Raw genomic sequence first — 65,867 nt, 5'->3', positions numbered from 1 at the left:
GACCTCCAGTACAGTGTTGAATGGAGGCAATCAAAATGAGTATCTTTGTTTCCCCCCAATCTTAGGGACAAAGCTTTTGATATTTCACCTATTGCTATAGGCCTTTGTGACACCCTGTATCAGATTTTAAGAGTTTCCGTCTATGCCTAATTTGCCAAGTGTTGTTGTTGTCATTGTTTTTAACATGAATGGATGTTGAAATCTCACAAATACTTTTTCAGTGTATCCTCAACATGATTATATGCTTTTTCTCCTTTATTCTGTTAATGTGGTGAATTGCATTGGTTTATTTTTCAACCTTTTTTTTTCTTTTTTAATTTAGTTTTGGCTGTGTTGGGTCTTTGTTGCTGTGTGCGGGCTTTCTCTAATTGTGGCAAGCGGGGCCTGCTCTTTGTTGTGGTGCGTGGGCTTCTCATTGCAATCGCTTCTCTTGTTGCGGAGCACGGGCTCTAGGCGCGCAGGCTTCAGTAGATGTGGCACACAGGCTCAGCAGTTGTGACTCGCGGGCTCTAGAGAGCAGGCTCAGTAGTTGTGGCGCACGTGGTTAGTTGCTCTGCAGCATGTGGGATCTTCCCAGACCAGGGCTCGAACCTGTGTCCCCTGCATTGGCAGGCAAATTCTAACCACCAGGGAAGTCCCTTGGTTTATTTTTCTATTGATTTTTTTTTCTTCTCATCATGGGCCAAAATTGCTACTCTTTACATGCCGAATAAATTTTTAGTTGAATACTGGAAATTACAAATGCTATGTTGTTGAATGTTTGGATTTTGTTGTCTTCCTTTAAAGACTGTTGAAGTCTGTTTTAGCAGGCAGTGACTTGTGGGTATTAGTTGACCTTTTTGATGTTTGCTTTTAAGCTTTGTTACACAGGTATAGAGTACTTTACTCTAGGACTAGTTTAGCTCTTTCACTAAATTGTGACCTTTCTGTGGTCACTGCCCAAGGTGTTCAATGAGGTGTCTCTACTCGAGCTGGTAGAAATTTAAACCTTGATTTTCATCAAGGTGAGCTCTGGGAAATGTTTAGCTTATAGCTCCCAGGCAGTTGTTATTCAATTGACTTCATGGAGTTTCACACTGTGCATGTATAGATTAGTATTCAGCCAAAGACTTGAGGGGACCCCTCTTCAGACTTCTGGAGTTCTTCCTATGCATAACTCTCTCCTTTCATAGACTCTGCCCCCAAATTCCACCCAGCTCAGCCTCCTCACGTTTTAGTTCCTAAAGTCGGTGAGACTGCTGGGCTTCTACTTAGGTTCTCCTTCCCTGTGCTGCCGTTTGGAAATTACCTCTCGGCAAAAAGCCAAGGCAATCACAGGGCTCACCTTGTTTTGTTTTGTTTCCTTTCTTTTGGGGATCAAAGACCTTTGCTGCCTGTTGTTCAACGTCTGAAAATAGTTGCTTCGTATATTTTGTCCAGTTTTCTAGTTGATTTTAGTGGGATGATGAGTTACTACTTCATGAACAGAAGCAGAGGTTCTCACATTGATTGGTTTTTCAAATATTCGAGTGACCTCACATTCCTAATAATTTTAAAATAATTGCTGTTTTAAGTTACTAATATTTTTATTAGGATTCTTGCATCTGTGAGAATTATAGAGATTGGTCTGTAATTATTAAGATGATGATGATATTACTTTTATCAGATTGGGTATCAAGATTATGCTGACCTCATAAATTGAGTTGTAAGTATTCTCTCTTTCTTCTTTTAGTGGAAGAGATTTTGTAAAAGTGGTGTTATTTCTTTTTTTAGCATTTGGAACAATTTACCAGTGAAGTCATCTAAGCCTGGAGATTTCTTTGTGATGTTTTAAATTTCAGATTTAATTTATTAAAGGGTATAAGACTATTCTGTTTCTTGTTGTGTTGGTTTTGGTAAGTTGTGTTTTTATAGGAATTTGTCCATTTAAGCTGAATTTTAAAATTTATATGGGCAAAAGTAATGTATAATAACTTTTCAGCACAGCTTTAGCTATATCACGTACATCCCATAGCATGTTTTCATTAACATCCAGTTCAAGATGTTTCCTAATTTCCATTGGGACTTTTTTAAACACATTTTTTCATTTTCTTTGAAAATGTTTTGGAACTTAATAGAGGTGGTGGTTACACAAACTTGTGAACGCACTAAATACCACTTAATTGTTCTCTTTAAAATGGTTAACTTTATGTTATGTGAATTTCACCTCAATTTTTAAAAAAAAACACAAGAATGCCTTTTAAGAAGTGGGTTTCTTAATTTCCAAGCATTTGGGCATCTTTCTTATCTTTTTGTTATTAACTTCTAGCTTTGTTCCACCATGGTCAGAGGACGTACTCTGTATGATGAAAATCCCTTGAAATTTGTCAGGACTTTTATGGTACATGTTTCACATGCACTTGAAAAGATTGTGTATTCTGTAGAGGTTAGGTACCATCATATGTGTATACACACACACATGTAAGTTAGTGTTATAAATTGTTAATTATTTTGTTCAAATCCCTTATATTCTCACTTTTTGTCTGCTTGTTCTATCAGTTACTGAGAGAGGTGTGTTTTTAAAAAAATCTGAGTGTGTTATAGGCTTATTTCTTCTTTTAGTTCTATCAAGTTTTGCTTGGTGTATTTTGAGACCATGTTATTAAAAGCATACAAACATAGAATTATTATACCTTCTTGATGGATGGATTTTTTCAGTTATTTAGAAATGTGTCTCTTTAAGTCTAGATATGCTTCTGGCCTTGAAGCACTACCTTGTCTAACATTAATACAGCTATACCAGCTTTCATTTGGTTGCTTTTTGCATGGCATATTTTTTCCATTCTCCTACTTAAACTTTCTAGGTCCTTATATTTAGGGTTTTCCTGTTGTAAGGAACATATCCTTAGGTTTAGGATTTGATTTTACCTATTTATAAGTAATACGTTGAAGACACAAGACTTCTGGGTGAGAAGCAAAAGACTGCATCACTCACAGAACAGCAAGCAGCATGGGCATCAGCATGGTTGTTTGCATCAGTTCCTCTTGCTTCCCGAGTCCCACAGAGGTGACCTGGAGGGCCCTAACGCGTCCCTGCATAGTCATGGGTTGTGTTATAGGAGAGGAGCACTGGGGAATCCCCCACTTCTACAGTAAGCAGCAAGCAAACCTGTTTGTTGTCCTCACCCCTCAAGGTTTCTTGCTGCAAACTCAGCCCTCTTGGGAAATGACCTGAGTGAAGAGCAGCCTTGTATTCTTGACACACCCACCAAGAGCGTGTTGGGATACTCTGTGAGCTTATTTATTTCTCCTTGTAATTCTGTCAATTTTTGTATGATGTATTTTGAGACTATTTTATTAAAAGTATACATATTTAGAATCATTATACCTTCCTGATCAGCAGACATTTTTATCATGAAAAAATGTCCCTCTTTAACTCTAGTAATGCTTCTTGCCTTAAAGTCTACCTTCCCTTATTAGTTTTAACTACACCAGTTTTCCTTGGGTTAACATTTTTCATGCTGTATCTTTTTCCATCCTTACTCAGTCTTTCTGTGTCCTTATATTTAATTTTTTTCTTTTGTAAGCAACATGTATAATTAATATAACCTTTGTCTTTAGAGTAGATCATTTTAATTTTATATAATTAAAAAATTTTTATTTTATAATTATATAAAATTATATTTTTATTTTATATAATTATAAAATTATATAAATTATATTTGGGTTTATTTTAACCATTTTACTCTCCTGTGTTTTATGTTCACTTTTCTCATCTTTCTTGCCTTTCTTTGGATATATATATATATATATATATAAAAAGTATTCGTTATTATTTTATTTTATTTTTATTTTATTTTTCCCATTCTTTTAGTTTGTTAATAACACCTTTTTTTGGGGGGGAGGGGGCCACACTGCTCAGCTTGTGGGATTTTAGTTCCCCAACCAGGGATTGAACCCAGGCCCTTGGCAGTGAAATCACCAAGTCCTAACCACTGAACCCCCAGGGAATTCCCAATAATACATTCTTTTACCTGTTACCTTCAAAAGTACAACAGGCATTCTTGACTTATTACAGTCTACTAAGAATTAATACCTGTTCCACCTCTCACATGATACTAAGACTTTGTAATACTGATTTTATTCAACCCCTCCTACTTTGTGTTATTATTCTTATACATTTTATTTCTACATAAATTTTTGTAGAAATTTTTCTACACTCCAATAAAAACATTATTATTGTTTTGCAAGTTAATATTTATTTTGATTAACCCATACATTTACCCTTTCCATTGCTCTTCTTTCCTTCATATATCTTTATTTTTCATCTGGAAATTTTTCTTTCCTTATGAAGAGTTAAATCTGTTTAATATTTCCTTTAGTGTAAGTGTACTGCTGACAAATTTCTCTCAGTTTTTGTTTATCTATTTCACCTTTGTTTTGTTTTTTTTTTTTTTGCGGTACGCGAGCCTCTCACTGTTGTGGCCTCTCCCGTTGCGGAGCACAGGCTCCGGATGCGCAGGCTCAGCGTCCATGGCTCACGGGCCCAGCCGCTCCGCGGCATGTGGGATCCTCCTGGACCAGGGCACGAACCCGTGTCCCCTGCATCGGCAGGTGGACTCTCAACCACTGCGCCACCAGGGAATCCCTCACCTTTGTTTTTGAAGGATATTTTCCCATGTCTCTAAACTGTCAATTATTTTCTTTGAGCACATAAAAAATGTCATTTTATTTTCTTCTACTTCCATCTCTCTTTGGAAAAGTCAGGTGTCAGTCTTTCGTTGCTTCTTTCAAAATGATATCTCTTTTCTCTAGCTGTTTTTTACAATTTCCAGCTTTGTTGTTGATTTTTAGCAGTTTGCCTTGGATGTGCCAGGGTGTGCGGTCTGGTTGTTTTCTACTCATCTACCTTCTACTCCACTAATCCTATCTTCTGCTCTGCTCTATTTGCTGTTAAAGCTACCTATTGAGTGCTACTATTAGTTTTTGCATTTTCCACCTCCATAATTTTCATTTTATTCTCTTTTAACACATTCCATTTCTCCATGTTGTAATCTATTTTCTTGAACATATTAATCACACTTGTTTCGGTGTGTCTGATAACTCCAGTATCTGGATTACCTGTCTGTGTTTCTGTTGCCTGTTTTTCTCTCAGTCCTGTTTCTTGCTATGCCTGGCAGTACTTTAATGAATGTCTGACATTGTATGTGAAACATTGCACGGGCTCTGGATGATGTTTTCTCCCTCCAGAGAGGATTTACCCTCTCCTCTCACAGGCAGCCTGGAGGCAGATCACCTCAATCCAGTTGGGGCCACACCTCTCCCAGGCTGGTGTGCTGTCTTTGGGAAGGTCAGTCGAGTTCTGGCTCGCTCTTATTCCTAGGGTGTAACCATCTAGACATCCCAGCTGAGGGCCTGAGATATTTGGGGGGGATCAGTCCTTTTTGGTAGGTTCCAAATTCAGTTTTTGTCTCCATAGCATTATGAAATTGCTAAATATTCTGCTTTGCTTTTTCAGCCACTTTCTGTTTGGCTCTAAGCCTCTTGCCTGCACAACTTAATCAGTAAATAACTTGAAGAAAACTTATGCTGTTGTTGGGATCACATTTTTGCACCCCTCTTCTCTAGGATCTTGATTCTACATGTCCTAATTGCCGTGGCAGCTTCAAACTTCAATTTTTATCTTCCCAGCCCCGTCAAATTACTGCTAACTTCTCAGCCATTTGCCCTGCACCAAGAATTGCCAAATGCCCTGTCTTATTCCATGTGGGTTGCTATAACAAAAATATCATAAACTGGGTGGCTTAAGCAGCAAACATTTATTTCTCACAGTTCTTTAGGAAGCCTAAGATCAAGGTGCTGGCAGATTTAGGTCAGGTGAGAGCCAACTCCCTGGTTCATAAAGGACCACCTTTTCTCTGTGACCACACACGTTGGAAAGAGGGCAAGAATGTTCTCTGGGGTCCCCTTTATAAGGACACTAATCCCATCCACGAAGGATCCACCCTCATAATTTAATTATTTCCTAAAGGCCACACCTCCAAATATCATCACATTGTGAGTTAGGATTTCAACGTAAGAATTTTGCGAGTATACCCATTCACTCCATTGCATGCCCCTAGGGGTAAAGCAGTGTGCAAAAACTTGGGATCACCTCAATAAGTCGCCTCCCCTCAAGTCCTGGCTATCTCGGCAGGTTTCTAGTGCCTTCAGACAGATTTTTTTCTCAATTTCTATCCAGCTTTTTCAGTTGTTCTTGGTGAGGATTGGTCAGGCCATTCCATCACAGCTGGACTGGACCACATTTGAAAAACACTGATTTAATGCCTTTCTGTACCTATTTCGTACTGTCTCATTTCCCTTACTGAACTCTAAGTCTCTAGAGAATTACCATTAATCCTCAGGTTGATCAGACTCTGCCTCATTCCTGATACCACTGACTCTTCTTTTCATCAAGGAATGTTTAGACCCCACCTGCAGGTATAGCCTTATCCTTGACCTTTGACCAATCCTGGGACTCATTAGAAGAAGGTGAAAGAAAGACATGGAAGGCTAGCCCTGTGATCCACAGCTTCAGGTCACCCCTGCTACCAGATGGGCTCAGAGCATATTCACTAGACACGGGCAGTTCCAGGTTTTGGTGGGCCCAAAGTGTATACAAATTTAAGAGCCATATTTAAGAAAAAGGATGCAAAATTATGAACACAAAATTAGGTATAAGGCTTTGGAAGGGGCCATGCAAGAGAGGAGTCTTGAAACTTAACCTTCATTAGCTTCATACTAACTCTCTCTGGTGTTGGTTTAAATTTGGGGTCCTAGCTTTCTTTCTCCACCATATTTAAACCCCTATCTTAAGGAGCAACTACTCTAGAATTGTTTCTTTCACACAAGGTTTGGGGTTCTGACATGGAGTTGGGTTCTATTTCTTTACCTGGCCTATTTCCCTGAAAGTGGCTGGCAGGAAGGAGTGTCCTAAGGTCCTCCAGAAATAAGAACCATGGAGCCAGGAAAAGGAGGCTCAGAATCAATGAGAGACACTGAAGATAGACGTTCAGACAAAATATTAAAGATGTTTACTGAGTATTTACTATATGCTAAATACTGTGCTTTTAAATGCCTTCTCTCATTTAATTTTCTCAATAACCCTGAGGCTTTGGTATTACTTTGAAATCTCCACGGTACAGATGAGAAAACTTCTCTAAGCCTTATTTGTCCAAAGTAACAAAATTTATAAGTGAGAGAACTGGGATTTGAGCTTCGAGTCCAAAGTCCGTCATTCTCTAAACTGTTTTCAGAATATAACCACAGAGACCTTGCTCAGAGGGGGGTTGTATTGTCTGTGACGATACTGGAAACGTTGCTTTATGATGTGGAGTTCAGGACACGTTGGAAATCTACTTTTCTCTCTGTTTGCTGGAGATGATAATGTTTTGCTTTTAACAGCCATAGAGTTTGCTTCAGGCAGGTCCTCTTCGGTTCAGTCACCATGGATATGAATTTATTTACATCATTTGTATTTAAGCATTTTTTAGTTATTTGTGAATCGAGTGTCAAAGAACTCTCCATTGCCATTTATTCCTAACTTGTACCATAGTGCGCTTAATTTAAAATATCATAGAGGGATACAGACTCATGATCATTTCATTATTAATTACCAGAAGAGTCAGTATTCCTCTAGCACCAGAAGAGAAACCCAACAAACACTATTTCATCTTAGCAGGATCTGGAGTCGTACTGCTGCCTTTTGTCAGCTCTGCTTATGTAACTGGGAAGAAGAGCACTTATCACTGTTCAACAGACTTTTTCTCAGACGGGGCCTGGGTGTGCAGCACCCTGCCAAGTTCCCCATTAGTTATGGAGAAAAGCCATTCGTATTCTGAAATTGCAAATCAGCGAGGCAATCACCACACAGAAATAGCCCCCATGAAAATACAGCAGTGCTATATTTGAATCCTTAATCATGTATATTTATAGACCTGAGTTTAGTTCTATTTGGAAATTTTCACATTATACAGTAACATTGTGATTACCCACATGCTCAGAGGGTGAAGGGGGATGGGATGTTTGATCCACTTAAATTTTCTGAGTAATGGGGAGTTAGTCACAAAGAACTTTTCTGTCTATCTTTTGCTGAATGCCTTTCAAAAATTGCTTTGGTAGGCTCATAAGGAGATCAGAAAGCCACCTATGAGGTACTGGGGGTAGGAGGAGTAGGGAAGTGTGTCCTCACCAGATTTGTCACTGACATATAGAAATCCACCATTAGAGATTCAGTTTTGTGGCTTAGGATCTGTTCCCACAGTGAGACGAAAAGTACTTGGGTTGGCCAACGCATTGCACATGTTAGTGTTTATTCGCACATTTCCTGAGAGAAGATTTGAAAAGATGTAGGGTACCTGAGGGCCTGTGGTACCTGGAGTTAGAGAGCAGTTCACCTGTTTCCAAATGCTGCCCAGGGCCAGGCCTGTGGGTGACCGTCTGCCCTCCTTCAGGGAATACTCATCCCTGATCTGTGTGACTCAGATTCTGTGGGCTCCTCAGACCTGCTCCTGTGACATTCACTGTCTTCCTGTGTCCTAGGCACTCATGCTGGTGAGGGAAGGCCCCACTGAGCAAATGCTGGAAGAGGGTGAGGCAGAGAGAATAGCAGTGGAAGGCCCTGACCCAGGACATGGCCCAGGTGTTTAAGACAGGTGTGTGTGGGGGGGGGGTGTTGCCAGGCAGACCTAAATTAGAAATCCCTAAAGGAGCTCCGCCGCTCGCTCACTGGGTGACCCTGACCCACATCGCTTTAGTTTCCTCATCTGCATAATTGAGGTAAGAAGACTTTCCTTGAAGAGTTGTTATAAGGATTAAGTATGTGGAGATACAGGATTGACTAGTGTAATGCCAGACCCAGAGTGGGAACGCAGTAAATCATAGCTGTCATTACCGTGATTATCATCTACCTCAATGGTGGTGTTACCACATGATGTTATAGTTCCTTGCTTATGAATCTTCTTCTCTCCCACATTAGATTGGATTCCAGAGGGGCAGGTTTCAAGCTGGTTAGAAGCCACCTGATATAAAGAAGGAATATGTGACTTGGTTTGCTAGACAGAAATTTTTCAGGAATCATTTATTTGGCTAAAAATGTTTAGGGCATCCTTACTGTGTCGCAGCATCCTTCTGTCAGACCAGCAGTATAATAAATATGTACATCCGAACCTGCTGAGCATGCTTTTAAATAGTTGAAAAGATCTGGACAAGAAGGTTCCTTCTTATTCCTGGCAGTGTCCAAATCCTCCGCTTCTGTCATACGTTGGTTTAGCAGAACAATGTCAGGGAACAACACACGCGATGGGGCTGCTGTCGTCTGCCTCTGACACAGAGCAGGCATGATCTGGGGAAAAGACCTGAGATGATGACAGTGATGATGATGATGATGGTGTTTCCTGAGTATTTATACATCAGATGCTGTGGTGTGTGTTTTACACAGATGGTTACATTTGATTCTCACAACAACCCCAGGGCAATAGATTTCCTGTTTTATAGATGAGGACATCGAAGCTTAAAGTAATTAAGAAACCCATTCAAGGTTGACACAGCCAGTAAGTGGTGGAGCCAGGATTTGAACCAGGATTTTGAGTACGGGCCTTATAACTGTGACTGGTTCGTGCGTGGAGGTGCTACCCAGAAGGGCAGACCCACGTTTTGGGAACGGGGAGGGGGCGGCTGGTGTGTAGAGTTCTGTGCCACCAGGAAACAAGGTGGAAGCTCTGGGGGAGTGGAGAGGGGCCTGCTGAGAGGAAGGAGGCACGGAGTCCATTTTCATCTGTTCCTGAAATACGTGTAGTGGGTGAGCAGCTCACTCTGGCCTCTCAAATTAGCAAAAGCACCACTTGGCTTTCTGAAATGTATTTCTAGGGGCGGTGGTGCCCTGACAGAGCCTCATGTGTCGCTGCTGGGCAAGCTCTACCTATCCTTTGGCACCATGGACGGCAGCATCACTGATGGACAAAAGGTATTCAAGGAGCATTCATTCCCCAACCCCACGCTGCTCTTAAGACGTGATTGCTTTTATTAGTAAGACACATAATGGGTTCACTCACATCCGTTCTGAAGGTGAAAAACCAGCTCCTCCTCAATCATTTTTCTTTTTTCAGAAATGACTAGAGACTTGGCTTCAAAAAAGGATGAACAACGGCCCAGCGCTGACTCACCGCTCAGCTGCAAGTGCCTGGCCGAGAGGGAGGCCGCAGGCATCCGCACAGGAGCGTACCCCACTAAGGTGGCGTGTGCTGGGGGGCGCACAAAGCCTTCTCTTCTGCTTCTGGCTCACGGCCCAGGCTCTCCCCTGGGTCCCTTTCCCCTCCTCCTTGTCAACATTTGCTGCGACTTCCAGTGCCAGAGGTCTTGAACTCTTCACTGCCCTCCCCAGGCCCATCCCAGTCACCGTGCTCACCGGCCTGTTTTCGCCTCCACTCCTGCATTCCTGCGCGGGGCAGGGAGCCTGTGCTCACCTCCTTTCCTTCCCACGCCCACCTTGGCCCAGCCGAAATGTTTCCTCCCTCCTTCCTTCGCTGTGGTGGAAAAGCTGTCCAACAGCCTTTAGATGAAGACATCGCAAAGCACATATCCAATCCCAGTGGCCGTGCCCTGAGCTGCTCTGGTTAAACCCTGCCTGGAGCTTCGAACAAAGAGGACCTTTGCCATCACAGACGAACTAAAACGTCAAACATTTGACCACTGGGAGGAAAGTGGTGCACATACTGACAGACATTCGCATTGAGAGAGGAGCTGTGAGAAAGCGCACCAGCTAAAGTCACCTGTATGGCATGTGTGCCGCGCTCTGCTAGGATGTTACCAACTGAATTTCTTTTCAAGCCTGGGAAGCTAGCACAGCGCCATTTAACAGCTCAACAGGGACAGTGTACTGATCCTGTGGCCATCTGTTTGCAGCATCTGAAGGATGCCAGCCATCCTGCAGCTTTCTAGTTGCTCAGGGTCAGCATCAATCATTACCTAGTAAGCACCAAATGCTCACTCACCTGAATGTAGTGTGCTAATGAAATCTTGAAGTGGTGGAATTTATAACTGGGTATCTGTGCTTCTCCCCAGTCATTTAAAAAAATTCATTCCCATACCTGGAGAGCCAAAGAAAGATAATATATCTCTAGGCCACTGTCATCACCACCACCTTTAGAATGAGTGAGAGGAAACCAATCAAGGGTCCCTCTCACAGCCCCTCACTGCTCCAGACTGCCTGCAGTGTATGTAATCGTGCAATTTGGGGAGTAAATTAAATAGAAGTTCTGTGCTCTTGTTGATTTGAGGAAGCATCAAGGTGTTGCACAAAAGCTTCTTCAAACAGAAAGAGACTTTTATGAGGAAACTAGATATGAAGGCCTTCCCACGTCTTTGTCCCAGGAAAACAGAACGAAACTTGCCTTGTCCCCGGCTCCTGAGAAATAGAAGACCCATCATGCCCGTGTTAGAAACGTGAGCTGCAGGACTACTCAGGTTAACAAAATAATAATGACTCAGAGCTTGAAGACGGTCTACAAATAAGTGCATCCAGTGAAGACCAAATCTGGAAACTATGATCCTTGAAGAAAACGTCAGCATTCGCACACAGATCCATGCCTGCGTGACAGAAGTAATTTGCACCATAAAGGTGGGTCCAAATAGAGTTCATTCCCCATCCACACTGCTTGAGGGTTACCAGCAGCTTCTTCATGAGGCAGAGCATGAGATTGGTACTGGAATCCTCTGTATTCCCGTTACAGTACAGTAGGGTGTTGGTTGAAATTCTCCAAAAATACCCTTTGGCATTATCATTAGGTTTTGTCAGAGGTAAGCAACTCTTTTAGGCACAGTTATTTATAGATAGATACATCTTCTTACCCCATTGTGGAAAGAAGGCTTACATAAAAGAATACATAGGTTATGATTCCACTTATATAAAATTCAAAAACATGGTCACTGGAATCTATGGTGATAGGAATCAGAACAATAATTGCTTGTGGGTATAGAGATTGACTGGAAGGGGCCTAAGAAAACTTTCTGGGGTGATAGAGGTGTTCTATATCTAGACTGGGGGTACTGGTTACACGGGTGTAAACATTTTTTAAATTCATCAAGCTACACACTAAAATATGTACGCATCAGATTGGTAATTCTCAGGAAAATTTATAGAACTTTAAGTCAACCTAAAAGGGAAAAAATGACTCAAGCCCTTAGGTTACTGTAGTGGATAGCATTTTCTAGACTAGCCCCTGCATCAGAACACATCCTTACCTCTCAGGTTTTCAGTTGCCTCTTCCTTTTATTCTTTTTTTTTTTTTTTGCCTTTTTTTTTCATTTCTTCCCCCCATCCCCCCACTCTTCCTTTCTAGCATCTGGAGATTTTCTTTCTTTTTTTTTTTTTTTTTTTTAACAAAGACTTCTATACACTTATTAAAAAATACTCCTATTTTCTATCCAACATTTCTAGTTGTTTTTCCTGGGTTAGTTTAAGATTATCCTGTTATACCATCTGCTGGAACCAGGAGTCTTTACATTCTGTAATAACTTTGTAGTATCTTTTGCCTTGCATTTGAAATATATTATATATACATATTTATGTGTGTGTGTATATATATATATATATATATATATATATATATACACACACACACACACACACTCACACACACTTATATGTAAAAAGTCTATCTTCTCTTTAGTAGCCTTGAGCTTCTTATCTTGGATTAAAACATGTGCTTTAAAACCATTGTCCAAAATCTGCTAGGGGACAAGCCAGGTTATATATCAGGGATACCTAAAGGCAGTCACCTCTTATCAGTAGTATCTGTCCCAATCCTATACCTGAATGTTGCTTACTGAACAGCATGCTGCTGGGTAAAGCATTGAAAAAGAAAACAGAAAACACTGTCATGAGAACCAGCATATCCTTTGGGAGCTGACAGATGGCTATATGTCATCTTCTATTCTTGTTTATCTTTTCTCCTTTGCCGTACATTTTTCTCCTGTGGTTAGGAGCCGTGTTTAACTTCCCCCACAAATGTCCCATCTAACCTCTTTATTGAGTTTTAGAAAGTGATTGTTCCTAAATAATTAAAATTATATAAATCAACGTAAAAAAAATCCAGTCCCGTATGTGATACGATTTAAATGCCTCTAAACACAATGAAAATCAGTGTTGGGATCACCACTGCTATTTATACTTAGCTGTGTTCGCATGTGATGTTTAGAAGTTCTTCATCTGCTTTGGGAATTTCCTGACTGCCGTAAATTTAAACTAACCATGATATCGTTGCACTGAAATTCTCATTTGCACTGTAATATCTAAAGAAGGGAGAATGGCACCCAAACTGTGAAAATCGTTTCACTTATGTGAGAAGTGTGTCTACTGGTGGCATGTGTTCATCAGGATGTGAGATTGAAATATATTTACTGTGATGTTGGAGGTTTTCCCACGTAGATAATGATGACGATGGTGTGTGTGTGTGTGTGTGTGTGTGTGTGTTTGAGAGAGGGAGAGATATTAAAATATATATAGGTATGCTTATGAGAAAAAATACACATTATGTATGTATGACATATATATATGTATGTTTATAAGAAAATCATGTTACTTGGACTCTAAGATGTACCTTTCTCTCTAACATTTATAACCATGTATACATTTTATAGGGTGGCTTCTTTTTCCCCAAATATCAATTGTTGAATTGATGGTGGGTTTACAATCGATAGCTTCCTAGTCATGGGAGTGCTGTGTGCACACATGGAGAACCGAGACTTTTGGTGGAAGGGGTGGCATCCAAGCATGCATTTCATCAGCACCCAGATGCTCATACCTACTAACCCAGTGGGGAATTTCACAGAATCAACATTTTCTGTTTATCAGGTTGTGCTTTCTGGGGACTACCTCGAACATGCTTTTCAGATCATTCAAGCCCCCCCAAAATACCACATTTGAGAAATATTTATTTAATTAAAGGTGAATTGGCTTGATCGACGTTTCTTCAAAGAAGTTAGGTTAAATGAACAAATATGTAACCATTTTTATGGCATTTTAAGATATATAGATTGGATGCCTCTAAGAGAAACATGGATGGGTAGAAACAAGGAAATACATTTTAAAACTTAAGAAACTTGGAGAATAAATCTTCCACCTTTCAGTCAACCTGTTTTACAGTAGCAAGCACAGTGTCTTGCACATAGTTGATATACAAGTATTTGTTTAATGATTGCAAATATTTATTTAGTGAATTATATTTAGCTGTCAAAAAAGAATAATTTCAATCTTTCAATGAAAAACAATCAGTCTGCAATGCTAATACTTGATGCAGCTATGATCTGAGATGCTTCTTCCAGTATCCTCTCTTCATAGCATTGGCTGTTACATTAAAATGTAGATATAGCTGAAAATTCTGGAATGCATGCATGCTGAGAAGTGCATTTGGAAGACCTAAGACTTGGCCCCTTATTTGAGATTCATTTCTTCCACTCTAGTTAGGATTACTGAGTTACCGAGCTGATTACTGAGCTGATGAAATCATGAGCAATATTGTTTTTTAATACAAACTCCATTAAGTTGATTCAGTAAAGTAATAAAAGTTGATTGAAATGAAGTGTGGGCAATTTGAAAACACTAACTCTAAGTGGAAACTATAACTGTAGCAGAGCGTAGGTGGTGGCTTTTCTTATTTCAGTGTTTAGTCCTAACTGCCCAAAATATCTACCAGTATTAGCATAGCAGAAATAAGACCATATGCTAAAATAACGTAACTGCAGACCTCGCTGCTTTATATGGAAATGTGGGGACTCTTAGCTGTAATGCTGAACAGAAGAAAAAAACAGGCTGTTAAATTTCCAACAGTGATCCAGCTGACTATTACAAGACTCTAGAAAAACTCTGCCAAGATCCAGCCATCTTTCCTAGTCTGTTGCCTGCAGAGCTGTGCATTCTCCAGTTCATTCAATGCAATTCATTCCATTCCTCCCATATTTTCAGAACTTTCTAATGAGATTGTTAGCTTTGATTCCTCCTCCACTTCCACATAATCTTTTGGGGTTTTTTTTTTTGCGGTACGTGGGCCTCTCACTGCTGTGGCCTCTCCCGTTGCGGAGCACAGGCTCCGGACGCGCAGGCTCAGTGGCCGTGGCTCACCGGCCCAGCCGCTCCGGCGGCATGTGGGATCTTCCCGGACCGGGGCACGAACCCATGTCCCCTGCATCGGCAGGCGGACTGTCAACCACTGCGCCACCAGGGAAGCCCCAATCTTTTTGGTTTTGTGGTTTGTTTTATTCCTGAAATATTAACAAAGCGAGTCAGAAGTGCATCTGATTCTCTATTTTGGAAAAAATTAGATTTTTAGTAGACATTTCATAGTCACATCTTTTACTAGAATTTTCTCTTTTTGCCAGTTTTGTAATCTATGTCACGAAAATATTACCCTTATCTTTATTCTGGCTCGATGGTCTGTAGCATACCCTGCAAAAATAGCATGTGTCTTTTTCTTTTCTTTTATCCCTAGACAAGTGTTCTCTGCTGTATGACTATCCATGACCATGGATTTCCATATGATTTAAATACGTTTTAAAAATGCAGTTCTATACAATGCAATAGCAAAAAATAATAATAATAATAATCTGATTTTAAAATGGGCAGAGGAATTGAATAGACATTTTCCAAAGAAGACATAAAAATGGCTAACGGGTACTTGAAAAGGTATTCAACATCACTAATCATCAAGGAAATGTGAATCAAAACCACAATGAGATATCATCTCATACCTGTTAGGATGGCAGTCATCAAAAAGACAAGAGATAGGGCTTCCCTGGTGGCGCAGTGGTTGAGAGTCCGCCTGCCGATGCAGGGGACACGGGTTCGTGCCCCGGTCCGGGAAGATCCCACATGCCGCGGAGCAGCTGGGCCCGTGAGCCATGGCCGCTGAGCCTGCGCGTCCAGAGCCTGTGCCCTGCAACGGGAGAGTCCACACCAGTGAGAGGCCCGTGTACCGCAAAAAAAAAAAAAAAAAAAAAAAATTAAAAATAGAACTACTATATGATCCATCAGTTCCACTTCTGGGTATATGAAGGAAACAAATCGCTTTCTTGAAGAAATATCTGCACCCCCATGTTCACGGCAGCATTATTTACAATAACGAAGACATGGAAATAACCTGTGTCCAACAATGGACGAATGGACCAAGAAGATGTGGTGTATGTATATGTATATATATATATATATATATATATATATACACACACACATACACAAGGGAGTACTATTCAGCCATAAAAAATAAGGAAATCCTGCCATTTGGAACAACATGGGTGGACCCTGAGGGCATTATGCTAAGTGAAGTAAGTCAGACAAAGAAAGACAAATACTGTATGATATTTATATATGAAAACCAAGAGAAAATTAACTCATAGAAACAGAAAGCAGATGAGTGGTTGCCAGAGGTAAGGGGTAGAGGGTTGGAGAAATGGGTGAAGGTGGTCAAAAGATACAAATTTCCAGTTATATGATAAATGATATATGATAAATAACTCTGTGGATATAACGTACAGCACGTACATTACTTTCAAATATACAGTGTTTATCTTGTTATATACAACTATAGTTAACAATACTGTATTGTATATTTTAAAATTGCTAAGAGAATAGATCTTAAAAGTTCTCATCACAAGAAAAAAGTCTGTAACTGTGAGGTGATGGATGTTAACTAAGTATGTATTATTTCACAATATATACCTATATCAAATCATTATGTTGTACACCTTAAACTAATTCAATATTTTATGTCAATTTTAACTCAATGAAACTGAAAAATATAAAAATGCAGTTCTATTCCCCTCAGATTACTTTCAGCATCTTCTAGTTATGAGTTTTATCTCACCAAGTCCATGATAGCTAGGAGATAATTCCAAGTTTATTTAATTTGTTGTCCACTAATGTGTGGAAATATATAAAGAACTTCCAAATGAGAACAGTGGCTCTATTTTTCAGAGCTGTCTATAGTAAGGGACTCAGCCACTTTCAATGGTGTTTGGCAGAGACTCAAAGGCAGGTAGGAAGTAGAAAAGCTTCATAGTACAGAAAGGAGGAGGCCTCAGGTATGTGCTGATTGGAGGCTGTTCACCTGTGGAAGCTGGATGCAGGCTAACTAGAAGCAGGGCAGCTTACGTGATTGGTCTGGGGAGCATATTTGACTTTCTCCGGTTGGTCCTGCACTGGAAGCAGGGATTAAAGGTAGGGAAGCTGGCAGTCTTTGCCCAAGTCCTGATCCTTCTGGGCTGATTGCTACAGAGGTTGAGGTTTGGCTTCCTGGATTGGTTGCTGCAGACCTTGTGGGTCTATTGTCCTATATACTGTCTTACTTTACTGTTGGCTGTTTACATACTCATTCCCTCAAATGTCAGAGTGTTGGCTTCGTAGCTGTTTGAATCAGACCCAGGAATGGCTGGTAACTGGCTGGGTTCACTGGGACATGGCATGTGAGTTGGGACAGGTAATGGAGCCTCCTGACGTCTGACAGCCAAATTCTACATAGTAGACGATGGACAAAGTAGCACGATGGGGGGACATATGTAATGACCCCAAAGACCTCCTTCAACTCTAAGAATCCCAAGATTCTGTGAGATAGTTGTTGAGAAATGCAGTCTTTCAACTCCTGCACAGCCACATAAGAATGGGCCTTGGCCCTGGAAACCTTCCTTAAGAAAATAAAAAGCCCTCACAGCCTGTGCTGGGCCTACTGCCTTGTGCGGAAATATCTTTTCCTGTTTTAGACTCAAATGTCCTCCTTTTGTTCTGTGTAAGCCTGTGTGTCATATGGCACCTGGTTAACTCCTCTACTGTAGCCATTACTGGTGAGGAGGGAATTGGGTCCTTCTCTTGCAGCAGGAGAAGGGTATGTGCAGACCATCACCCTGCATCAGCTGCAGGGTGAGACCCACTGGCCCTGGGGGCACCAATATGCAAACACTGAAGCTGATCTTGCTTTTTCTCTTCTCTATTTGAGGGAAACGTTGTTCCATCCAGTTCCTGCATGAATTGTGTCTTTCTTGGTGACTTTGAACCATGGAGCGGGTTAACATCCTGGGACTCCTCTCCTGGAGGTGACAGTGGGTGTCACTTGCCTGATAGCTGTCATCAAGGAAATCTGGCTGTAGGAAGAGGGAACCCAGCCATGAGAATAGGATTCCAGAGGAAGATTTAAACCCTAGTTCCTAGAGCACTACCAGGTACGTAGTATGTAGATGAATGAAGGGAGGACTGAGAAGAAGAAAAAAATCAACCTTATCCAGCAACTTATGAGGATAAAAAATGGTGCTAGATCTGGACAATAAGGTTCTCAGCCAGAACCCAGGCACTATTCATAGAACAAGAACATGAGGTCCCGCTCGATGCTGAGCTACTCGAAATTCCTCATTAGAAATTAAATGGGCCCCAAACAACTCTATGTGAAACTGCGGCTGCCAGGCAACATCACAAGCCATGGGTCTCCATCAGGCCCAGGGCCGAGCTGCCTGCAGGAGACTGTTGAGATTGGGTTATTCGTGCTGCTCCGCCCAGCACGCACCCTCTCTCCTTGCCTCCTTTCCAGAGTCTTCCTGTGCCTCCAGAGCCTCCGCCAGATCCCCAGTCCCCTCAGACCTTTTATTCAAATGTCTCATCTCTCCACCTCCCCTGGTTTCTCCCTGAGGTCTTCTGCCACCAGCCCATCGGAGGGGCAGCTACCCTCCTCTCACACTCACCCAGAGTCCTTTCTTTCCACTTGTCACCACGGCTGCCCTTTCTCTTGTAACCAATGTCCTTCTTGGAAGCTACAGTACCCTCTTCCTTCCTCTAAATCCTGTCATCTCACAGTTTAAATCCTTTGATATCTTCTAATTTCTCTTAAGATAAAGACCACCCTTAACAAGGCCACGTAAGGCCCTGAGTGAGCTGGCCCTTGCCAACAGCGTCAGCTGAGGATGAATAAGTTCCCACGACGCACATGGATTTATGTGGTAGAGAGTTTATCTTTAACCTAAATGAATATGCTCCCTACTGCCAGGCATAGAGACCTCCACCTCAGATTCTTGAGCCTTACACTCGTGCAACAAGTATTTATCAAGTGCATACCTGACACAGGACACTGAGGCAGACACTGAGGATATAGCAGTAGAAAAAAAAAAAAAGCAGGTGTGATCCTTGCACCTCAAGGAGTTAAGACTCTAGCCCATTGGCTCTCAAACCTCAGTTTGCATCAGAATCACCCTGCGGGCTGCTTAAAACCCAGCCCCACCCCCAGAGTTTCTGACTAAGTAGGTCTGGAGTGGGGCTGGAAGATTTGCATATTCCTAACAAGTTGATAGGCTGATGCTATTGGTCCACAGCCTACACTTTGAGAACTCCTGCTCTAGGAAGGCATAAAGGTAAAACACAATTAATTACACAGTACTTTATTTACTTACAATATACGCTGAGGAGAAGCATAGGGTATTATGGTCTAAGTTAGCCAAGGCGTCCTTGAGAAGTCATTGAGCTGAACCTTGGGAATGAACCAGAATGGGATGGATGAAAAAGGAGAGGGAGTAAGATCATTCTAGGCAGAGGGCCTTTGTGAAGTTTTGATGCATTTGGAGAATTGAAAAAAGGCCTTGGTTGGAGGTCAGAACAAGAGTGAGAGTGTGCTCTCAGATGAAGTTGGACTCTTACCTTCCTTTACCAATCTGCTTAACAGGTGGTGTTTCCTGCTGATCAACTAACAGAACACTTCTCGACCAAGGATGCACATTGGAATCACCTGGGGAACTTATAAAACTGCTAATGCCCAGAAATTCTGATTTAATTGGTCTAGGTCGGGACCTGGATTTTGATAATTTTTAAAATCTCCCCAAGTGATTCTACTTCGCAGCCAGGGTTGAGAATCTAAGAAGATTGCAATTTCCATCTTTTGTATCCCTTCTCCAAAGGACTTAGGATTTCTTAGGATTTTCTTCTTTTCCAGTAGCTTGACATATTCTTGAATACGAATTCTTCACTTCCTCTTTAAGATATATCCCCTGGGATCCATTGTAAGATGAGAGAATGCAACACAAAATTCACTAGTAGTTTCTTCTTTTAAGCAATCAACAAAGTAAAAATGGAAACAGGAGAGAAAAAGACTGATTTTAGTCAGCTGAGAATATCATTTTAAGTCGTGGTCACTGGCTTTTAGGCCATAGAATTTCTGTTTGAGGTTGAAATTTTCCACAATTTAATCTTATTTCAATTAAACATTCTGTTGTTGCTCATACTTGTAGTTATAAACATCTAGAGAGAAGGACTATGTCTTATAGAGTCAGATATTTCCCACATAACATAATTTTCAATGACCGAATAAAAAGTTAATATAGAAGTGGTCATTATTTTATATTTCTATCCCCATTTACCTGTAGGCTCATGGTTTTTCCCCATTACACTTCTTTAAGGGAGACCAATCTTATTCCACTCTCCCCTCACACTGTCACTGCAGTCAATGAACACTTATGAAGGGAAAGAAGAGAAGGAAGGAAGCCTGAGAGAATGGGAGCAGGGAGAGGAGAGAAAAAGCACCGAGAGCAAGGGTGACCTCAGGATCCTGCACACATGGCAGGAAAGGAGAAGCAAGGGGGCCCTCTGTGGGTGGAGCGTTGAGGCACTCCGCACACGCTGCTTCATTTTATCCTCCCAAATACCCTGTATGATGGGTGTACTATTATTCTCATTTTGCCCACAAGGAGCCAAGACTGAGAGAGTTTAAGGTCGCACATTTTTTACTCCATGCTAGACACTGTGTTAAGTGCTTCCCATGAATTATTTTCTTAAACCCTTACAACTGCTTGAGTTGGGCACCACTATCCCCTTTTTACAAAGAAATCATTTTGGAGAGGCAAAATCACCTACCTGATCATACATACCTAATCAGGGGAGCAAGTGGGATTTGAACTCAGGCAGGACCTTCTCACCCCACTTCCAGGCTCTTCACACTAAGTGGGAAGGAGGTGGTTCTCTATGACCCAGGGTCCCTGGCATTTTCAGTGATACCGTATTGCAGAGGAAGAATATGTTTGAAGCATAGAAAAAGGAAGGTCAGTCAAGGAAGGACTTAAAGAGGAACAGGGGGAAGACTTCCCTGGTGGTCCAGTGGTTAAGACTCCGCGATTCCAATGCAGGGGGTGCAGGTTCGATCCCTGGTCAGGAAACTAAGATCTCGCATGCTGTGCAGAGCGGCCAAAACTAATAATAATAATAAAATAAAAAGCATTTGAAAATTAACCTATCTCTGTGGACAGACAAAAATTTTAAAAAAGAAGGAACAGGGAAGATGAGACACTAGAAGACACTGGTTGACACTTACGAATGTTGTCTCCCTGGGATGACCTGTGTGGAACTACATACCTGGATCCGAGCAGAGGACAAAAGGGAGAAAAATCTGTTCTTAAAGACTCACGAGAGGATGTAAATAGATGTTATGTGCATGAGAACACAAATGGAAAAGGGACACCGTGTAAATAGCCCCAGTTAAAAATGCACATGTACCAAGGGCACTGCGGAAACTGGACCAAGGACCTGGAACCAGGGAGTGTAAGCTGGGACCGGAGGTGGGTTGGTGGGAAAGAAGGGGTGAGCCGGAGAAATGCTTTGAAGGTGACTGTGTGAGGAGCAGAGGATGTGGACTTTGCCAGGGTGGGATGTACTAGTCGACAATTTAGCCAAGATGTGGCAAAAGGTGAGGGCAGCGGGGTCACAGAGTTGAAAGGCTGGCAAACCTCGCTAGAGTCCTTAGAACTGCTGAGTGTTAATGAAGAGTCCTACTCAACAGGCCAACCAACCTTCTCCAGCCAGAGTTGGAAAGGACCTTAGAGGTCATCCGGTCTGCTGCTACTCAAAGTGTGGTCCTCAGAGCTTGTTAAAGATGCTAACGCTCAGCGCCCTCCCACTCCTGAATTAGGATCTACAGGGTTTTTTTTGTTTTTGTTTTTTGCGGTACGCGGGCCTCTCACTGTTGTGGCCTCTCCTGTTGCGGAGCACAGGCTCCGGACGCGCAGGCTCAGCGGCCATGGCTCACGGGCCCAGCCGCTCCGTGGCATGCGGGATCTTCCCGGACCGGGGCACGAACCCTTGTCCTCTGCATCTGCAGGCGGACTCTCAATCACTGCGCCACCAGGGAAGCTCAGGATCTACGTTCTAACAAGATCCCCTGGTAATTGTACAAACATTGAAGTGTATGAAGCACTGAAGGAGAATTCATCAGGGATAACAGCTCTTGCCTCCTGTCAGTGTGCAAAAGAACTATGCCCAGAATGCTAAGGAACCAGAATTTCGTTGAAGAGGGAAGAGGCTTTTTCATGCATCTTGTTGTTTAATGCTTCCCTAACATTGCCTGGTACTGCTAGAATATTGAACTTCGTGAGAGATGAAAGGTGAGCCCTAAGCCGTGGAACAGTAAAAGGTGTGGTTTAGCATCCTACAGGTCTAACGTCAGTGATTTCAGGATACTTCAGCCAGCTGATCCTGGTTGCTGCGACCCTATTATGAAGCACAAAATCCCTACAAAGGCCAGAGAGCAGAGGCCTCTGGGAAGAGTGGTCTGAGGAATGAGAAGGGAGCCCGGTGTGACGCAGGTGATCCAGAGAGCCAGACCTGCCTCCCAGGATCTTGGTGGTTGTTAAATATTTCAAGCTGGTGGTAGCTTGAAAGCAGCTGTGGTGGGAATCTTTATACCACAGAAATCAACAAACGCTAACAAATCCAGGCTTTCTTTCTTTCAGAGAGCCAGTTTAGCGGCACACCACTGTGGGAGAGTACAGGTGGGAGGAGAAAAAGTCCAGGAGTTAGTACACGTAAAGTGTGGAGGGAGAAATTCAGGGAAGAAGACAAGTGAAATCCTAGGAAATGATGCTACTAGAGGTCCCTCATTCCAAACTCCTGGTAGTAACTGGGATTCATCCACTAGCCTCACCTCTAAAAGTCCTTTTCACAGGGCTGTCTCAAGAGTGGGAGTTCATTGAAGCTTTGAAGGAAGTGAAAAGGTGTGAAGTGATGTGGAGAATCAAGTCATGAACTGACCAGAGAAACATATAAAGATGGCTGGGCAGCTAATGCTCTATGTGGGTAAAATGTCCCGGTAAGTTTTCATCTGCTGGGGTATAAGCCCGGAGAAGGTACATGGTGGGTTCATCTAGGATGGGGGCTTTTTGTCAAACACATGGATGTGTGTTTCATTCTTATTATGTTTGCATCCAAACCAGTCTTTTCCGGGGACTTAGATGTACCCCTTGTGCTCCTGATATTATCATTACTTCTGGTTAAAAAACAAGTTTCTGATAAAGAAGCGTGTCATTAGAATGCATCTCTCTCTCTCCTTTTAATTAAGTTGTCAAATGCATTTAATAAACTATATCCCCAAACATCTCTGCTTCAGCCAGGCCACGTTCCTTAGTTTCCATTGAAAATGTCTTGAACTTTCCCACCTCTAAAGCTTTGCTTCTTCTGTGCCTCTTGTTTGGGGTGCCACTCCCTTTCCTGTCCTCCTTGTCAACTCTACTCAAACCTCAAGACCGAACACTACCTCCTCCAGGAAGTCTTCCCTGATCACTCCAGCCTGTAGTAAACTCTTTCTCCATTCAACACTAACTGTCTGGACAATGTCCTTGGGGATTGTGTCTTCTATTTTTTCAAATGAATATCAGGAGGTATGGTCTATCTACTGCAGAGTTCCAACTATGCAGACTTATGACAGTCAACAGTTGCCTTCAGGAGGGCACTTGATAAAAATAATACACATTTTCTGCCTTCACAAATCTTCTCTCCACCGTCAAGTTCCTCAGTAGTCTTCTAAGCATGCCTCCCCTGTGCCAGTTATCATTCTTCTCTGTTTGTTGTTCTAAAACTAGACATTGTGACAATACCAGTGGCACTGCTGCCCTTCCTTTCATCATACCAGCCAGCTCAAGCTGGCAAAAAGGATCAACTGACTTTGGTTCCAATCTAAATCTTTGCTTTTAGATGATCAAATAACATAAACCTAATTTAAGTAAACAAGAATAATGTGTTTTTATAATACAATAGGCTTACCCTTACTGGGGCAAAGGGCAAAAAAGAAATACCTTGATAATCCTAACTGAGTCTCTAATTAGCTAAACAGAAAGGAATATAGTTTTGAGAACTGGGAGAAGGGAGCAGTGCAAATATTCCCAGACCCCCTCCCTGGCACCCCCATGGCAGCCCGTTAGGTAGTAGGGAGGCCTGATCATGTAGGCACGTTTCTTACATGTACAGGGATTTTCCTTGAAGAGAGGATTTTTTTTTGCCTCCTGGTGCCTTATGAAATACTAAGACTGGGTCGTGTCACACATGGACATGACCAGATCTCTGGAAGAGCTAATTATAAACATGGTGTTTATTTTCTAGGCCTCGTGTCATCTGGTTTTCTTTTCATTTATATGAAATAGGAGACATCAGCTTTGAAGACTTGCTGACACTTTAATGAAAAGAACTTTGGTTGTGAGTTGGTTGCTTTTTATTTCTGTTTCCATGCAGTCCCTAAATTGAATATCTCAAATTCACTTTGGAGGTGAGATTCACATCTTACTTTCTACTAGAGAAAATCCACAAATTAGCACAGGATAGGAATCTCTCCCTGACTCCGAAGGCAGGGCAGAGGGACAAGTCCAGTACAAGTCTCTGATACACTCATGATTTCCCCTCCTTTGTTTGGCCAAGGTTAAATTGTTCTATATTATACTGACACAATGTTATACATAAACACCCAGGTTACAAACCCCTTCCTTCCCTTCCCCCAATTTACACATACCCTAGTTTTTTTTCAGAGCAACTCAACAGAATCTGGAGATAATTTATCACAGGATAAGAATTCTTTCTCAGTTCATTGCTCAGAAAATTTATAATCCTTTGGTGGTTTTTCAAGACCATCAAAGAAGTAAGTTGAAAATAAGTAATAGCAAAGGCAACTAAATTCTTAAATAGTGTTTTTCACATTCAAATATCCTTAAGAGTCAAAATATAGAATAAAACTTCCTCCTTAAAACAGATAAAAATAACATTCTTAAAAACTGTTGTATTTTTCTTAGCTTCACTCAATCAAAACTATACCTCATTAGCAGGCTGTGAGGGAGATAATACACTATGGTTCCTGGACTTTGGAAGCCAACATTTCAAAAGAAGAAAACGGATAAGCACAAAGAAGTTATTAAAGACATCTGACTGAAGTGCATGTGTTTATGACCTGCAATAAACATAGAACAAGCAACATGTATCCGTTAGAAGATGGGAGAGCGGGGGCTGGCTAGGGGTGACACACAGGAAGGAGTGCTGGGAATCAAGTTGGCTTGGCGTTGTGCTGGAAAGATCTTTTGAAAGGGAATGCCTACGGAGATTAGAAGAAAAGGAGAAACGATTTGGCAGGAAAGATTAGAGATAATACTTACGTAGGTCTTCTTTAACTTATTGTACTAATGTTTTCTAGTTTTGTGTACAGAGGTCTTAAATATCTTTAATTGGCTTTAATCCTAGGTATTGATGTTTTCTGATGCTATCTTAAATGGCATATTTTATTTATTTAAAAAAATTTTTTTATTTAAGTATAATTGATTTACAATGTTGTGTTAATCTCTGCTGTGAAGCAAAGTGACTCAGTTATACACATATAAACATTCTTTCTTATATTCTTTTCCATTATGGTTTATCACAGGATATTGAATATAGTTCCCTGTGCTATACAGTAGCACCTTGTCATTTATTCATTCTATATATAATAGTTTGCATCTGCTATCCCCGAACTACCAATCCTTCCCTCCCCCACCTCCCTCCCCCTTGGCAACCACAAGTCTGTTTTCTATGTCTATGAGTCTGTTTATGTTTTGTAGACAGGTTCATTTGTGCTATATTTTAGATTCCACATATAAGTGATATCATATGGTATTTGTCTTTCTCTTTCTGACTTACTTCACTTATTATGATAATCTCTAGTTGCATCCATGTTGCTGCAAATGGCATCATTTCATTCTCTTTTATGGCTGAGTAGTATTCCATTGTATATATATACCACATCTTCTTTATCCATTCATCTGTCGATAGACATTTACATTGTTTCCATGTTTTGGCTATTGTAAATAGTGCTGCAGTGAACATTGGGGTGTGCGTGTATCTTTTTGAATTATAGTTTTGTCCAGGTATATGCCCAGGAATGGGATTGCTGGATCATATGGTAATCCTATTTTTAGTTTTCTGAGGAACCTCCACACTGTTTTCCATAATGGCTGCACCAATTTACATTCCCACAACAGTGTAGGAGGGTTCCCTTTTCTCCACACCCTCTCCAGCATTTGTTATTTGTAGACTTTTTGATGATGGCCATTCTGACCCATGTGAGGTGGTACTTCATTGCAGTTTTGATTTGCATTTCTTTAATCGTTAGTGATGTTGAGCATCTTTTCATGTGTGAAATGGCATATTTTAAATTTTTTAAAAAATTTGTTTATTGCTGACAGGTAGAGATAGAGTTGATTTTTGTATATTGTCCTTTCATTCACTGACTTTGTTATATTCATTTATTAAATTAGTTTGGCTATAAATCCTTTCTTTTTTTTTTTTTTTTTTTTTTTTTGCAGTACGTGGGCCTCTCACTGCTGCGGCCTCTCCCATTGCGGAGCACAGGCTCCGGACGCGCAGGCTCAGTGGCCATGGCTCACAGGCCCAGCCGCTCCGCAGCATGTGGGATCCTCCCGGACCGGGGCACGAACCCATGTCCCCTGCATCAGCAGGCGGACTCTCAACCACTGCGCCACCAGGGAAGCCCCAATCCTTTCATATTTTTTACACTCACTATTATTACAGCTTTGTTTCTTCCTTTCCAATTCTTATACCTTTGACTCTATTTCCTGCCTTAGTGCACTGCTTAGGATCACTGGTATAATGTAGAATAGAAGCGATGCTACCAGGCATCTCTGTCCTCTTTACAGTCTCAGGGAACAAGACATAAATGTGCTGTCTGCTTTAGCTTTGATGTAGATACTCTTCATTAGACTAAGGGTTTTCTTCCTATTCTTTATTTACTAGGAGCTTTTATTATGAATGGGTGTTAACTTTTATCAAATGTGTTTTCTGCATATATTGGATGGATCACAGGATTACTCTCCTGTATTCTGTTAATGTGCTGAGTTACACAAACTGATTTTTAAATGTTAAACCAACCTTGCATTCTTTTGCTCTCTGTGCTTTAGTTCTCTATCTTAAAGCTCGTTAATCCTTCCTTCAACTGTGTCAATCTGCTTTTAAGTTTATCCCAGTTATTATATTTATTATGTGCTTTAGTTTTACAATTTCATGTCATTCTTTTTCATAGATTCCAATTCTCTGATGAAATTCTCCATTTTGCCATTTATTTTCTTGAACATATTAATCAGTTTTTTTAAAAATACACTTAACATTCATGTCAGATAATTTCAGTGTCTGGATCTCCTGCTGGTCTCTTTCCATTGTCTCTTACTTCTTTTCTTGTGGGTTTTCGATTATTTGGTCTTGCCAAGTACTCTTTTATTACATACCAGACATTATGTATGAAAAACCGTAGAGATTATTTAAAGCTCTGTAGTATATCTTCCTCCTTTTGATTTTGACAGATAGGGTAAGGCCGGTCACTTTAAACTATCCCGGGACTGAGCTGACTCAGAGTCTGTTTACTGTCAGCCTGGCTTTACTCCTGAGGAGTACCTCCCTGTGGGGCTTGGCCGAGGCCCGGACTTTTTCCTGGGCCAGTCTTTCTTGGCACACCCTATACTCCAACTCTGCCTCTCCCCGACCCCAGCCCACGGAGACTGTTTTCATCTCTGCTTAGTTCTTAGCTTCTGGCTGCCACCTTCTTCTCAGCTTCTGCTGTAGCTGCCATTCCCCACCCCTGACAAACTGGCAAAGGCCTCAAGGGGAAAAGCAGCAACATATATTGGGCTACATTCTTTTTTTTTTTTTTTTTTTTGCGGTACGCGGGCCTCTCACTGCTGTGGCCTCTCCCGTTGCAGAGCACAGGCTCCGGACGCGCAGGCCCAGCGGCCACGGCTCACGGGCCCAGCTGCTACGCGGCATGCGGGACTCTCCCGGACCAGGGCACGAACCCGTGTCCCCTGCATCGGCAGGCGGACCCTCAACCACTGCGCCACCAGGGAAGCCCCCGGGCTATACTCTTTACTTCCCTTCTCTCTGATGATCTTGGCCCCTAAAGTCTTCCCTTCCTTGATAGTTCTTCAGTGCCGTCAAATAAATGGGTTTTTTTAATGCTTTATCCAACTTTCCTAGTTGTGTTGGATGGGAACATGCTAGTCCATCATAGCCAGTGTGGAGGTTCATATCATTCGCAATTAAGTGTTCATTGACAACATAGAATCAGAGGAATTTTTCAGGTGGGAATGGTTTTCTGTGAAATGTCACTGTGTCAATTAACCTTATGTTAAAAAGTCTTAACTCCTAGGCTGTTTAAATTGAGGAGGTACAACAGGGAGGTCAGAAATGTAGCTATACTTTCATTTTTTTCTCTGAAATGAAATGATGTGCCTATTTTATCTGTTAGGTTGGGTTCTCAAGCTACCGTACATGGTAATGGTCTGGGGTTTTTGTTTGTTTGTTTGTTTTGTTTGTTTTTTTATAGTTGTAGCTCGTGGACTCTAGATCACAGGCTCAGTAGCTTTGGCACATGGGCTTAGTTGCTCCACAGCATGTGGGATCTTCGGACCAGGGATCGAACCCATGTCCCCTGCGTTGGTAGGTGGATTCTTAACCACTGCACCATCGGGAAGTCCCGTAATGGTCTAGTTTTTAAACCAGATATTTCATGCATTATTTTCTTTGCACACTTATGAAAGCCTAAAGGAAAGACATATTATTTCTCAAACTATAGACCATTCTACTTGAGCTGCTCCAACTAATATATTATAAATTCATAAGAAGTAGCATTGAGAGGAACACTAGAACAGTCTAAGACATAGGAGAATACAAAATATGTTCAATTTGAAGCATGGAACTCAGACCTCTGCCCCCAGGAGATTGTGATTCCATAGATTTGAAGTAGGAAATTTCCAGATGATTCCTTTGCAGGTAATCTGAAGATATACTTTGAGAAACACTAGTTTGTAGATTTAACCCTAGTAATTCCCAAGGTTTATTGTTACTCAACTGTGTTATATTTGTTTCATGAAAACAAGAAACTGATCTGAAGTTTTTGGAATTCCATGTACATTTAATTTTTAATGTGATTACTGTCCAAAATAGTATTCATTGCACTAGTGTAGTGTAATACTTAAGTGTATGAGTTTGGGAATCAGATTGCCTAATGTTCAAATTCTAATCCTGTCCTAAACAGCTGTGTGCCTTTGGACAAGTAACCTAACTTCTCTGAACCCTGGTTGGGGATTAAATTGTTGAAATGTATGCAATGCGTTTATCATTGATAAAAGCACTTTTAAAATACTAATTATTACAACAACCTTGTGAGTAGATGGCATAATTTTTCTTGCTTTCCTAGTGGGGAAATTTAAGTCTAGAAAATTTGAGTAAACTATTTAAGCTGAAGTAGTTACGGAGTGGCAGAGGCAGTGGTGAGGCTCAGGTCTTTATGAGCCTATTCGTTGGCTCGTACTCTAAACTTCTTCCCACTGTCCAATGTCCCCGACACCCACACCACCTGGTGGGTATAAATGTTATCTCAAGAAACATTTTCCCTAGCTCAGTGCCACTCGGAGTGTTTCTTCGGCATCGATATCATGCAGGAGCATTTTAGAAATGCAAATACTCATGCCCCACCTCAGGCTTACTGAATCAGAAACTCTAGGGATGGGACCCAGCAATCTGAGGTTTACCAAGCTCTCTGGGTGATTCTGCTGTAAGTTTGAGAAGCACACAAGTAGATCAGTGGTTCTCATCTTTGGCTAGTCATTAGCATTACCTGAGGAGCTTCAAAAAAAAAAAAGAAAGAAAAAAAAAAAAAAACCCCAGATGCCAGGTGCAACCAGACCAATTAAATCAAAATCTATGGAGGCAAGACCCAGCTATCAGCTTCCCAGGTGATTCTATGTGTGGACAAGATTGAGAACAACTGGCTAGATTTTTGTCTGCTAGATAGCCCCTATCCACAAAACTGATAGTTCCTTTATCCCTTACACACTCCCGCCTTTTTTAGGTTCCCAACGGTCCCTGGGGATATCTCGTAGATGCTCAGGGTAAAGTGTGGACTATGCTCTCTGGCTACTGCCATGCCTGGTCTACCCTGGCCATCATTTGCACAGCCTGTGCCACTTGCTCCCAGCTGCCAACATCCCAGCCTCATAGATGCCTTGTCCCGGTGCTGCATCTCAGGCTAAACACCATTCACTGCTCAGTGGTGGATCTGGACCAGAGCAGGAAACTGGCTTCCCATCCTCTAAGTTCTGCTCTTTTATTGTGGGATGGCTCTCTTTGTTTGCAAAATAGGCCTTTCAGTTCAAGGTGTTCACCTGCTCCTGGAGTAGCTCAGCTGGGATGATTTTTTTTTTTTTTTTTTTTTTTTTTTTTTTTTTGCGGTACGCGGGCCTCTCACCGCTGTGGCCTCTCCCGTTGCGGAGCACAGGCTCTGGACGAGCAGGCTCAGTGGCCATGGCTCACGGGCCCAGCCGCTCCGCGGCATGTGGGATCCTCCCGGACCGGGGCACGAACCCGCGTCCCCTGCATCAGCAGGCGGGCTCTCAACCACTGCGCCACCAGGGAAGCCCAGCTGGAATGTTTTAAAGAGCTACCATGCTGTTAATCAGGGGCATCTCTCCTCTCCAATCTTCAGGTCCTATTGCTGAGCCTGCTCGTTGTGCCAGGTTCCACCTTAAGTAGGGATAAACCCTCTTTCTGGAGCTCCTCCATCACACTGCGGTTTGCCTGCTGTCACCAGCATCTTATTCATCAGACCTGCCCATGGATGTTGGAACCGCTTCAGCCTAAATGGCGCCTAACTGCACCTGCCATATCTATAAATTGGGCCAGCCAGTATTCTTGCTATAAATATAGGGAATGAGATATATTTAGTGAGGCTAGTATTTAAATTTCATAACTATGGTAACATGAACATAGGAACTAATTCATTCAGAATCAGACTGAATGGAAAACTGAATTTTGGTGGGTGTACCTTATATTTTATTTTCAATACTTTTATATTTTGAGATAATTGTAGATTTGCATGCAATTATAAAAAAACAATTGAGAGAGCCCGCATACGCTTCATCTAGTTTCCCCAATGGAACTAACTATGGAAGCATATCACAGCTAGGAAATTGGCACTGATACAATCCATCAACGACATTCAGAGATCACCAGTTTTAGTTTTACATGCACTCATGTGTGTGTCTGTGCATGTATTTAGTGCTATGTAATTTTATCACACACATAGATTGATATGGCCACCAAACTACAGAACATTTCCATCACAAGGATCTCTTATGCCACCCTGCTGACACCACCCTGGTGGGAGAATAGGAGCATTGCCTGCTTCCAACAGGCAGGAAATGTTAGAGCAGCTCCCAGATCAGTCCTACTAACACCACCGGGCAAGAGAATTGGAGTACCACCGCCTGACTCTGCATGGGTGGGGTGGGGAGGGAGATCAGCTCCCAGTGAAATGAAGGGTGAGCAAGATGAAATTTCCCCTTAGGGTCTGGCTAGGGTAGGACGGGTATTGCCACAAAGGCTTTCCACGTGAGGCTTCTCTTTTGTTGGTTCCTTGACTGGAGGAACAGACTTTTCTTAGAGCTTACTTTATCTGTGTCTGTTGGCAGTTCCAGGATGGAGGCCACTAGAGTTCCTGTCTGGGATTTATGGAAGGCAGTAAAGAAACCTAAAAAACTCATCCCTCATCACCGTCCCAAAGTCCCTAGCAGTCCACCTTCTTCTTTCCTCCTTGGAGTGTTCCTCTGTTTGCTTGTTGTGTTATGTCCACAGTTATAAGAGGGAGGACCTGGGAGGCTCCATCTTGGCTAGAACCAGAAGTCTGATCTATACTTGATTTTTTTTTTTTTTTTTTTTGCAGTACGCGGGCCTCTCACGGTTGTGGCCTCTCCCGTTGCGGAGCACAGTCTCTGGACGCACAGGCTCAGCGGCCATGGCTCACGGGCCCAGCCGCTCCGCGGCATGTGGGATCTTCCCGGACCGGGGCACGAACCCGTGTCCCCTGCATCGGCAGGCGGACTCTCAACCACTGCACCACCAGGGAAGCCCAATACTTGATTTTTAAGAGGAATAAGTAGATAACAGGTATGTTGATACCAATAATTAATTCACAGAAGCAACTTTTCATGATGTTATCATTTTAGTTTCACTCAGTACTCTACATGTGTCATAAATATTATGCCATAGTAAGTGACAAGAGTTCACTTTCAAAATGAGACTATTCTGTAAATAACTCCTGAAGCATCAAAGAAAATTAAATTCTCTCTGTCGTTTTGTGTGGGTGTACTGAGATGAGTTTAATTCTCCAAACAATGGTTGTTTTCCACTTAACAAGAAACCTACCAGCGAACCAATTTGGCTAAAAGAGATTTTATTGCACATGGAAAACTTGGAGCAGAGTTAGATAATTGACCAAATATGAGGACAGTTTTAAAAATAGCACCACTGAAGATAAAGATCCTAAACAGCACTCAGAGATGCAATGTCTTTCTTCAAGTACGTGGAGCTTATTATGTAGAAATATCCACTGGCTAAGCAAGACAAAAGCATTGATTGAATAAACCACATCTGGATTTCAAGGGAACCCCATTTAGCCACAAAATTGGATTCTTCCTCTTGTTCGTATCTACATTTGCAAAATAAGCATCACTATTTTGATTCTGTTTAGTTAGAAATAATGTTTTTTCAAATCAGAGAGCTTATTCCTTTAAAATATTTTGGTAAGTGATGTGTAAAATGAAAGACTAAGAACACTTTGGAGTTTCCACATTAGGTGAAAGCAAGCCTGTATCTCCCAAAATTATTTGAAGTCCTTTGTTCAGAATCAGTCACTGAGAACTGAATATCTTCTTGATCGATGCTGAGAATTTAAATAGTGTTCAGAAAAAAAAAATAGTGTTCAGAGAGACTGGAAGGGTAAAAGATACTTTATTGGAAATGACACAAGCTCTGAAAACAGTACTATATTTTCCTAGCAAGACACTTCTTCTGGTAAAAGGTATATTGGGACACATCACAGTCTCAGGGTGGTGACATTATGAAATGTTAACTAGACCTTCTACTCCCACAAATATCTGAGGAAACAAAGAGCATTTGTTCAGTCTTAACCACTGCCCAAGACCAACTTTTTTTTGATTAAATTTTATTTTTTTTATTGAAGTATAGTTGATTTCCAATGTTGTGTTAGTTTCAGGTGTACAGCAAAGTGATTCAGTTATATACACATTCTTTTTCAGATTCTTTTCCCTTATAGGTTATTACAGGTTATTACAAAATATTGAGTATAGTTCCCTGTGCTACACAGTAGGTCCTTGTTTTTCTATTTTACATATAGTAGTGTGTATATGTTAATTCCAAACTCCTAATTTATCTCTCCCTGCCACCCTTTCCCCTTTGGTAACCATATTTGTTTTCTATGTCTGTGGGTCTATTTCTGGTTTGTATATAGCACCAACTTTTTAAAAACTCTGTCTCCATGATTGCAACTGAAGTAGATGCTTGGGGAAGGTGTGCTTGGTCTCTCCACAGTGATCTCCCTATGAAGTAGAGGAAACAGAAGGAATAAAACTCTTACTCATGACAGATTCTCTCAGTTTCACGTAAACGTGTTCCACGTGAGAAAGTAGGCAAGCTTAACATTTAAGCTTTCACGTTTAGTCAGAATAAAGGTTAGTTTCCAGGTAGATCAAAGAAAACTCTGACTACACAAAGATATAAACTATGGAACAATATTTTAGGGTTTGCTCTTTAGGCCCGAAGCATGGGCCCTTCTAGAACACTGGAGCTGTTCTAATAAACAAGGGTTTCTGCCTCTTGGGATCGCTTTTGCCACTTCCATTACCATTTTGGGGCCCACACCCCTGAGTTGGACAAAATGAGCACAGTATACCTAAAGTTTTCCATTGCCCGGTGTGGAAGCAAAGCCTCAGCCCTTGTACCGGTATCTACGATGTGTTTCCGATTTATCATCTTCCGTTTTCTATTCGGATAGAAACTCATGGGAAGGGTGGAGGGGATATAGGTCTGCACCCCCATCACCATCTCCCTACCTGCTCTCCTCATCTCTCCCACCACTTTGGGCCGGCGGTTTAGTGATGTGATCCTTGAGTGGACACAGAAGGGACTGATTGTGCCAGTCTAAGGGCTCCCTTTCTGCACCCGCAGGAGTAGGGCTCTGGACAGAGGATACGGAGTGAAGACGGCTCTACCCACTGGTGGAGAGATGAGCCTAGCATGAATCTTTTGTGACAGTTATAAATATTGAGCTACAATATTATACAGCAACTGGAACCCCTCCCTGGAAAATAGCATATTTAAATAGAGTTTGCAAAAGGGTTAACTGAACAGAGGACACCCTTCCTGTTCACCCATAAAGAATGTTCTCAGCTGAGGACTACCCAGTCCTTGCAGGTGTGTCTTGGGTGATATGATGCTTTATCTGGTTACATCCTTTGGGTCATGCTCGTGATTGTTCTGCTCACTTGTCAAAGCCACACCAGGGGTCAACGGCAGATTCTTTTCTCAGTTCTCAAAGGCTGGCTCGTCTCTCTGAAATGACACACACATGGAGACCTACTTATTTGTGTGAGTGCCAGTATTCTCAATCGAGTAACTGCTCGAGACACCTTTTCAGCTGTTTTTATTTTGGAGGAACAATCTCGGTTTCCTGCCTCTGGTTAACACGGGTGATTGGCTTTAGAGAAAGCCTTATTTTTATTATTTTTTCATTTACGAAATTAAGTTAGAATCTGTAAATGTAAGAGGAATTGGTTATTTGTAGACCTAACCAAGAGGAGTTTGGAAATACTCATCATAAAATAGCTGTAAATATTCCCTAAAGCAACTGCTTTCAGACTCTCCACAGAAAGACAAAGCCTACAGTAATATATGTGGTTTCATTTTATGTTCATGATAGATTCCTCTTTTTAGACTGTAATTTGGAAACAGTTCAACAGCTGAGTTGGCAACTAAAACCCACCCTCTAAAACATATAAGTGAAATGTGGATGCTATAATCCTAAGGGCAGAGCCTGCTCCCAGTTTGGCATTCTTTGGTTCCAGCTGTTGACTAGAGATAAGTTAGATTATAACAGTAAAACCAGAAAATGCTGTTAATGCAAATTCCTTGCATTGCATGTCTCTCTTTAAAGAGCAAGTGGACATTCTTGCAAATGACCAGAATAGGAGGCTATTTGTCTTTTCTCAGCCCAGCGACTGTAAGTAGATATGGAAGGCAAGGCCTCATGAATTTTATGTCACATTTAATTTTATTTTAGGGAGGTTAAAATAGAGGGCTTTAAAGCCTCAACCAGGCATGTCATTTTCTTTGTCCTTCTCTGTTCAGTGTTTCCTAGTTCACCACAACAAGCACTTACAATTTTCATAGTGAGGGAGAGGTTATTTTAGATCCCCAGTTATACATACCATGACGTTAAGACGAAAATTAAAATGATACAATCCCTTATACAGTACCTTATATAGACAAAGCGTGTTTTCATGAAGCAATCTATGCTTGCATGGGGATGGAAGAAACCGGCAGACATACGCAAGGCATCTTGGACTCTTGGATACTTGTACAGTGATCACTCCAATTTCAATTATTCCCTCCATGGTCCCCATGAGTTCATTTTTATCTGTCTATCTATCCATCCATCCTTTGTTTTCTCTCACAAAAGATGTATGACAGCTTACAAAGATAGATGGACAAATAAAATTTAATAGTGGAAGAAAAAGGAAAATGAAAAATAGATGTGGGTGTGCAAGATAGACGATAATGATTTGTAATCATGTTAACAATTGGGCCACAAGTGTAGTTTTCTAAGATTTTTCTTGGCCACTGCCAAAAGGAAAATCTGGTTGGTCACTAGATTCAGGATCTACGGGATCAAAACAAACCATTTACTTGGTAGAAGCCCTTTGTTCTTGGAACTAGAGCCAGACAGGAAATTCTTCTAAGAGGCTCGTAAAGAAGACAGTATCCTGTGATGAACACCCGTGACAACATCTTTGCAATAGAGGTGGTGACCTATTTCTTACACAACGCACCCCCCCCCCATGTAGGCTGGTGACATCATATTCAAGAGCAGGTCTGTAAAAATGGATTCTGCAGCTGGCAGTCAGTCCAGCTTCATCTAGAATCTGACCATGTACACATATGAAGTCTCAGGATAGTGTATGGACCCAGTCTGTACTTAATAAAGGTAAGCAATTAGTATTATTGCTACACACTGTTGCGTGTCAGATGTGTGCCTACTTCTGATGGCGAAGAGATGGGCTCCACGCATGCAGCGGAGTGAACTTGGTGGGCAAGAGCATCTCTGAGCTCACAGCTCTCACCTCCCACGCACTTGTGTGATCTCAAAATGCAGCCGCGTTCAAGTTGGGTGATGCCACATGTGGGCTCTCTAGGGAAGACAGGCTTGCTCCAGGTAACGCTTGAAAAGCCGAAACTCCATAGTTACAGCCAGTATGGGGAGGAAGCCAAATCTGAGCTAAGTGGAGAACCTTCCCAGCAGAAACCTGCCAGCTTCAGCTCTTCGTTCTAGGAAGATTCAGACTCCTTTTAAGGAGTTAAAAAGATGAGAAGTCCTTTGGGATTTCCCAGGATGGAAGAGAGTGAAGATTTGGCTTTTCGCTCATTAGTCCCAGGTGACTCCGAGATCCAGCAGGATCTCCCGTCTACATTCTGCTCCCCTTCCCTCATCCTCCCCGTCTTGCCCTCTTTTTCTAAATCTCATTAAATGGTTCATCACAGTTGGTCCTATCATGTCAGAAGGCAGGGACTGCCAGACCCTGCCTAGAACAGAATTCATCTGGAGTTGAAATACCCTCCGCCTGGGTTAATCTCCTCGGCGGTTGCACGTAAAGCGCGGGGCAGCATGTGGTGGAGATTAGGCATGCCTCGGTGTTGAATTCTGAGCTCCAGGATGTGTGTGGGCCCGCATCCCTCACAGCCACGTCACTTTCTTCTTTTAATGAAAGCTGAAACCCAGCTCCTGCCAGAGGACAGTGGGAGTGAACAAATGTATAGGAAAAGAAAATAGACATGGTTAGGAAGGCTGGCTGCCCGACCCCTGGTCTGGGCTGGAAACAGCCCACCCCCTCCTTCCTAGCCCGTGGAATGCAGGAGGGGCTGCAAGAGAAGCCAGGAGGGCTCCTGGGGAGGAATTAAGGTTCGGTATGTTTCTGGCTTCTCTGTAAATACTGGACACCTCCGAATGGAAGAACAGCTGAGAAGAGTGACTGCTAATCCCCCAGTGCCAGGAGGAGGCCTGCCTCTCCCTTCTAGATCCCAGCAGATGGTGGATGAAACAGGCTTCCCTCGAGGCAAGGGCAGCAGGAACTGTCCCACCTTCTGTTCCTTCAGCCAGCCCTGCACGTCTCCCTCATGGCCTGTCCCTGCCCAGAAGGGCCTCGCCGGCCCTCGAGAGCCTTGGGGACACGCCCCGGCTTTGGCTTTCGCCGTCCGGCTGGGATGCTCAAGGTCAGCCAAGCTGGACTCGGGCCAGCACTGGCAGCTTGGGAAGCCTTCAGCGAAATTCCGCGGGCCTGGGGAAGAACAGCCAGGCAGTGTCGCCACGTCTCTCCCTCTGTGAATTACCTGGGGAAGAGGGGCGATGACTTACTTAAAATGCACATGCACTCTTCCAGGGTGAAACCTGGGAATCTGAATTGCTGTTAGAGGTAACTTGGCTGCAAGTGGTTCTAGCATTCTACTTGGGGAAACAGCAGCCCGAGTGGACTGGAAGGCATTTGGGGTGGTGGATAGGAACAGGGTGTCGTCTGGTGCCTGGATTTGAAGCCTTACTCTTCCGTTTGCTCAGCCGTGTGACCTTGAGCAAAGCAGGCGCAACGGTTCCCTACCTCATAGGATACAAACCAGTCTTTCTCAATGGCAGGGCACAGCCATTCTCGGGTTTTTAAATCAAGTTAGTCACAATTCATATCAAAAAATGTAACTGGGAGGTTGGCTACACAGCAATGTGAATGTGCTTAACGCTACTGAACTGTACAATTTTAGTTGGTTAAGGTGGGACATTTTATGTTTTGTATATTTTACCAAAATTAAAAAAAAAGAGAAATGTCTAGACTGCACCAAAGTTTAAGTCATTTTTATATACTTACGTAGACACGACAGAAGCCAATCTCAATTTTCAAATTAAATGGATCCCTGAAAAAATTGTGTCAAATGAAAATCAGTCATTGAATCTTATTTTCCATTGACTTATAATTTAAGTCAATATATAAAAACAGCGTTTAGAGTTTTAAAACGTGGAAATTGAGCAGTATTGCAATGAACAAATATCGAACCATCATAGATCTTTAAGGGGAAAAAAGTGTTCTTACCATAAATATAGTGCATAAGAAACTATGTTTTGTTCTAAGTGGGAAAAAGTGAAATTGTTTTTAAACATTTTAAGGGTGAAGATTATTTCATGAAACTGGTCTCAGTATTCCACTGACCTACCCACCCCTGCTCCCGGGCAGACTGATTCCTAGGTGGGTGGACTGGAATTGGCCTCCTGCGCCCTGCAAGTATTTACAAAGGATTCAGGGAATAACCGTGGTGTTCAGTGATCTGCTAGACTTTCCAGGAGTTCTCTTTACACATACGGCAGTGAATGTGGGAATGTGCCACCAGTCACTCCCAAGGAGAAACTCTTTCTTTCACACAAGTGTTAATGCACTTCAGTCCTACTCTGCTTTAAAAATAATGAAATACTTCCTCAGGAAGGCTTTCTCTGAACCCTCTTTTGAATCCCTCTTTTTGTGACTATCTCAGTGATTCCCTCGTTCTTCCTAGTGTGTACCGTAACTGTCCCTGACTTGTCTGTAGCTGCTCTGCAGTACGAGTCCTGCTCTGTTTTATTTCTGTCTTCCAGCGACTAGCACAGTTCTTGTGCCGTAAATATTTGCTGAATCAATAAGTGAATGACATTGACCCAAATCTTCAAAAGTGAGAGCTATAGCTGCCCCCAAAAGTATCATTATTACTGAATTGTAATAGTTACAATTTGCTTTGTATCTTCTATGTGGCTTATATCACTTGTCTCTAATTATTACAATAACTAATCATCTCTGCCTGAAAGGAGTTACTGTGTCCTTTTTCAGAGGGGAAAATTGAGGCTTATGAAAGTGAAGTGACTTGCCCAAGAGCAAAATAGGTAGTAAGTGACAGAGGCGGGATTCAAACCTAGGGATGTTGGGCTGTAACACCCGTCCCATTTCTCCTTCTTTTTGGTTCTTCTGCATCTGCCTGAGCCAAAACAGCTCTGCTCTTTGCATCCTGTCAACAGGCATTTTCGCTGAAAAAGGCCTACCGTGTGGCAGAGGGTGATTCCAGCTGGCGTGACCCTCACCTGGCTCCATCACCCAGCCGCCCTCATACTTTCTTCTCCAGACCAACCCAAACATGGTTGGGGAGCTCAGCGGGGAGGGCCCAGCATTCCCCAGTCTGGACAAGTATCTAATCAGCAGGCCTCCTTAGCATATCAATCCAAGACCACTCCAGAGATGGATGCCTGGGCCCAGTTTCTATTTTTAACTGGTGTGAAGGGGAGGAAAAACACAAGCATTAAAAATCAAAGTGCCAGTGAAGAACTGAGAATACAGGGCAACCCAGGGCAAACCAGTGATCTGTGTCCTTATGTCTCTCTGTTTCTTTCTCTTCTCCTTGATTCAAGTAATCCCTTACTCCAAAGTCTCAAGATCCTCCACAAAGAAGCTGATGTCATTTATACCAGTGCTTCTCACACTTCAGCATACATATGACTCAACTGAGCATCTTGCTAAAATGCAGATTCTGATTCAATAGTTCCGGGGTGGGGCCTGGGACTGCTTTTCTAATTCACTCCTGGTTATGACCATACTGTGCATCCCGGCGATATGTTCAGTCGGTTGAAGTTGCTGTTATCTTCTTGACAAGAACATTTCTCTTTCAGTCTTGTCTTTGTCTGGAATAAACGCTTTTGCGTTATTAAGATGAATGTTCATCTCTCCACCAGCAGGTGGACAAGCAACCCTTGGCATTTGTTCCTTCATTCCCTTTGGCAGCAGGGGAGTCTTTCCTGGCCTAAAGGCAGGAGTCTGAGTTTGAGAAAAACCCTGGAATCATGGAGGAGAGCCCCCTGATGTCCCAGCTGGGGTAAACCTGCCCTCTCCTCCAACAAGACTGGGCGGGCTCTCACAGCAGCTGTTTCCAGCCTCTTTCCCTGACCAGCCCCTGAGCCATGCGTAAATTGGGGACCAAGGTGGCCTTGGTTAATCTCAGCTTTCTGCACAGCCCCAGCTCTCCGAGTTGTCATGCAGGTTGGTGGGGACTAAGCCAGGAGGGTGCCCTGTCCCAGGCACCCGTTTTCTGGCCACCCAAATGTGCTGCTGTGGTGCCCTTTGGGCCCATGAGGACTGCCAGGGCTCTGCTCCCCCAGCTTTCCGTCCGGGAAGATGAGAAGCTGCCGTCACTCCCCTGCTGCCCTGGCCCAGCTGTCAGGACCCCTCAGCGGAGGGCGGGGTGCCAAGCCTTCCCCCTTGCGTGTGGCTTGTTGTCTCTTAGGCTGGCGGGGCTGTGGCGAAGCCAGCCACAGCACACCCAGGGGGCACCTCCACCCAAGAAGGGGGAGGGGGCGGGCTGGCGTCACCCGGTCTTCCCCTGCCCCCTACCCTTCACCGCCTGCCCCTCCCTAGCTCCCTATTTGGCCATCCCCCTGGTTGCCCCCTCCCCTTCCTTACATGGTCTGGGGGGCCCCCGGGCTGATCCTCTCCCCTGCCCTTGGCTCCATGAATGGCCTCGGCGCTCCTCAGTGGTGCGAAGGCGACCAAATAAGGCAAGGTGGCCGACCGGGCCCCCCACCCCTGCCCCCGGCGGCTCCAACTGACCCCGTCCATCAGCGCGCTATAAAGCCGCGCGCCCCGCGCGGGGCACCAGCGCCTGCCACACCGCCCGAGCAGCCGAGCCGAGCCCGCCCCGCGGACGGTGAGTCAGCGCCGCCCGCCCCGCGCCTGGAGCCGGTGCCCCGCGCCCCCACCGCTCCATCACTTTTTTTCTCCTTAAGACCAAACTTTTCATTTGGTTCGAACTTCTTTTGTCCTGGGTCTCGGTCTTCACTGGAGAGGGGCGCGTGGAGGGGTAGCCTTGGGCCCCAGTAGGGCTTTTGGGGTCCCCGCTGCCGTGTGCTTTTCCCTCTAGCTGGGGCTCGAGCATGGATCGGGGTGTGGATGGGCCCGAAGTGGCTTCCCGGTTCGTGAGAAGGCGAAAATGTAAAGGGCCGGGGAGGACCTGCTAAGGGGTGACCGTCCCTCTTGCACTGGGGCAGGGGAGGAGCCTCCTGGCCTGGGAGCCTGGGCGGTTCCTCTCCCCTGCAATGCAGCTTCTTCCCACCCTCCTTTGTCTGCCCCGAGGGGAAGGGAGACGACAGCGTCCCCCGCCCCCCTCCCCTGCCCGGGGACCCCCATCTGCCCTGTCCCTTCCTCCGGGGACGCGGACGAGGCCAGCTCCGCAGGCACTGAACGTAGGCCGCCTTGCTCTCGTCCATCCGTAGACCCCACTGAAGCTTCGCCAAGATGTGCGACGACGAGGAGACCACCGCCCTGGTGTGCGACAACGGCTCCGGGCTGGTGAAGGCCGGCTTCGCGGGCGACGACGCGCCCCGCGCGGTCTTCCCTTCCATCGTGGGCCGCCCGCGCCACCAGGTAAACTTCCCGCCCCGCACAGCCTGCCCTCACCTGGAGCCGTCTCCAGCCCCGCTCCACACCCCTTCCCGCCACCTCTTCAGCCCAGCAATCCAGGAAATGTCTCACCTGCCCCTCCTGTTCCATGAACTCATTAGGTCAGATAGGAAACGCTGGATTCGCTTCCAACCTCAGCCCAGGCAAGCAATACTCACACCCTCCAGCAAACCAGGAAACGTGCAGCACCGCCCCCCCTCCCCCAGTCCACTTCAGGGACACAGCTCTGCCAGGGGTCCAACTTCCTCCTGTGAAAAGGCGGCAGCTTCTCTTTTCCACTCCTGACCTGCATTTTTAGTCCTCAGTATCTTCTCTAGCTCTTATACATCTCACTTTACTCCTTGGCCTCCCTTTTCAGTCCTGTTCAAAACTCAGAATAATACAACGTATCCGAACCAACCAGGAGCCAAGCCACATTGCTCCCTCTTGTTCACAGCCAGTTTATAGGGTTCCCAAAATGTAATCCATCTGCTTCCTGGCTGTTGCATTTTTAGAAGCCGGTTATGACCGAGGCAGTAAAGTGCCGTGGTGACAGTGACATACCACCTTGTTTGTTAAAAGAAATGCCACGCTCTCTGGCTTTGCCTCGGTGCCTGGCCAGACACGCTGCCAGGGGGGAGAGTGGTATTCCTCAGTGTTGGCGGACCATGCGTACTCCAGGACAGCTCTAGGAGGGCTGGATTTCCCAGACAGGATGGTAATAGCATATCAGTCCATCTTTTTATGTTTACTTGATGAATGTCAAACTCTTTCCTTGGGAGAAATACAGTGTGTCATTAATTCAGTCATTCCACAGTGTAGTCATTTATATTCCAGTTGACATAGGTGGTGAGCTTAATAATTTAATGAAGGCATTATGGTATTTTAAAAATGAGGCGAGGCTCTGCTTCTTCCGTGAAATAGCTTCATTTCTTCCCATCCCTAGTTATATTCTAAACAATAGAATTATACCTCTTGGGGGTGGAGTGGGGAGAAGGTACAAGATTAACTTTAAATGATATTTCTGAATTGGGGTAAATTCCTATTGTTTCTTATTTCTCGTATTCATAAGATGTCACTTGACTTGGACAGTTACGTAGAAATGAATAAGGCATTGATTGTATTCCTGACACGGTGGAAGCTTGATTTTCTCATTACTTTCTTCTTGTAGGGAGTCATGGTGGGTATGGGTCAGAAGGATTCCTACGTAGGTGATGAGGCCCAGAGCAAGCGAGGTATCCTGACTCTCAAGTACCCCATTGAGCACGGCATCATCACCAACTGGGATGACATGGAGAAGATCTGGCACCACACCTTCTACAATGAGCTCCGCGTGGCCCCTGAGGAGCACCCCACTCTGCTCACTGAGGCCCCACTGAACCCCAAGGCCAACCGTGAGAAGATGACCCAGATCATGTTTGAGACCTTCAATGTCCCCGCCATGTATGTGGCCATCCAGGCGGTGCTGTCCCTGTATGCTTCTGGCCGTACCACAGGTGTGTTGGGATTGTGAGATAGTCCCTGATTAATTACATTCCCAAGTCTTCGACCTTGCTGGGAATCGGTCTCCCCAGTGAGAAAGGAATGATCCCTTTCCTCACGCTCCCTGGGAAGGTGTCTCTGCTAAGGGAGAGGGGTAACAATAATATCCTGAGGTTGGTCTCAGAGCACACTTATTTCTAAGAACTGAAAGAATACGGAGTTAGATCCTCCCCTTGCCTAAAGTATGTGATGTCACACATTGAGCCTTTGCACAAACTATCAGCCTGGAATGCAGCAGTCATTGGTGTGTGTTCACACCATCACAGCCCCTGGGCACACATCCCTACAGGGTCTGAGTCAAAAAAGAGAAGAACACGTGTAAGTTAGAAGAGAGGAAAGAAAAACACGCCTGGTTGCTTGCATAAGGTGCTAATAGCTGGTAAGAGGGATGGTCATTTGAAAGTGTCCTGGGGAAATTTTTCTACTACAATATTTAAGAGGATAAACTGTTGCTGGCTTCAGATTTGGCATCCATTATGCTCATTTTTATTCTTCGTGTGTAAGGGATCTAATTTTATCTGGATCCTTGCCCAGCGCTAGTATCTCTTAGCCAGGATTGGAAGTAGGCTTTGACATGGTTAAAGCAGTGGTGTCCTCAGAGATTTACCTTGTTCTTGTGGATTTTCTCTGACAGGCATTGTTCTGGACTCTGGGGACGGCGTAACCCACAACGTCCCCATCTATGAGGGCTATGCTTTGCCCCATGCCATCATGCGTCTGGATCTAGCTGGTCGGGATCTCACTGACTACCTCATGAAGATCCTCACTGAGCGTGGCTACTCCTTTGTCACCACCGGTGAGTGTGTGTGTATCTGCCGTAGTATGTGTCTTGTTTTTTACCCTCCCCCAGCGAACCCCCCTACCTCCTCAAGGTTGATTTCATCTTTCAGAGCTTAACTGTGACACGCTTTATTTCTGCAGCTGAACGTGAAATTGTTCGCGATATTAAAGAGAAGTTGTGCTATGTCGCTCTGGATTTTGAGAATGAGATGGCTACGGCTGCTTCTTCCTCCTCCCTGGAGAAGAGCTATGAACTGCCTGATGGCCAAGTCATCACTATTGGCAATGAACGCTTCCGCTGCCCTGAGACGCTCTTCCAGCCCTCCTTCATTGGTGAGTTGTAGGGTCTGGTGCAGAAACACCGCTTGGTGGCTCCCAGGGTGAAAGCTATTATAATCAACAATGATTAAGGGGCCCTTGTGTTAAAAGAAGTCATAGCTTGGAGTCCCACACAGCTCAGCCTCAGGTCCCGATGGCTTACAGGGATGGCCATCACTGCTCCGTAGCAATGATATGATAAAGGATGACACACTGGCTTCATCTCAAAATGAGGAATGAGACAGAGTAGTAACTGAATAATCCATACCTATCTGCAAGGAAGAGATGATGACTCAAGAGTGCTGCCTTATTCTGATATGTTCCATCACCAACTAGCTAGACGTTGCTTTCATCACTCATTATTAAGTGTAACAACTCTCCAACTCACAGTAATAACTGGACCTTTGTATGTCACCAGACATCTTTCCTAAGGAGTGATTTCCAAGAGGAAGCTTGTCAGGATCTTATTTTAGTCCATAAATAAGAATTGCATTAATTTACCGTAAATGTGTGTCTCCTCCTTTTCTAATCCATCTCCGTACTCTGATGGGTACAGCAAGTGTTCCCTCCAAACAGGTGCTAAACACAGTTGTTTGTTTCTTGGCAGTCCGTTGTGGATTTACTGTCTGCACTTTTAAGACACCTGTTCCACAAAACCCTGCAATGTGTCCTATAGAGGAACATATGTTTCAGAGACAAATGGTGACAGTTTACCAGCATAGAGGGGTACTATTCTCTTCCCTCTACCCTGGCCCCCTGGCCTGAGGGCACTGTGATTTTTCTTTTTTACACTTGTTCCTAGGTATGGAATCTGCTGGCATCCATGAAACAACTTACAACAGCATCATGAAATGTGACATTGATATTCGCAAGGATCTGTATGCCAACAATGTCTTATCTGGAGGTACCACCATGTACCCTGGTATTGCTGATCGCATGCAAAAGGAAATCACTGCCCTGGCTCCCAGCACCATGAAGATCAAGGTGAGTGGGGGAAGCAAAACAGGTCTCTCCGTATTCCAAGCAGAATTCCTAACTCCTTTCCCCTCACCGCCTAGCTTCCCGTTTCCCATAAACTTTTAGCTTTTCTAACACTTTCTCTGATTTTTCTAGCACTTTTCCCAAGATAGGAGACTTGGAAACACTTTCAAGCAGTGGATAAAAATAAATCTTTGAAGGAAAAAAAATATCTAAATCTTTGAACACATTTTAAAAGACCCCTGCTTTCGGGCTAGCCTCCACCATGCATGTAGCTTATTGCCACATTATATTCTGTTTCAGAGAAGTGGGGAAGTTCTATTTTATAGTGACTTTGATAGTGGAAATGATGAAATAGAGGAAATGCATTAAATTTGACTCAGCCATATTCATTTGTGGGAATGAAGTATCACATTACAGTGAATCGATCACCAATATACTTTCTGTGAATCTCCCCAACATGCGCTCTGTTGCTTGGAACTTCAGAGTTCACTGGTGGTTTTTGTTTTCATTCTGCAGATTATTGCTCCCCCTGAGCGTAAGTACTCTGTCTGGATTGGGGGCTCCATCCTGGCCTCCCTGTCCACCTTCCAGCAGATGTGGATTAGCAAGCAAGAGTATGATGAGGCAGGACCATCCATTGTCCACCGCAAATGCTTCTAAGGTGCCTTCTCTCTTAGTCTACCTTATGTTCAGGATGACGGTATGATGCTTCTTGGAGTCTTCTGAACCACCCTCCCTCATCTCTCATCAATCATTGTACAGTTTGTTTACACACGTGCAATTTATTTGTGCTTCTAATATTTATTGCTTTATAAATAAACGAGACCAGGACTTGCAACCTACAAAAGCAAACCTCTCTCATTTCTTTTTGGGGTTTGGGGTTTGGGGTAGGAGTAGGATGGGGCCAGTGTTTGTGTACTCAGTCTGTGAACTCGTATATTGGCGGCCTTGACACCGGGAGCATTGTAATATCACAGCACCACAAAGTTCATCAGATGAATTAGTGCGACTTTTAGCTGAGAGTTACAATATTAAATTTTGATTTTACCCTTTGGGACAGAATCATGAGGATATTTCATATCTGAAAAGCAAATTAGGTTTAGCTCCACATAAGCAAGAAACAGAATTGGAGAACACAATTCTCTAAGATTCGTTTCTATGAGGACACTGAAAATTGTTGTCTTAGCACATGTTCCAGTTGTTTTTGTGACTTTGCAGAAACCACGTAGATATTGGTAATGAGAAAGTCGAAGATTATTTTAAACAGATTAGTTTCAATTCTCATTCTCTTCAATTATCTTCCTGAGGGCCATGCATGTTAACGGTGAAACACGGAGGCCAGCTGACAGATAAGCCCGGCCATGTCCCATTCCAAATATTCCCTAAATAAATCAAGACCACTGGGCATGTTCAAAACAAATGTGAGGAAACAGACACCAGATACCTTTGCCTAATCAGTGACTAACTTCTGGGACAGACGTCTTCAGTCTCTTCAGTTCTTTGAAATCCTGGGATCGTGGGTCGAATGGAGTGAAGTCTATAAAATCCTGAGGAGTTAAGGGGAGCAGAAAGCCATGATATTCCATTTACTCCGTGCTGGGCTGTTTGCAAAGCATGCTGGGGATAGTGATGCATCCAAAAGCATCTACTGTGCTCTGTCTTTGAGGGGTTCACATACACACTACCCATAAACCCCCAGTGTATGTGGTCTGGGAGGCTACAGGGAGATGGACATATGAGACTGGGTCTTGATGAACGTTTAAGAATTGGAGAGGTAAGAAGAGCAGGGAGGAAATCTCAGCAGAAGGCAACGGGGCAGAAGCCATCATACAAAGCACAGGGCAGGCTGGTGGGAGCTGATGAATTTTAGGAAGTCAGTTTGGAAAGGGAGATTTCAACCTGATTGCAGAAGCTTTAAAATTTTTCACTTTCAAATTAATTGTCCATGAACCATTTGACCATTTGAATGGACCTAATTAAACTTTTATCTGTTGATGAGGGAATCAAGACACAGAGAGATTAAGCAATGGGTGCAATGTTATACAGCTTATTTGTGGAATACCTAAGGCAGTCAGGAACCCAGATTTTTTGACAACTAATCTAATGGTGCTTCTAAAACAATCTTTCCTAACTTAGTCATAGTTATCAAGAGTAACCACATTCTATCACACACCGTTTTGAGAGTCTGGGTTCAAAACCTGGAGTACTTTAAGCTCATCAGACAGCTTTAATAAGTTGCCAATGTCATTATCATTCAAGGTAGTAATTGTGTCCTGTGTTCGTTCATTCATAAAACATCTCTTGATCCCTGATTCTGGGCCAGGCACAGTAGTAGGTGTCCGGGACACAAACATGGAGCAGAGCATATTTTCTGTGCTTACAGAGTTTAGAGTTCCATATTTAGCACAGCTGAATGGAAGTCTTTCTCTGAATTAAGGGTTAAAAAATAAATTTAGTGACATTTATGTTAGATACGATAAACTTTATTGGAGATTTTCATTTTTTCCTGCAACTATTTCTTGTAGCAAAGATAGATTGATTTAAAAGCTAGGTAGGGCTTCCCTGGTGGCACAGTGGTTGGGAGTCCACCTGCCGGTGCAGGGGACGTGGGTTTGTGCCCCGGTCCGGGAGGATCCCACGTGCCGCGGAGCGGCTGGGCCCGTGAGCCATGGCCGCTGGGCCTGCGCGTCCGGAGCCTGTGCTCCGCAACGGGAGAGGCCACAACAGTGAGAGGCCCGCGTACTGCAAAAAATTAAATAAATAAATAAAATAAAAGCTAGGTATCAGGACTTCCCTGGTGGTGCAGTGGTTAAGAATCCACCTGCCAATACAGGGGACACAGGTTCGAGCCCTGGTCCGGGAAGATCCCACATGATGCGGAGCAACTAAGCCCGTGCACCACAACTACTGAGCCAGCACTCTACAGCCCATGAGCCACAACTACTGAGCCTGCGTGCCACAACTACTGAAGCCTGCACTCCTAGAGCCCATGCTCTGCAACAAGAGAAGCCACCACAACGAGAAGCCCGCGCACTACAACGAAGAGTAGCCCCAGCTCACTGCAACTAGAGGAAGCCCACGTGCACCAATGAAGACCCAACGCAGCCAAAAAATATATATAAATAAATTAATTTAAAAAATAGTAAGAATAATTTTAAAAAGCTAAGTATCAGCCAGAGACAGATTTGGAGCATATGTGGGGAAATATGATTTAGCCAGTCTCTGTGTCTCTATTTTCCTCACTTCTCAAATTGAGTATGTTAAGTATTATGAATTTTATCCTCTAAGTACATTATTAATGCTAGAGGTTTAGAGAGCTGGCTGGGCTGTCGTTCTTTCTGTGTGTCAATTTAAATGGAATGGGTATTGCTGTCTCTACTTAAAAGGAGAAGCTTTCGGAATCAGCTTCTGATATTTGTATCAGAAGTGGTAAGCACACAGGTTCTCATTGAATTCTGAGGTTTTCTCATCTCTGCTTGATGACAGGGTGTAAGATATTAGAACAACTGACTCGTAATAATTGTGCTTAAGAAAGGCATTAAGGCAATAGGGTTTTCTTAAGGCCACCTTCACGTTGTATAAAGTAATTGAGATGTCTACAGTCAATAGATCTTTAGTTAAGATGCAATGTAACGAACCTATATAGATCATGATATTTTTCTCAATTTATAATGAAAAGAGTACTTTTATTAATTTCTAACACCCCCAAACACTATTTCTTTATTTTCCTTAACAATGCTCACTTCTTAGCAATGGTTATCATGTAGATGTGTTTAAATAATTAAGAGAGTAGAGTTAGAGAGAAAAGGAAAATAACTGAAGAAAATGGACTATTTAGAGGGGTAGGATTGGTTTACTATACCCAGAGCCTAAAACAATGTCACTGGGCTTTCTCTCCATTTCTTCTACGAAATCTGTTATGGACTGAATTAGGTCCTCCCAAAATTCGTAAGTTGAAACCCTAACCCCCTAATGTGACTGTATTTGGAGATAGGGCCTTTAAGGAGTCATTAAGGTTAAATGAGGTCATAAAGGTGGGGCCCTAATCCAACAGGACAGGTGTTCTTAGAAGAAGAAGAGATACCTGGACTGTGTCCATACAGAGGAAAGGGCAGGTGAGGACACAGCAAGAAGGTGACTGTCTGCAAGCCAGGTAGAGAGGCCTCACCAGAACCAACCCTGCTAGCACCTTGATCTTGGATTTCTAGCCTCCAGAACAGTGAGGAAACACATTCCTATTGTTTAAGCCACCCAGTCTGTGCTATTAAGTTACGGCAGCCCGAGCAGACTAATACAAGATTTTTCCATGTATTGGATATGATGGTCCAAGATTCATGGTCTTAATTTATCAGCCTCTGGAACAAAAGTGTATCTTTCCATATAGTTCTGACAAAAATTCCAGGGAGCCTCAGTCTGGCCAGGCTTGAGGACTGAGTCATACCATTCCCACCATAGAAACCGATCAATATTATTGAGCGGGGGACGGGTAATTCTCCAAAGGAAGGGAACAAAACAGCATAAACACTATTCCCAATGATCTAAGGTAGGAGAAAAATCACAGCAGTTTGTAGTGGAGGGACCGATTGTTGGAGAGCTCAAACTTCCAGTTCAGGAATTTTATTTGATTAAACAGGCCTTGAGAAAGACTTGAGAAGAGCAATGACTTCACCCAAACAAACCTGGGGGCGAGACTAAGAAGCTTTGGATGGTGACATGTGTGACCAATCAGACGCTCTCCAGACTCCACTGTGGCCCTGGGATCCAGAAACCCAACAATCTCTATATGACCAGATTAGCCAGGTGTTGAAAAGGAAATAAGAAGTCAGATTCACTTTATTAATTAAATGATACAAATACTATAAATATTTCCTAGGAACTAATAGGTAGTGAAGAAATTGCGAGTCTTTTAGGCCTAAAATAGCAAAAGTTATAGCAAAAGTCTATATTCAACCTGAGGTCTTCCAGGCTCATAATAAAAGGAATCTCTCCTTCAGGCAGAACTTGGCTGTTGCTATGGCAACCAAGCTCACACTAGGAAGATAGGGGGAAAAACTCCTGGGGAGAATGCAAAAGTATACCTCTGGTATACTCATGCTAGAAGATGTTCCTTGCAGTTCACTCATCAGCTCTGCACGCAATAGATGTAAGCAAGATTGACTAGGAGGATAAAGAACTTCCATGTAAGCATAGCTGAGTCCTGGTGATTCTGGGCCCTCTCTCCTGCCCGGGAAAGCCAGCCGAGTCAGGTGAGATGTAAGCAGGGGTGGTCTGCATGTCCCTCAGCAGCTTTGCTGATTGTTCTGCATTGTTTTCCTGCAGCTTCCATGGGCATCAGCGTTGGGGAGGGGAGGCAGAGAGAAACCAGACCCACGTGAAGATTGCAATAAAGCTGAACTAAAATGTGGCATTAATAGTAGATGAGAAGTGGACTCTGGAGTCAAGGGTAACAAGAAATTCAGTCAACAGGTTTAGTGTTGAACACAGAAATTTGATTTGAAGAACTCTGGAAATACTACTGGATGGTGACATCCTATAGGGTAGGATATGATGCAGCAGCCCACGTGTGGGAAATTTAAAAGCACATCTGCCTTAGGCCAAATATTGAAATTTTCCCAAGACATCTTTAACTCTAGGATCTACCCTTTGGACTTCTTCTCCAGTGCCTTCCGCCCAATGGTGGCTACCTGCGACAGTCTTCTTACTCCTCATATCTTTTTTTTTTTTTTTTACTTGCCTGTCATTTACGTGCATTCCTCAAGAGCAGACTATGCTAATTAAGATATTAGTAACCTAATCTATGTTCCTGGGGAAAAGTTAGAACTTATGTTCCCACTAGAGAGCATACTCATAATTTAACAATAATTTTCCTGTATATGTATAGCTTTTTATACTAACCTGAAGGACTGATGTTGCATGGGCTTTCAGTCAAAAAGATCCTAGAGTGCAAATCCTAGTTCTGCCATTGACTAGTTGAGTGGACCTTAAGTAAATTAATTACTTAGCCTCTCTGAACCTCAGAACAGAGGGGCTAACTAAAATCGTGGTCCGAGAGTTGTGAGAATGTGATGATATCGTGCATTTAAGACACTAAGCACAGGGCACAGCACAAGGGCATTTGTGCTCCAGATCAACAACAAGAAAGTTTACTTTCCTTCCCTCCCCCTTTCGTCCTTTCTAGCATGGACTTTGGAGGCTGGGTTGGGTAGGTAGATGGGGAGATGAGCTGTAAATATCTCTTCACAATGCAGTGGTGTTTCTATAGATCCTGAGTTTTTCTGGAGCCAAAGAATCAGAATGGGAAAAATGAAGGGCTAGAAAGCACAGGAGGGAGAAAACAGTTAAAGCAGATTCGTATAAGGAAATGAAGGAAGGCAAAGAGGAAACCAAGTCTCTTCCCTGGAGACTTGGAAGACAAATTAAAGAGAGATGTGGCCTGGGCAGGAGGAGCAGAGGCTGTGTGTGTGTGTGTGTGTGTGTGTGTGTGTGTGTGTGTGTACATGCAGGTGTGTGTGCTCCCACACAGAACACAGTTCTGAAAGCAATGAACAGAGAGCCAGGCTGTTGGCTGTGTGAAGAGGATTTCCTTTCTGTTCTTCTGTGCTCTTCAACTCCCAGCACCCTCGTCACCCCTTCTTCTCGTCCCCGTTCAAGAGCCTGGTTTTCCACTCTTTACTCTGCATCTGTAGAATCAGCATAGATAGACAAACAGATGCACAACTGTTTCACGAAAGTTGACCTGAGAGAATTTGGTCCCACAAGCCCCGTCTTCCAGGTAACCCCTTTTGTGCCAGCTAGACCCATGCAGGAGTGAGCACTTAGGGAGGAACTTTGTCCGCATCGCACCCCCACTCAGCTTCCTGGCTCCACACCCTGTTTCAGCCTCACCAAGTTTCTCTTGTCTTCTTTTGGGCCTTGGGCTCTACGTTCTTTGGCCCCAGCTTCTGGTCAGGAACAGAAGCTCCCTTAAACCAGCTCAGGTTAGGAAGGGAGTTTATTAAAAACATAGAGAGGAGGGCTTCCCTGGTGGCTCAGTGGTTGAGAGTCCGCCTGCCGTTGCAGGGGACACGGGTTCGTGCCCCGGTCCGGGAAGATCCCACATGTTGCGGAGTGGCTGGGCCCGTGAGCCATGGCCGCTGAGCCTGCGTGTCTGGAGCCTGTGCTCCGCAACGGGAGAGGCCACAACAGTGAGAGGCCCGCGTACCGCCAAAAAAAAAAAAAAAAAAATATATATATATATATATAGAGAGAGAGAGAGAGAGAGAGAGAGAGAGAGAGAGAGAGAGAGAGAGAGGAGCTCCTAGAACCTGAGGACATAAAATAGGGCAGGACATCATAGGGAATGGGAACTTAGAACTAGAAAGTCATCAGGAGCTGAGGGCATTCTCTATCCCTTCAGTGGCCTTTCTCCATGAACCTGGCCTATGTTTCACACAGCTCCTCCCAAAGGAAGGACCCTCAACAGACAGGTGTGTTTCATGCATGACTCTCAAGACTAATGGGATGAGGAGGATAGATCTGACATGAGGACTTGGACATTTAAGGGCCAGCAACCAATCAGACATTTTTTTCCCTCTCTAGTTTGAAGAGGCACAGACAGGGCTGTTAGTTGTTTGTGGTTTTCAGAACTGACACAGAGCAGGTGGTGGCCAAGATGGGCTGAGAAAACTAAAACCTGCAGAGAGGAGTGAGAAAACGGAGCGGTTACAGCTCAGGAAACAAACACGACTGCTTAAACACACCTGTTGTGTTTAGGGATTGTGGGTAGGGATGTGTGTATGCGTAAGGCAGTTTCTTTATTGTGGTGGAGTTTGGGTGGAATAACACTCCACAGAGGAAGGAATAAAAGAGTTCAGTGAAAGGAGATTCTGGTGGAGAGGAGAATTCTGCTTAGATCAGGCTGTCAGGAAAAACCTCTTTGAAAAGGTAACATTAAATCCTGACGAGTGGAAAAAGCAGGCAGTGAAAATAGCACCTGCAAAGACCCGGATGTAGGAGAGTCTATCATGTTCAAAGACGTGAGAGGACCCAAGTGGATGGACAGTGATGGGGGGCTGAGGGGGAGTAGAGTACGTGATTCTGGAGAGGTGGTCAGAACAGCCATTATACAGGGCCTTTAGACAGTGATGAAAGTTTAGATTCTAAGTATAACAGAGTGATGCTAAAGGGTTTAAAGCATGGAAATATAAAACATATATTTAAAAAACTCATTCTAGGTACAATGTGGAAACTGGATTGGAGAAGCAAGAGTGGAGGCAAGTACATCCCCGGGAGGCTCTTCCACTGATGTAGGTGGGAGACCCTGGGGCTCGGACCTGGGGGAAGCTGTGAAGATGGAGTGCAGTGTGGACATGGTCCAGATGGGCCTCATAAGCAGCAAAGACAGGCTGTGCTGGTGGTCTGGAGAGGGCCAGGCAAGAAGAGGGCAGGACCACGGAGGCTGCCCAGGCTGCTGGCTTGAGTGGACCATGTGTTTTCAAGGAAATGAAAATTTCAACGTAATTCAAATGCAGCTTCAGTCCAACATTGGAGAGGAAGGTTTTGCTCTCTCAAACCTCAAAAATGGGGTTTGCTCTGGGTCTTGGAAAGTGTTTTCTGGGAGAAAGAGAGGGAGACTGAATGAGCAGAAGTGGTTTGGGGGACAGGGAGGCGGTGGGCAGAGCTGACTAGAGCAGGGAGTGTGTGTTGGGATACAGCAGTCAGGAGGATTGGGACCCTGTAGGGTGAGGGCCAGAGCATGGGTTTAGGAGACACAGGTGGGCTGTGTTCTTGCCTATAAAACACAAATGATGATAGAACTGCCCTTTGAAGTTGCTGTGAGGATTAAATGGGATAAAGTTGATACTAGGCTCAGGCCTTGACACATAGTGGAACATTAATTAATGCTCAATAATCGTTGTTATTAATATTATACTTATATATATTTATATATAGCATATATAATTTATATTATACATTAAACACACGTGTGTGTGTATATTGTGGAAGAATCGAAAGACGAATGTAGGAATTCGGATGATATGAAAGAGTGTGCGTTTAGTGATGACATTTCCTGAGAAGTGGTTCATTCAATGATATTTGAAGAAGGTGAATTCTGGCATCTGGGTCCAGAATGGTTTAGTGAGCAGAGGTCCTTACTGAACGACCCACTAGTGCAAGAGCAACTAGCGAATGTAGGGAGCACATACTCCAAAGGCTGAGACTGTGGAGCTAGATTCTCCTTCATCTGTCAAAGGAGTTACTGACCTAGATAGCTTCAAGAAGCCAGGAAAAGTATGGCTTCATGATACAGGGTTTAAAGCGTTTGATTAATAATCACCATGGCCTTACATTACATGGACTGTTAAGAAAATCTAAATTGGCTTCCTGAATTCTCAGTGTAGGAAGCACTTTTTATACCACTTTGAGCCTCCTCTCAAGTTGAAGGAATTTATTTTAAAACTGTTTAAATCCTACAGCAAGGGGTGGCCGTATTCTCTTTTATACCCATTACCCTGGAGCGTCACTTCCATTGTGTTATAATAACTGGTTTGATTTTAATACATAAAAGGAAGCTCCATCACTGAAATATGGCATGAGGATTCCAGTTTTTAAAAAGAAAACTGTAGGTTGGTAGGGATAAGGGATTCAGCAGGAAGAATTTGATGAGTGTTTACTCCAAATATAAATCTTAATTGGGAGGACATAAAATATAAAATATGTATTCAAACTCTAAGACAATGAAGTATGATACAAGGAATCAAAAATCTACTACAGGGGGCTTCCCTGGTGGCACAGTGGTTGGGAGTCCGCCTGCTGATGCAGGGGACGTGGGTTCGTGTCCCGGTCCGGGAGGATCCCACATGCCGTGGAGCGGCTGGGCCCGTGAGCCATGGCCGATGGGCATGCGCGTCCGGAGCCTGTGCTCCGCAACGGGAGGGGCCACAACAGTGAGAGGCCCGCGTACCTCAAAAAAAAAAAAAAAAAAAAAATCTACTACAGGGACTTCCCTGATGGTCCATAGTTAACAATCCACCTTCCAATGCAGGATTCGACACAGATTTGATCCCTGGTCAGGGAACTAAAGTCCCACATGCTGCGGGGCAACTAAGCCTGCGCACCGCAACTACTGAGCCTGTGAGCTCTAGAGCCCACGCGCCACAACTAGAGAGAAGCCCGCATGCTGCAACGAAGTATCCACACACCGCAAGGAAATATCTCACGTGCCGCAAGGAAAGATCTGGCATGCCACAATGAACATCCCCGAGGGCTGCAACTTAGACCCAACACAGCGAAAGAAAGAAAGAAAGAAAGAAAGAAAGATTTTTTAAAAAATCTACTGCAATGTTCACATGTTGAATTGAAGCCTCCATCAGCCTGGGTCCCCACAGGATTAGAATGAGTGGCGCCCCCTGCAGACAGAAAGCATGAGTGAGAAATAAACTGTTAAAGTAAACCACTGAGATTGTGTTTGGTACAACTGCATAACTTAGCCTGTTCTGACTGTTACCACCAGCTTTTCACTCACCTCCCCAGGATTCCACTTTGCTCTGGGGCTCTGAGGTGATTTCATGCCAGCTGAATAATACATTTCAAATAATAAATGTAAGCCAGGACTTTTGTTATTTCAGTAGGGACATTTGTTCAGGGTGTTCAAAATGCCACCCTGTCAGAAATGGAAGTTTAGTATTGGGTAATTTTATTCCATTTTTGGAGGGGAGGGCATGGAATTTTGTTTTTCTTTGGCGTGTTAATGAAATAGAAAATCTATCTGAAGTTACTCTAGATACATCTTGTTGGTTCAACATGTGAGTAGGATGCTAAGAAGGTAAAAATGAAGGGTTTCATCCAGGTTACTTTGTTTTAGTCTATGTTTAAAGTTTGCACCTGAACTGGCCTCATCATGGAATTATGTTACCTAACTTTTTAAAGCTTCAAGATATAATTCACATATACAATTCACTCATTTAGAGAATTTAACTGTTTTTTAGTAGATTCATAGATAAGTGCCACCATCGCACAGTCAATTTTAGAACATTTCCTCACTTTAAAAAGAGGCCTCAGTCCTAAAAAAGAAAAGGGAAAGAAAAGAAAAGATAAGAAAAAGCCTCAGACCCTTTAGCTCTTACTCCTTTGTTCCCCCCACCCCATGGAAGGAGTTGGTGGGATGATCTGGTTGCATATACTATCTCTCCAGAGAAGAGTAAAATTGGGATGTTTGTCTTAATAAAGTCCTCTATTGCAAGAAACATTAAGAGAACTATCAGGGCCTTTGCTCGTGTGATTCCTTCTGCACCAGCCTCTTACCTCCTGGCATCTGAGAACCTTAGAAGCCTTCTTGAGATACTCATCTCAGTTGGACTCCTACCTCACTTCCACTCTTGGTTTGTTTCTTTCATATCCTATAGTATATTACCTTTTGTTTCAACTTAACTTGATTGATGTGTAATTTGAATACAATAAAATGTGCCCATTTAAAGCATGCAATTCAATGAGTTTTGACAAATGCATAAACCCAGTAACCATCACCCCAATCAAAATATAGCACATTCCACCATCACCCTCCAAATTCCCTCCTGCTTCTCCAGAGTTAACCCTCTCCACCTCAGCTCCAGACAACACTTTTTGTCATTATGGATTAGTTTTCTCTATCTTCAAACTTTATAATAATCATAAGTTAAATTGTTCGCTTATCTCTTTCTTCTCTGTTTCTACTAGACTTTTTTTTTTTTAAACCTTGATTTTCTAGGACAGAGAGTCTAGCACCGGGCCAGACAGTGTCAGAAGGGATAAATCCCAAATCATTCTATTATCAGCTTTAAGTTAAAAAATTGAAGCATCTAAATATTTGATTGTAAGAGTGAGGATTTTATTACAAGGGTTAATAAACAGGAGGAGGCTTTTATTCATCTTTTTTGCTTTCTTGCCTTCCCTGCCCCCACCTTTTTCATCACAACAAGGTCAAAGGTAGCCTTGAATGGGAGAGAAAGCTGTGTCAGGAGTCACGTTCCTTTGCCTTTGGGCAAAATGTGTTACCATTTTGAATGAACAGGTAGGAAGAGTCTCATTCTTTTGTTTTGTGGCTTTCAACTTTGAGCTTTCAGTTTCCTTGATGAAGACATTTTTAAGGGTATCTTGTAAATCTATGCCCTTGATAAGAAGATATGAGATCAACTCAAACCATATCTCTACTTCTGAAAAATACCCGAGACTTGTGTTCTACCAACAATATCATAGCAGTTCTGTTAATTTTTGACAAGCTATTTCTGTCACTCTAATGTAATCAAACTTCACATCACATACCTGCAAACTGGCCTTTCTCATCCACGCACAGGAGAGGGAGGGGTCGTGTTCAGCATCTCTTCCTTATAGATGCAGGAGCTGAGGTACAGAGACCCTTCTACGGCTGCTTTTCCCTGCATCCTTTGTGTGCATTCATTTCCTCTTTGGCAGTGTGTGCATCCTTCAGCCCAAGTTCTAAATCTCTTTCTCTCTCACTATCTAGGACACATGAGAATTAACCTACTCATGTAGATTACAGGGCCCCAGCCCTCATTAACCTTAATATTGAAAGAAATGCAGCTTTTGCGGCAGGAGAAGCGGAAATGCCCTTCCTCTCGGCACAAATAGCGACACTGGCATGAGCTGAGTAGATGGGCTTTTTAGGAGGTCGTTCATCCAATATTAACATCTGCTTCCAGTCAGTGACAATTTCACACGGATTATATTCCTGGATTTGTGGGCCCCTTCATCCAGTATTGTAAAATTCCATCCCTGAGGTTATTTTAGAGTAGATCAAGGTACTGTCTAGTCTGTATTTTCTTCATGTCCTTTGAATTAATGACTCCATCCTGAAATTCTCATCTTCCTGCCCAGTGGGTACTCAACTACTACTTGTTGAAGGACTGAACAGCTGACATTTCTCTCTTAAACGCTGTGGTCAACGAACACTTGACCTCCTCTTTTCCGGACATCAGGTGCTCCGTCTGTTCCCTGCTTGCCGGGCCTGACTTTTGCTTTAATGGGATTTAAGGACTGAGCAAATCTCAGCCATGTGCTCATTCCTCCTCTTTGGAAGATGTTGCTTTTGTCGACGACACTGAGTTTGGGGAGGACAGTCACCATTCGGGGATGGAGAAGGGAGAAGAGAGGACAGAATATAAATTCATAACCAGGGCAAGTTAGAGGAATGCTGAGGACGGACTTGAACCTCAGAGAAGGCAAAACCAGGAAACAGGTGGGAAGAAAAGCTGCTCAGAGCAGCCCAGACCATGACCTCTAGCTGGCTGTACAATATCTAGAATCAAACCTGTGTAAGAAAAGTTGGGCAATGGGCCCAGGTGCAAAGAAGTGGCAGCTTATGAAACTCCCTCATTTTGCTAAGCTTGGTGACACCCCTTTGCCAGATGAGGGTCAGACTTTTCCAAGAAGGGCTAGGCAAATTTTCATTTATTGTCTTCCATCAGTCCCAAAGTAGTCACTACTCTTCTCTTGATGCAGGACAACAGGAAAATATTTAACTGCCCACCAGATGATCTGACACCATTTAGAACTGTGTTTTTCAAGCTGTGGATCATGACCCATTAATTGAGTTTTGAATCAGTTGAGTAGGTTTCGACTAGTATTAAAACAAAAGCAAAAACAAAAACAAACTACCCAAGCAGGACAGAGAATAGAAAATATCAAAGTATACTGTATGTAGTGAGGGTAAATGATGTTTCGTGGAGCTCTGTTTAGTCTCTACGTATATGCACTAGGTTGCAACATGAAATGTTTTTTGTGGATCATGGTGAAAAAAAGTTTACCACATGTTTACAATGATCAATTTTCAGATATTATTAAACTTTTTATGAGGAAAAATTTCAAATATACATAAAATAGCAACAGTAGTGAGATAGACCCTGTGTATCCTCATCTAGTTTCCAAATTGTCTTTTGTATGTAGTACAATCCTATTTATTTCCTTCACTAATTTATTTTTATTTCTTTTCTCCATCCCTACCAAATGCAGGGGATACGTCAGGTAGAATTGAAGTAATCCTTCCTAATGGGTTGAGTTGTGAACATTTCAGGTTAATTGGGAGTCTTCCTGAGAGGCTGCAGGAAACTACTGGGAAAAACAAGTTTGGAAGAAAAACTTAGGCAAATCTCACAGATGCTGCTTGCACTCCAGGCTCTATGCCTTTCTGGAAGAGTCATTCATTTCATCTGGTTTAGTTCAAAGTTCCCCTTTTACCCCATGCCCCTTACAGAATAGAGAAAAGTAGAGCTGGGTGGGATGTGAGAACACTCAGTCCAGCTTTTTGTTTTACAGATGAAGAAACTGAACTCTCTAAGAGTGGGAACTGGGTTACCCAAGAGAGCTTCTCATCTAATACCTCTCTCACATCCCCCATCTGATTTCAGGAGCCATGTATATTTTGGATGCAATGAAAAGTTTTTTTTTATACTCAGCCTTACTCCCCTTCTCTGTTTTTCCTGCAGTCTCTTGAAATGGGTGCCTGTTTTTCTAATCCATGAGTTTGCATTTTTTATACATTTACCAACTATCCATATAGCTACTAAATATCCATGTAGAAAATATAGGTTGTTGCTTCCTGTGTTTAACATTTATACAAATGGAGTTATAGTCTACTTACTATGCAGCATCTTGTTTTTTTCATTCAATATTTAGTTTTGGAGATCTATCCTTGTTGATATATATAGATCAATTTCATTCATTTTTCACTTCTAGGTATTATGCCATCAAATGAATAAATCACATTTTGATACTTTTATCACTGAATTTTGTGTTTTTCATTTTCATGTTTTTTCTTTTGTTTCCTTTCCTTCCTTTACTGACCGTTATGGACTGAATGTTTGTATCCTCCCAGAATTCATATGTTGAAGCCCTAAACCTCACTGTGATGGAGGTTGGGCCTTTGTGAGTAATTAGGGTTAGATGGGCTCATGAGGGTGGGACCCTTGGGATGGGATTAGTGCCCTTACCAGAAGAGACACCAGAGAGCTTGCTTTCTCTCTTTCTTCTCCATCTGAGGACATAGCAAGAAGGTGGACATCTACAATTCCTGCAATGCAGGAAAAGATCCCTCACTAGCAATCAGCTGGCATTTTGATCTTGGACTTCCAAAAACTGTGAGAAAATACATTTCTGTTGTTTAAGCCACCTAGTCTATGGTACTTTGTTGTGGCAGTTTGAGCAGACTAAGACATTGACCTCTATTGAATTGATGTTTTCTCTAGTAGTTTTCTTCTCTACTAGCCTGGAAGTTTTACATTCCATTTCTACTCCTTTTTTATTTGCTCTAAAGCTTTTAATACACATTTAACTAAGCACAATCTAAAATTAATTTATATGTTCCTCCTGTTATAGTTGCCTTGTTTTTATCCCTATTCTGCCTACATTAAGTATCTACAGCAGATACTTCTATAAACGAGATTTTCTTTTTTCATACTTTTTTCTCACATCCCACTCTGGGTTTAATTTCTTTCTTGATTGATAGTTCTTCATAATTATTTCAGTGAAGATCTGTGCATAGGAAATGCTTTCATTCTTTGTCTCAAAAAAATATTTTCCTCTCCATCATTAATATAGTTGGGTATATAGGCATAGAAAAATAACTGCAAGGCAGTGATTATATCTGAATGGGAAAATCACTGGTAGTTTTCTTTAGTTACTTGCATGTTCTAATTTTCCTATGCTGGATATTATTTGTGCAATTTCCCAAAAGTTAAAAAATTCACACCAAAATGCAGTAAGAGACAAAATACTTTGATCACCGGCTCATCAAATCAGTGCCAAAACTTTATGTATTCTGATCCTGTTTCTGTAAGATTTTCTTCAGGAGAACCATTGAAGGTGATGCTGTTGCCATGGCACCATACAAGTAATCCCCTTAGATATTAAAATGGAGGAGTCTCATCATTCTAGGCTCAGGTTTCAGCTGTTCTGGGCAGCTTTTATTTGCACACCTTCAATGCAAATGTGCTTTTAATCCTGCTTTCTACTTGACATTAGAAATTCTTCTTTACGGTGATGGAATGCAATGTCTGTCTTCATGCAAGACTTGAAGCTGGAGTGTGAAAGAATCATAGCCAGCACCCACTGTACCTGGGAAGTGTGGCTACATCCCCTCTCTGTTTTCAAAGCTGATTTTTTTTTAATGCAAATGATGCTCCAGTTGGTCTTAACAGCAGCATCTGTGCATGAGATGGAAATCCAGAGCATAATCCAGGTCCCCTCCAAAGTCACCAAATTTCAAAGGACAGCAGTGAAAATTAGATTGAGAGAGAGAGAGAGAGAGAGAGGAGAGAGAGAGAGAGAGAGAGAGCGATCACAGGCAGTGACACTGAGCTAACATTTTTCAGGGAGCTGGTTAGCTGGAGAAATCTGAATTCTTTTCACGCAGAACTTCAGTTACTCAATTAGTCCACACTGCTATTTTATTTTTAGCAGATTATGTTTGGATTCTTGTTTTCTCTTGGGTTTAGGTTTAAAAAAAAATGGTTTTTTCCTGGCTCCTATCACACTGCATCCTGCAGATTAAATAGCCTCCAAATTAGCTTCTCCTCCTATTTGTAGTCAGTAGATTTATGTAATGAGGAAAAAAAAACCCACTAGACATAAAAACCCATTTAGCAACATGCATATGCAAACTGGCCATGAGGGATTCAACGGAATGCATATATCTTACCTGGTATTCAGTATACGTACAGTTTTCCGGGTTCCCTTAATGGAGAATACCGGTGAATGCTTCAGCATGAAAAATAAAATTGTGGGACCTCCACATAACAGATGGAGGTCTACATGCATGTACTCTCATTTACTCTCATTCCCTTCAGAAGTCTCACTAATCAGACAGTAAAAGGATTTTAAGAAGGCATAATCTGTAAAGGCAAAGAGAATAGAAAACTGGAAAGCAGATAGACAAGTGATAATTATTAAGCTCAGCTGTAGAAAAAGCTAAACAGCAACTATTTTATTCAGCAGAAACCCACCTCTGCCGCCCAATAAAGATTTAGGAACCGGGCATGAAAAGGAGGTAAGAATGTAGCTAAAATCAGGATGATTGTTTAAAAATATATTTAAGAAGAAACTAAAATTCTATATTTCCTTTCCCATTCCATATAGCCAAGTAACTGCTTTTCCTTCACCCTGGCAGAAAACTGGATGTTTAGTCTCTGGAGGGGGGCCTCTGGATTGGGGGAACAGTGGCCATAGTTGATGCTGGGGAGACAATATTGTCAACAGAGTGGTTAAGTGACCTCTGCCCACTGACTGTTAAAACCCCCAGCCCACCATTCCTGGCTTTTATCCCCACCAGGCAGGAGGCTGGTAGATTCTTGTCTGCAGAACTGACCTGCCCAAGAGAAAGATTAAAAACAAACAACAAAAAACAAAACCATCAGGGATTTCCTAGCTAACTGGCCCAATGAGATACTCGATACCAGGATTTCTCAACCAAAACCACTGACACTTTGGGCAGGGTAACTTTTTGTTGTGGGGTTGTGCTGTGCAATGTAGGATGTTTGGGAGCATCCCTGCCCTCTACGCACTAGATGCCAACAGCACTGCTCTACACTGAAGCGCACAGTCAGCAGGCCCCGCTCATGCACTTGGAGTTTTCCATCAGTTTCTTAGCGCTTCATTCACTTGCCAGTGTGAGCTGACAACCAAAAGTCAGAAGACACCTGAAGAGGAAAGCCTCTAATGTGAAATATGGAGATGAAAATAATGGAAATGTGGAGAGGATGGTGCACTGGGGAACTGCACAGTGATCTGGGCCAATGAGTTAGAGCCAACCAGTGGGAAAGTTGACGTATGGGCACTCTCAGCAGAGAACAGCACCTGTAAAAGTACGGAAATGTGCAAGAGGATGGTGCGTTGGGGAACTGCACAGAGATGTGGCTGGCTGGAGTGTAGGCAGTGTGTGGGAAGAGGACAGACCATTAAACTAGAGAGTAAGTTCAGGCCAGATCTAAGGAACTCTCCTCACTGGTTTGTTTATGGTCAGGCCATTCAAGACAGCTGTTCTCTTGCTCTGTGGACATCCCCTGCTTGACCAGTCCCTGCTTCACCTGCACCCTACTCATGTGAACGTGCTTGCCCCCAGCCCCAGCTAGTGATCATTCTAATCCTTAGGCCAGAACGGCTCCACCTGCTAGTTTATTTAAGGGAAACATCTGCCCTCGGGATGGTTGTTAAGCTGAGTGGCTGTGCTGGATGTGCCCCCGCTTCTGGTTTCCCTGGTAACTGATGAGCCAACCTGAGGTCAATTCCCCCTATAAACGGTAGCCTTCTTCTCCGCGAGGAGTGTTGTCATGTCCTGCCTGCCCTTTGCCATCCATGGTGGGGTGTCGCTCCAGGACTCTTGTTTTTGTTTTTTTTTTTTGCGGTACGCGGGCCTCTCACTGTTGTGGCCTCTCCCGTTGCGGAGCACAGGCTCCGGACGCGCAGGCTCAGCGGCCATGGCTCACGGGCCCAGCCGCTCCGCGGCATGTGGGATCTTCCCGGACTGGGGCACGAACCCGCGTCCCCTGCATCAGCAGGCGGACTCAACCACTGCGCCACCAGGGAAGCCCCCAACTCCAGGACTCTTTTGTTTCAGACTTGTAAGATGCCGTCTCTGATACAGCACTGATATCTCCATCACTGTCTCCAGGCTCTTTCTTCAGACTTGAGGCTGGGCAATTACAGTAAGTCCCCTACATACAAACCTTCAAGTTGCAAGCTTTCAAAGTTATGAACGTGTGTTCCACCAACGTCAGGCGTGAGTGAAACTGCAGCTTGCCCTCTGTCTTCTATTGCTGACGATCCTTCAGCTCTACCATCTCCCACCTCCTCTCCCTCCTCCAGTCAGTAACTCTTCTTGCCGGTTCACCTGATGCCAGCCCGTGTGCCAGCTGTTGTACTGCACTTCTGTACTTTTCAAGGTACTGTACTGTAAGGTTAAAAATGTTTTATTTTTTTGTGTTTGTTTTTTATGTATTATTTGTGTGAAAAGTATTATAAACCTATATACTATATAGCCGATTGTGTTAGTTGGGTACCTAGGCCAATTTTGTTGGACTTTCGAACAAATTGGACTTACAAACGTGCCCTCAGAACGGAACTCGTTCATATGTAGGGGGCTTACTGTACAAGGCTTGTAGGCCTGCGGGGTGCAGCCCAACAGCTTCCTAAAGAGTCTGACCTACCCAGAAGGCCATAGGAAGCAATGAAGAACTGTAAGTAGGTTGGGCTATTATTGTAATAATATTCCTGGGAAACACACTTTGAGTGAAAGGTAAACCTATCCTGTATGATCTGTCCATTCATCCAAAAAGCTATGCGGACTCTCACCCTATCTTATCAACACACACACTTGACAGTGTGAACCACAACCTATTTCTAAGTAGCTCCTCTTGTACCCCCCTTGGAAGTTCCCATATATGCGTTACAGAGTGCCACCAGTACACAGAACATTTCAGGAACTCACTTCTTGTTATTTGCTCTGGGGCTGGCAAATATGTGTATGAATATTTTCGGTGATGGTGAACCCACTCTTCGAAGGGTAATCTGATTTCGTAAATGGCCAAAAGCCATTGGATATCAAGGGACCACACAAGGAAACGTTCCAACTTGAATGCTGGAGAAGCAAAAGGACCGTGAATCCCAGCTCACAATTGCCAAGAAACTATGATGCAGGTGCAAATCATTTTGCCTCCCTCTTTTAAATTCAGACTCATTAAAATATGTATTTTCAGACGTCACTAATGAAAATAAATTGGGTAATCAAGGTGGCTCATACAACTTGTAGTAAAAGTTCAGGTGTGAGTTTTCAAGTAATGAGGATTTTCTTACGTGCTAACAAGGGGCTCTGCAGAGCCTCAGAACTAGCTTGAGTTACGGCACGAAATTTGGAGTACATTTATATTCTAGGGAGACAATTTTCATTCGTGTTCTTTGCAGGATTCATTTTATCAACAGTAGTTTTGATCTCCTTCGTCCTATTTGATACTTGCACCATCTTTAAACACTGCTCCTTAAAATGAACTGCCAAAAATCTCAGGAAGTTCTTAAATATTAACGTCTCCACATGCTTTTCCTCCTTCCAAGAACCCCGCCCTCCGCCTGCACTTTGCTCTGGCTCTTAGTGAACTGTAGAACTCGGGCAAAACCTGAATTTCTAATGCAAAAAAACAGGGAGCCCTGGCCTCCCTGGTTGGGGGACCCACTCTTACCTTTTGTTTAAAATTGTTAAGTGCCAAGGGGTAACCCACTACAATTTGTTTCCTGTGCCCAGAGATGAGCATGTTTGAAAGGGGCACCACAATTTGCAAGATTCAGTGAATCATGGAGGTATTATGTTGACCATTACAGTCAGGGCCCATTTATTTCCTACGTAATTAAAGATGATGATGAGC

The 65,867-nt window shown here is 43.2% G+C and overlaps 1 protein-coding gene across 2 annotated transcripts; it reads left to right on the top strand.

Annotated features, from left to right (window-relative positions):
- Window positions 1–9,776: 9,776 nt before the first annotated feature.
- Window positions 9,777–46,327, top strand: ACTC1 (actin alpha cardiac muscle 1). Of its 2 annotated transcripts, XM_073800711.1 has the most exons (10): window positions 9,777–9,961; window positions 10,104–11,614; window positions 22,950–23,093; window positions 32,025–32,248; window positions 41,700–41,850; window positions 43,037–43,361; window positions 44,042–44,203; window positions 44,329–44,520; window positions 45,308–45,489; window positions 46,003–46,327. In XM_073800711.1, exons 5-10 carry the CDS (start codon window positions 41,722–41,724, stop codon window positions 46,144–46,146), a joined length of 1,134 nt encoding a protein of 377 aa, XP_073656812.1. In that variant the 5' UTR covers window positions 9,777–9,961; window positions 10,104–11,614; window positions 22,950–23,093; window positions 32,025–32,248; window positions 41,700–41,721; the 3' UTR covers window positions 46,147–46,327. The 2 variants fall into 2 exon arrangements, with proteins under 2 accessions (XP_073656812.1, XP_033707311.1); XM_033851420.2 differs by lacking the exons at window positions 9,777–9,961; window positions 10,104–11,614; window positions 22,950–23,093 and adding an exon at window positions 24,255–24,472.
- The last annotated feature ends 19,540 nt before the right edge of the window (window positions 46,328–65,867 follow it).

This window comes from Tursiops truncatus, chromosome 2 (assembly GCF_011762595.2).
Source record: "Tursiops truncatus isolate mTurTru1 chromosome 2, mTurTru1.mat.Y, whole genome shotgun sequence".
Taxonomy (NCBI): domain Eukaryota; kingdom Metazoa; phylum Chordata; class Mammalia; order Artiodactyla; family Delphinidae; genus Tursiops; species Tursiops truncatus.
This window is presented reverse-complemented; position numbering and strand designations above follow the sequence as displayed.

Excerpts from the sequence above, each read along its gene's own strand:
- ACTC1 (XM_073800711.1), top strand. The coding sequence starts at position 41,722 with ATGTGCGACGACGAGGAGACCACCGCCCTGGTGTGCGACAACGGCTCC. Across the intron at positions 41,851-43,036 it reads TGGGCCGCCCGCGCCACCAG|GGAGTCATGGTGGGTATGGG; the intron begins GTAAACTTCCCG and ends TTCTTCTTGTAG. Across the intron at positions 43,362-44,041 it reads TGCTTCTGGCCGTACCACAG|GCATTGTTCTGGACTCTGGG; the intron begins GTGTGTTGGGAT and ends TTTCTCTGACAG.